This window comes from Lacerta agilis, chromosome 1 (assembly GCF_009819535.1).
Source record: "Lacerta agilis isolate rLacAgi1 chromosome 1, rLacAgi1.pri, whole genome shotgun sequence".
In the NCBI taxonomy this organism is placed as follows: domain Eukaryota; kingdom Metazoa; phylum Chordata; class Lepidosauria; order Squamata; family Lacertidae; genus Lacerta; species Lacerta agilis.
In genome coordinates this window covers 49705252-49777340 of record NC_046312.1, presented here as the reverse complement: position 1 = coordinate 49777340, position 72089 = coordinate 49705252, and the positions used below count along the sequence as shown (strand labels likewise).

The window sequence follows — 72089 nt, the reverse complement described above, 5'->3', positions numbered from 1 at the left end:
TGGGTTTAGTATGACTATGCTATGCTAGGCATTTTTTTTGTGCTGGTTTGGGTAATACAATATATGTTTAGATTGGCATCATATGGCTTTATTGTTATTTTCACTTCTATTGTGATTTACTCAGCATGATAAATTGTGACTAAGCAGCATCTAGAAACCTTTCAAATACATTAATTAAAATCCTTTCAAGCAAGGTTTGAAAGTACCTCACGGTTCTTCCTCCCAGTATCTGTCACGATGAAGGGAGCTCTTATTAGTACAGGGATTAGACAAGCTCCCCATTTAGTTTTAGTGTGTCCCATCATGAATTTCTCTTGGCTGGCCAGAACATCATCTAAGTATGCTACTGATGTATGCTGAAGGAGTGAGGCCAAGTACTGAGACACGTTGACCTTTTCACCGTCTGGCAGTGAAACATCCTACAATGCTGAAATTGCTCAGAGCGACCAGGAGAGAAGCATCTAACCCATTTCTCTTTTTCTTTTGTCTCTCTCTGTATCTTTCAGACCTTAGGAAAGACTGCCCACAGCAACAATCTGGCATGATCTGGAGAGTGACAGGGGGCCTGTACAGCATCACCCGAGGAGCCGTGGGGGCAACGCTGGGGGGAGTGGCTTGGGTTGGTAGCAAAGGCTTTGAACTCACCAAAACAGCAGTGACCAGCGTCCCTACAGCCAGCGTTGGACTAGTAAAGGGCAGTGTCTCAGCAGTGACCAGTGGCGTGGGAGCTGTTGGCAGTGCAGTGGCCAGCAAAGTCCCTTTCACCACAAAGAAGAAGGACAAGGCCGACTAGACCCTTCCTTTTGACAGATCACTTAGTCCCTGATCTTCCTCACTGCAATACCATTTTGTTTTGGATCACAAACACATACAAGGGAGAGCAGACCTCCTAGCCATGGCTGAGGTTCAGTTTTTTTAGCTTGGAGCTCACAGTCACAACTAACCATACTCACGCACCATCCCACGTAGAACTTCATTCACCCCTTGTGAGGCTATGTAGGAGCTTCAGTTGTGAGCATTGTGCTCCATCTCTTTGGACACACTAGACAGAAAACTCAAGCATAGAGCTGTTTCCTGGTAAGAGACACAATTATGATCCTGGTAGGGTTGACCGGTGGTCACCTGGAGTTTCTTCTTTCCTTAAAGCCATCAGTGAGATGTGGGGTTGGGGAAGTGCTGATGGGCAGAGGGGTCCACATCCTTGCCTGAGAGCGACATTAGGCAGCAAGAAAGGGGGTGACTGTATCAGTGTAGTACAGGTGCAGGATTGCAAACTAGCTATGTGGCTCACTGAAGACAGCATCCCCATGCCCCGGCATCTGGACAGTCAGCAGGTGTCTACACCTGTGAAGGATTGACAAAGCCAGCTCTTGCCACCTCCTTGCAACTCCCTCAGCAGCCACTGGTGGGAATCTCCTACCACAATCCTTACTAGACACATCAACAACTTTCAATGGGAAAATAATTTCCAGGTTGCCAATCTGGTCACCCTAGTCCTATTTCTTGCATTTAATGGTTTGTCTTTTTTTAAAAAAAACCAAATAAATGGGGAAGGGTTGTATGGGACCTGTCCACGCAAATGTAACCTGCATGAAGCAGAGTGCTGTGAACAAGGGCACCCAACCATTCCACAGGTGCAACTGAGGAAGGAATATATATGTTTACGAGGCACCAAGGCAACCAAGTTATTGAGAGGCCTTGAATAAATATAAATCGTGCTGATGATGGCGATAACAACATCAATTTTCTCCTCATCTCTCTCACACAAGCCCACTTCTATCCACAGGTACACCTAGTTAGAATGAAAAAGGTTCCTTGTTTTAGAATTACTTCTGCCTTTCCTGGCTTCGTAAGAATTGTAGGATTTTAACTGCAATAGAGAGAGAGAATGTTTACAGTGTGTTTTGTGATCATATATAGTAAGCATTAGATCAGTTTTCTAATAATTAAAGCCATGAAAACTGAGGTGTGACCCTGCCCATAAATAATCTGCACATTATTCCTGACAAATTCAGCAATTTGTAATTGAGGTTGTTCAAATTTTGTTTTGGTTCAATGACCAGGCAGGGATACCGTCAACATGAAATGTTTTAGGCAATGCTCGCTTATACCCTTGGAAAGTGTAAACCCTGCTCATGTTTTAAACCCATTCTTTCCCCCACTTCTACTTTGCCAGTTTGGCCAGTGACCCAACTTTGCTCCTGCAATCCTTAAGCTGTTTGTGCAGAAGTAAATCCATGTGACTTCAATGGGACTTACCTCCAGTTATGTGTCCTTGAGACTGGTGCCCGAGATGCTCTGTCTCCTTTCAGTCCTTTTCTGTTTATGGTTCTTTCATGAAAGGGATGTTGATCTTTGGATACTTAAAATGGAGCAGACTTAAGTAGATTCAGAAGACATATTTTATTCATATCCTGGATGCTGGGATCATTCTGGTTTCCAGCTCTTGCAGATTCTTTGCAGCTTTGCTTGACTACGATATCTTCACAGGCACCATTAGTGTGACCAGTATCTAAAGCTTCCTTCATTCCACATCATGGCACCATGTAGTTTCCCTTGGAGGAAACGTCTTTTCTCTTTCAACCTTTCTGTTTTATTTTGTTATATCTGCCTTTTTTTGGTTGCATTATCGCAATACCATCTGACAGCAGAATGCCTACCTGTGTTTAACTCAGTAGTCTTCTGCAATTTGCAGAGCCCAAGATGGCTGGTTTAGCTCTGTTGGTATCTGTTCATTGTTCTCCCTTGAAAACAGCCTGTGATGCTATAAGCCATGAGGGTTTTTCTGATTCTGCTCCTGACCACACACAATTGTATGTCCATTGTGACTGAACTGCCCCAAGTTGAATTTTCTGGATCCTAAAGAGCAGGCAGGGCACCTTTTTATAGCTAGCTTCCCCAGCCACTTTTGGCCAGGTAGCATGAACACATTGATATGTTTTTATTCTGGTCCCTTGCCCTCGGGTAGGATGCAGAACCCTTGTAGGAAGCAAAGTATCCTATCTCACTGCTACAGTAGTTTACTAGCAGTGCTCCATGGTTCACTGGAATAAAACAAGCACTGGTTTCATTATACCATGCTAAGGTGTCACAGCCAAGAAAGAAAGAAAGAGCAAGGCTTAGTCAATTCCCTGCCTTGGGTCAAATTTACAGTAGCTGCAGCTCATTCCAAGTCATAGGATACTTGTGAGAGTGAGTAGGACATATTCAATTTCTTTCTTTGGCTGTGCCCGCCCCCCTCTATTTTAACTAAATGGAATCAAAGCATCTGTTAATTCAGAATAGGCTCTGGCAGCAGCTTAGGTGATAGGCCTGACAAGCTCAGAGGAACTCTTCCCACAATTCTGATCTAAGTCCTACAACAGCAGCACATTATGGTTGAAAGGCACTTTTTGTATCTTGTGTGAAAGGGGTCTTAAGTAGGCCAGTCCTAAAACGTAGCAAGGTGAGGGATACTTTTTCAACATGTCAGGTGTCATAATTTTAGGAGCTAGATCAGGGGTCCCCAAACTAAGGCCCGGGGGCCGGGTGCAGTCCAATCGCCTTCTAAATCCAGCCCGCGGATGGTTCGGGAATCAGCGTGTTTTTACATGAGTAGAATGTGTGCTTTTATTTAAAATGCATCTCTGGGTTATTTGTGGGGCATAGAAATTTGTTCATATATTTTTTTCAAAATATAGTCCGGCCCCCCACAAGGTCTGAGGGACAGTGGACCGGCCCCCTGCTGAAAAAGTTTGCTGACCCCTGGGCTCGATGAAGGCAGGAACTGATGTCTGCTCCAGAAAGTCTTTTCAAAATTGGAGTGTTGAGATTCACCTTGGACCAGTACTGGTCTTAAGAATCTGGGGTTCCATCAAGGGTTATTTATTTCTGCTGTCAAATAAATCCCCTCCATTCTTTCAAGAATTTCCACCTTGAAAAACATCACCCAGCTGAAACTGATGTTGCCTCTTCAGTTCTACCACCCACAGCACCCTTTAGATCGAGGAAGCATGAACAGGGAGGCAAGTGACTGTCGGTTCTTCATTATTAAAACATAAGCAGTTTATTTCTAGGTTCTGATCGTCACTGCTCCACCCCACCCACTTTGTTTGGAGCATGGGTTTGTTTTGTCGTGTAGTTCAGTGAATATTCATTTCTATATTTGGAAGATAATAAATTTTTAAGATATAACCCCCTTGTTTGGTGTTTGATCCCTGTTTTTCAACTAAAGGAAATAAGCAGGAACAGTGTGGGTGGAGAGCCTCGCTGCGGGGGTTGCTGTGTTGTAAAGGGGTAGCTTGTGGCCGACTTCTTATGATTAAACACAGACGTTGTGCAGTTCAGCTTGAGATGCTGGAAGTCAGCAGGAGAGAAATAAAGTGGGGGAAGCCACAAACAGGTGGTGCACTGCTACAGAAATGGAGGGGGGGGGGTCCTTGATTTTCACCCAGCACTTATTTTCAAAGGACTACATAAGCATCATTCTCACTCTTGTAAGCGATAGTGAAGGAGCACTCAAGTTCTAAAGAGTTCTAAAGAAAATCCTGTTCATAAAATGGAGGTATACAAGAAGTTGGGGTATAGCATGGCACTCACCACCAATGAGATCATAATTCAGATAGATAGATAGATAGATAGATAGATAGATAGATAGATAGATGATAGATAGATATCTGTACACACACAGAGAGAGTGTGTGTAAAACCAGGGAAAATGTATGCTTATGCTCCTCTGTTGCAGTTTGCAGAGAAAGCAGTGATAGAGGCTAACAATGTAAACAAACAAGAAAGCAAATAAATGGGGTGTGGTGTGGTGACATGCCTATTTTTTCAAACTTACCCCCTATCTTTTGCAGTGTTATTTGCAGTTGTTCACAGCCACTGTTTCTTTGCCACTGCTGCCCCAGGGCAGTATCTCCCTGCTTTCTTCCTTGAATAATATTAACTAATCAGGTGATATATACAGAACATGGTGACATTATAGTGTTACATAGCAATTCAGAATTGGCTACTTGATGATATCACTGAAGATAAACAAAGCCAATTAAGAGTGACGACCATGCTTTCCAGTTAACTAGTGCCCTTTCTCTGCATAAGTGAACACTTTCATCTCATTTTGGGAAAGTTGCTGAAATATGTGAATATCGCACCCCCTCTTTTCTATCAACTCTTGTTGGGTTTGATCATTGTCTCCCTACTGCTCCTTATCTCAAGAGTACTTCATAAATAAGCCAATGTCCTCCAGGTTCCTAATTTTCAAACACCACTTTGCTATATTTTCCATATGCCTACTGTCCCCTGGCAAGGCAGCCAACTTTTATCCTCTTTCCCACAACAATGATCCTTCTTAGAAAACAACCCCAAATTATTTGAAAACCGCAGCGTCATGGGAGTAGAATAAGCGATGCCAGAACTGAGAGCAAATCTGCTTGATGGGACAGACAATTTTTGTTTCTGTTGTGCAAAATCTGGCTCCTTTTTGGGGGGCCAAGAGCACAGCACTGTTAAGACAATAAGGAGCATTCTTAAAACTTCAATGCAGCTTGAAATGAATTGCAGGAAATAAGTTACTATGGGATCCTTAGCATTTCTCTGTGCCTGCATAAAACAGGCCAATCCAGCCAATAAAGGTTTTGTAACAGCCCTATTACCGAGTAACTAGGCTACAGGAAGATGCGTGCTAAATGATTAATTTGCTTGAGTAAACAATAATTGGCCGATCAAGTAATTTATTTACTTCAGAAGATAATATTCTCAAGGTGCATCAGTAGCCAAGGCCAGCATAGGAAAGTTTGGGTTGCAATACAATACACACTTACCTGGGAGTAAGCCCATTTGAATATTCTTCCAAGCAAACAGGCACAGGATTCTGCTGCTGACGTGTTTTATTAATGCAGAGTTTGGCCTCTGAAGCTGAACAGAACGTGTCTAGCTTTGTTGAGGAACCTACAACCATTGCTATTCTATAAACCCTTTTCTTTCCTCCTACAGATTGGGTTGGTACCAAAATGTGAGATAATAGTGATGTTTTGAATGCTGGTCACTATGAGAGGCTGAAGAGCTGTGCCTGTATGCAGAAGTCTCAGATCTTCTCCAGGGCTAGAGAAGATCCCTGTCTGAAATCCCAAAGAGCTGCTGCCAGCCACTGTAGGCAATAGTGAGCTAGGATGGGCTCACATGGTATAAGGCAGCTTCCTGTTTACTAGGCTGTAGAAAAGGCTACAGCTAGGGATGAAAGAATGGGTCAATTTTGGTTCTCTCATTTTTCCAATCTTAAAATTGGTTCCCTACATTTCTGTAGCAATGTAAAAAAAATCCTCCTGAACATTAGCATTTTAGTGCACATTTATACTAACAGACACTGTTGTGAGTGTAGTTTTAACTATTGTGCAGCTTTTTGCAAGCAATTTCCCCATTTTTGTATGTTGCGTTCACTGATATATTCATTTTTATACATGCTTGCCCCTCATGTACGCATTTTTGTAAAACATTGGTTGGAGAACTGCACCGCAAAATTCAGAGAGGGGTGGCTTTCAATAGATGGCCATGGTTTGGTTCTCATATAAAGCGTGAATTTGATAGATTCAGCTTTAAATGCAGACAGAGTAATTTTTACCCCCTCCCTCACCTATTTCCCACCCCACCTTATCTGCATTAAGGGATAACCTGCATTGGGATGGAGAAGCTTTTTCAATCCATAAGCCACACTGGCAACCTTCTGGTAGCCATCGTGTGCCAGTGGTGGGCAGGGCCAGACCCCAAAGTGGGTGGAGCCATGGATAGGACGCTGACCTTTGCACAGCAGGCTAGAGTCCAGCCACACAAAAGCCAGAGGTGCCTACATGCACACATACCTCCCAATCCAGGCAAGCAAGAGGCACCATCACAGATCAAGGATACAGTCCAGCTAGGCAGAAGCACTCACTCAAAGAGCATGCAGAGCAGGGTCAATGAGATATGTTCCTAGGAAGCAGAGTTGTGCCCTTGGAAGAGGGTATTGCCCAGGGAAGAGTCCCAAGGACCAGACAGAGAGGCCTATAGATCCTCCCCCTCATCAATATGGATGATTTGTACAAGTCCTGGTATGAAACTCTCTGCAGTGCTACATGAGGGTCTGTTTGTTTTAGCACCATGTGTTTTATGTGGAATGGGCACAGCTGACCATTGTCTGCAGCTGCCACACGGACTTATAGGAAGTTGGTACAAACAACCCCCAGCTGCACCAATCAAACACATTCAGGCAATTAACGAACACTGTGCTGAAGTGCCTGAAAGGATATGAGGGTTGTTGTTTTTTTTGTAGGCAACTTCCTTCCTCTTCATTCTCCTGCGAGGTTTCCAGCTCTATCTCTCTCTTGACAGCGGAGATGATTTATAATGCTCCACTCATTTCTCTACAAGCCCAGAGGAGAGGCCACCAAACTCATTTTTCCGCTGACCTTTCACAGCCATCCCCACTTAAAATGGGTTTTCATCTTTCAGGCTAGGGGGGCACCTTGTGAAACCACCCCGGCGAGATGGGTATGCAATTCGGCAATTGATGTCCCTGCCCTTTCAAAGGCCATTGAAGAAAAATTAATGGAACTGCATAGTCTCCCTTCCCTACGTTTGGCAGCCGATACCAATGCCTAATGACTTTCTTCCCACAGATACATGGTGCACTGACTCAGTATTGGAATTCTGTTGGGAGATTTATCACAACTCCAAGCGGAAATAACTCCTCAAGATAGAGGCTGAGAGCCTATGGAAGTCTACTGTGCTTTTATGAGCAGCTTAGAAACTGCCCACCTGCTCCGTCCAACCCATGAGATTTTCATTAGTTCTAGTTGCATTCAACTCTCAGGTGTCTTCTTGGATTGCAGCTCAAAGCCAGTCTCTTAACATTCCTTTCACCATGCAGATTGATGATTCTGTAGTTAGTTTTCCTCCTGCCAGCTGCACAGTGGAGCAACATTAGCCATGTGGTTGGATACCATGGAGTGGGGTTCCCCCAACCCTACTCCAGTAGCTGCCGTTGGCATGAGTTGTGGGTGGAGAAGTGCCTTGTGCAATCCCCCAACTCACATGGTAAGTGTTCTCCTGCCCCCACCCAAGATATAGTGCGGCAGGGCAGTGGCAAACTTGCAACAAGAATGCCAATCCATGTGGCAAAGCTAAAATCTAGACTGGTTCTAACACTGAACTGTTCTAGCCTGCTCTAAACTCTTACACCGAGTAACGACCTCCTGGCTGCATCCCAAAAGACTTTTCTATTATAGCCCATCAGAAGTAAACAGCAGGCCCAAACAAGGTGAATAATGTCATAGATGCCAGCAAGATCACAGTACAATGAAACAAGGGTTGATATTTCAAGCACAAGATTTGTGCCAGATGCTACAAGGTGAGGTTAAAAACCTCCAAGGCAAGTTGACCTGGCAGAAAATTTAAGTTGTTTTTTAAAAAAGTTTTTTGTTTTGTTTTTTTAAAGGTGGGGCAGAGACAAACATTTGAGTTAATCTACAATCCATATTGTTTAGTTTTAGGCATAGTTAATTTGTCATTTTCTTTTCAACTGGCATCAGAGATCACTGACCACCAAATACTTCTTGTTCATAAAAAGTTGTTTTAGATAGTTTTTGCGTAATTTCTGCATGAATTTTGTCTGCATCAATTTTAAAATAAACCAATTACAGGTGGGTAGCCGTGTTGGTCTGCCATAGTCAAAACAAAACTGAGTTTGTTCCTGGTATGAGCTTTCGTGTGCATGCACACTTCTTCAGATTTCGCATGCACACGAAAGCTCATACCAGGAACAAACTCAGTTGGTCTCTAAGGTGCTACTAGAAAGAATTTTCGATTTTGTTTTGACTATGGCAGACCAACACGGCTACCCACCTGTAACTGGAACTATGGAAGGCACCACATTGAGCCGCATGAAATGGAAGTCCATAAATCTCACAAAGAAACTGGCACAGATACAGATACAGACAGACATGTTATCTGAAGAAGTGTGCATGCACACGAAAGCTCATACCAGGAACAAACTCAGTTGGTCTCTAAGGTGCTACTAGAAAGAATTTTCGATTTTGTTTTAAAATAAACCAAATATGACTACTAAGAAGGGTGTCAGGCAAGCAAATAGCCACTAGTACTGTTGGGGAAGAAAAGCTGTAAACATAAGGCTTGTTGGGTGTTGGGCAGGCAGCTGGTATGGAGCTTCTTACATGAGTGTATGTGCTTCTCGCCTTCTTATCTCTTCCACTTTGGGAAGAGAAAATGGCATTGCAGTTAACACAAATGTAGTAGTAAAGACTGACATTTATTCATGCCAAGGCCTTTTCAGTTTACAAAATTAGGGCTGTCACTCAAATAAATAAATTGTAGTGAATTAGCTATATACATTTTAATTGATTGATCAATTTAATTGATTGATTAATCAATTAAATCTGCATAAATTTGCATATGAATAAACCCTCCAAAGAAAAGGCATTCTTCTTTGTTTTTAAATGATGCACTCATGTGGCACAGTACTGGTATGTGTGATAAAGGAGAAATACTTCTTCTGCAGAGACGTCTACTACCCAGGGATCTGAAAGTATTTACATACAAAAATAATCAACATTTTAAAATAAAATAAAAGATGTCTAATCTTTTTGAAGCTTTATACAAAGGATGCATTCATGTTTGCTTGCATGGTAGGTAACATGGTGGTCTTGATGTGTAATGTCCCAAACTAAAATCTTGGTCACAGCATCAGAAATGAGGAGACACAGAAACATTCCAAGAATGTAGTTTCATTGTCATGGAGAAATATTACGCCTCAGTCTCAGGACTCTAAGAATGCAGAATACCTTTGGAATGCAGATCAGAAGACCATAAAATGCAGAAGGTTATAAGGAACACATTTTCTTTTTGACAGAAAACCAATGGTCCTGGTCCTCTGGGATTAATAATAAAAATAAATAGTTAAAACCTTAAACGTTTGCATGCTTCCAATTCCTACCTGGAAACCACCACCCCCAAATCTTCTGCCCCATCGAATACTGTAATTCCACTTAATGCCCCCATCAGTCCCATTATTTATCACACACAATGTAGCATGTACAACCCTTGTCCCTAACTCCAGATGCCCACTTCCAACAATCCAACAACTACAGGTTTGATTCAGTAGCCAAGATCATGTCAACACATATAGAACATCAGCTCAAACCTAAATGAGTTGGCTCAATGTCCAGCAAGAGTGAATCTGCACATGGAAAGAGGAGTCTGCATGAGGCACCTCCATGTTCAATATCCTGTTCAATACAGTCGTACCTTGGATCTCAAATACCTTGGGCTCCCGAACAAATCAGCTCCTAAACGATCAAAACCTGGAAGTGCGTGTTCCAGTTTTCGAACAGTTTTTGGAAGCCGAACGTCCAGCGCGGCTTTTGCAGTTTCTGATTGGCTGCAGCCGATCAGAAGCCGCGCTTCGATTTCCGAACATTTTGGAAGTCGAACGGATTTCCGGAACGGATTCCATTCGACTTCCAAGGTACAGCTATATCCATAAGAAGGGGAATTAGCGCAATTTAGTCAGAAAAAAGCCTAGAATATACCCAGATTTTCAGCTTTCCTTTCAGCTGCTAGAATCCCATGGGGTTTTATTTTGAAAGAAAATTGGGGGACCAATTGGGAGGTGCATGAGCAGGAAGGACCCGATCTCTCTTGCTTTCTTTAAAGTTTTGCAGATACTTGGATGTGCTGGTGCCCAAAAATCTCCGGGGGGGGGGGGGAGTTTTGAAGAGAACAGCAACTTCAACTAACCTGGTGTGCCAACAGAAGCCAGAACAAGGGCTCTTACTAACACAACAGGGCTTTGCTGCTGCAACTTACAACCCATCCCCTGTGTCTTCCGAAAACAAGATCTGGAGAACCCCCAGAATAGGAGGTTGAGGGAGGAAAGTGGGAACCGTTCTGCCTGGCAAGAAGAAATACCGGTAAATGCTTGTGCTCCTGGAATGATCAGATGGGTGCAATGTTGAATTCCCTCCTGCAGATTGCCTGGTTAGCTAGAGGATGGGATGGAAGGGAAGGGAAGGGAAGGAGACCCTTGTTCTTTTCTTTCTAGTAAGAAGGGGAGGGGGAAACATGAGCCTTTTGCCTCCCCCTTCCCGCTTACCAGGTATTGGGAGGGAACAAATTTCTTTTAATCAAGTGAAGAAGAAAGGGGCTTGTTCACTTTCTCCCTCTCTCAGGTGGCAGGAAGGAAGAGGCCAGGGAGGAGAGCACATCATGCATAGCTGTCAACCTTCCCTTTTTTGCAGTGGGAAACGGTGCTGGAATAAGGGAACATCCCGCAAAAAAAGGGAACGTTGACAGCTATTCATCATGGTGAGGCAGGGAGAGAGGGTGAGCATGGGAGACCCCTGGAAAGCATCTTGCTCAGGTTCTCCCCCCACCCACCACCTTCCAGCCTGACACTGCCTCTGATGCCATGTTTCCCTCTTCCTCCCCCCCCCCCAGTCTACTTGTGTAACTGACCTTTAAAAGAAGAACATAGTGAGATTTTGTATGTTTTCAGGTGCTTTTTAATTCCCAGGGATTCCCACAAAGAATCCCGGAGGTTTTATTTTGGTAAGGGCGGTGAGAAATCTCTAGACAGTCCTAGCCCTTCCCACAGACTCCTGGAGTTCGCTGTGGAAAAGGATGTGACTGTGAAGTCAATTAACATCCACAGTGTAGATAAACCCACACAGTTTTAAATTATTTCAAAATTGTTTAATGCCATGGCTTCCTGCGAAGAATACTAGCAATGTTATCGGGAGGGAGGGAGCTGGAAATACTTTATTAACCCTCATAGAACACCAGCTCACAGGGTTCCTTTGCTGAGATCTAGAACTGTTAGGCAGGCTAGACTAGACCTTGAAGTTCTAGAAGAGCTGCAGGCTCCGATGCAGATGTGAACCAGCACCTTCCAGAGCAACAGGGCAAATAGTGGGGAAATAATGATATGAGGCTGCCTTATGAGGCTGCATTGCTTCCCCTGTTCCTGCACTGCCGTATCTGGCTGTAGGCAGCTCTCTCAGATTTCAAGCAGAGGTCTTTGCCTGCCCTGCTGCCTCAAATCGTTTTAACTGGATATGGCGGGGATTGAACCTGGGACATTATGCATGCAGACATGCGCTCTTCTCCTCGGAACCACAAGTTCTTCCCTAATGCGCTTGGTGGTTCTAGATGTAACAAAAAACCGCCAGCTTAGTTGGGGAGGTGGAGGGAGTTCTTGAGCAGGCTTAGAATACTGAGCACTCTTATAATTCCTCTTGTTATATCGAGGTAACTAGTTCCAATTTACTACACATTAAAAAGGCAGGAGGTTAAAATGCATACGGATCATGGAACTGCCATTATTTCTCCACCTCGTCACTTAACAATCAGATAATCAGCCTGCCTGCCTGCCTATGATTCACTCTGCTATCCATCTTTGGATCTTTAAAGGTCTAACAGTCGCACACACCCTTCCTCTTCCACCCCCACCATTACACTTGTCTTGAGGAGAGTTAAATGGTCTGACAATTCATTGAGCCTGGCCTGGTGAATTTGCCCCTCCAGGTACAATTGATTTTATTGTATTCTTTATTTGCAGAAAACACAGAGATAAAGCATTAAGGTATTGTTGTTGACGTTCAGCAAAACACTTTCTTTCTTTCTTTCTTTCTTTTTGGCACAAAGAAATGTCATAGGTGTTACTCAACAAACCATGGATCAGCGACCAGCCTGATAACATGACTCAGACATATCAAAACAAGATTTAAAACAAGGAGACTTTTCCACATTCAGCTAACAGTAAAACCTGCTCATAATCAGGAGGAGTTAGGTGGGAGATGACAACACTATTCATAAATTAGACATATATATATATATTTATATATATATAGTTATAGTTATCTCTTACATTGTAAAAGTAAACAGTGCAAAAGTATAATTCCTCAGGTGCCCTTCGGTGTGGAAAGCCTGAGGGTTACTTTTTTTTCCCTTTTATACATTGTTACGTGTGTGTGATTTGTAAACATTGCTACCCATCCGCAGTTTGTGTTTTTAGCTCTTGTTCTTAAGAGACCCAATACTCACAATCCATACTATTGTCTGAGAGCGGGGGCACCTTCTTCATGTTAACTCTTTTGGAGACGTCCATTCAAAGAATTAGTGCAAATTTCAGAGAGTAGGAGGGGAAGAAGGAAAGTAAGGCAATAGTTAGAAATGACTCGTATCAGCGTTAAAACACGAGTCCCTAATGTCTGCATTACCAGAAGGGCAGGAAGTCCCTCTCCTCCACCAGGCTGATGGAGAGGTTCTTCAATTCCTCCTCGGAGGACACCAGTTTGTAGCCCAGTTGTACCAACACCTGCTGGCACGCGTTCTGCGTGAACGCCACAATTTCGAACGAGAGGCGGAACCTCCACTTCTCTGCGGTCGCCGCTGAGTTCCGGACAGTCCCATACTTGTGTTTTGCCGCAGACCGATCACCCCTTGTGTTGTTCTGTATCCATCGCTCCACGTTGCTGTCCATGGGAATGCCAAGGAATTCATACATCTCCTCGGTCTTTTTTAAGGGATTCCTGGCCAGGTCTTCGTACCTCACCAGCATGTATTTTCCCTTGAGCCAAGGCGGCCGATTCAGCCCGGTGGAAACAGAGTTCAAAAAGTCCTCACAGACGGTGGTGAGCTGAGTCACGTCCAAGTTGTAGGGCTTCCTGCCTGTGCCATCCCAGATCCGCCAAAGTCTGTAAGTGTCTCGGAATGTCTCACTCCTGGAAGCCAGGATGCCCCTAGGGTCCCTCACCAATTGTATGATTTTCAAATTGAGCCTGGGGTCCTCCACCAAGGCTCGGAGGTCATTGACCTCTGGCACCCGCACTGTTTTGATAGCAACATGCCCGTGATCCTTACATGATTCGGTGGCCAGGGTCAGGTTCAAAGTGCCACACTTCTTCACACAGTCGCCTTCTTCCAGAGGTATGTCGGCGGATGCCGCCAGCGTCTCACAAACTGGTGGGGAGCACAGAGCTTTGCTAGCCCCCCTCCGGAAGAGCCTGTCTGTCGTGTGGTTCACAGGCTGGGGCTTGATGTAATTTTCCAGGAAGTAAAGGTCACAGTCGTAGAGGCTTCTCAGCAAATCTCGGCCAGCACCCAGCATGATCCGCCGGTCCGTGGAGCCCTTCGTCTGTGTCAGCTTCGGGATCAAGGTGTACTGGACGTGGTAAAGGGGCTCAAACAAATAGAAGACATCAAAGTGCTGGTTGAAGAGCTGCCCGACGAAAGAGGACCCGCTTCTGGTGGTGGCCAAGATCAGAACATGCGTCTTTTTGGAGGTGTTGTAAGCAAGGGTGGGGTTTTCATCACACAGCCGGTCGGCCGATTCAATCTCCTGGTTCAGGCTACAGTTCATTGGGTTGGGAGGTACAGGGCAGCTGTGGAAGGACTTGGTCGTGAAGGTGCGGATGGCTGTGTACTGGATAGCAATGGAGGCCAAAGCAAGTAGGAGGACAGCCTTCCAGGAACATTGCATGGCTGGTCACCTTCATGGAGATTCTTCACAGGTCGCTTTAGTATCTGCAACACAAGAGAGTCAGCTGGGTTGAATACGAGACCCCCACAGATGTCACTGCATGTGCCCGTGAAATCTGAATTTGTGGGTGAACAAATGGTACCCTGCAACCTCTTAAGAATAAATTAAGCAAGGGTGTCAAAAGCTGCAAATTATGAACTTGATCTATTTCTAATCAGTTCTAACAGCCAAGTCTGGGGCTTTGTGGAATTGCATTTGTTTAGCTTTGCTTTTACCAATGCTTGGGTGAGGAAAGGGGGGTGGTACTTCATGACAAGCAAAGTAAGTGCCTCGTTGCCAGAAGCCAGTGTCACCTAGACCTAAAAGACCCAAGTTCAAATCACCAGGTTACCCATAAAGTATATCACTAGTAAAGTAAACCGGGAGACCCCAGGGTCAGTTCAGCATCTCTTAATCTGTGATATTTTATTTTATTTTTCAAAAGAATTTATTGGATTTTAATAACAAAAATACACAAAACACAAATACATACGCTACAAAAATCACACAAATACACACAAACAAAACAATTATTTACTCATCCTTATCCTCTTTATAATCCTAAACTTGGGACTTCCTCACATCCTCTCCTTTGCGTTCATTTCTGATCTTCTTTAGTAACTTTGTAACATTGTAAAATCTATTTTCTTACATCTAATCTTAATCTTACAATTATAATCTGTGATATTTTAAATGTATTTTAATATTTGATGGAAGCCGCCCAGAGTGGCTGGGGAGACCCAGCCAGATGGGCGGGGTACAAATAATAAATTATTATTATATTATATTATATTATATTATATTATATTATTCCCATTTTCTAGGTAGGAAACTGTTCCTGTTAATCACAGTTGGGATTTCAAGCAAGGGCTCTTTGTCCTCAAGCCCACCAGGTATTTCAAAAGCTGTCTAGGCTATGGAGCCAAAACAAGGAGAGGGGAGGCTATGGAGTAAATGAGGTTGCTGAGTGCAAGTAACAGGAGCCACAGGGGCCGATTCAACAGGAGCCCTAGGGGCACATGAGGTCATGAAACTGAACATACAGAAGCATTTCCCAGTGAATCATACACAAAACTAGGAATGAGCAGAATCCTTCTGGTGCTTGTGAAAGGAAGCTTTGAAGCTGTCGTAAATTTCCACTCCTGTTAACAAGCAGGATCCTTCAGCAACAGGGGTGAGGATGCCCGCAGTGGAAGGAGCAACAGTTGTGACACTCGTCTTTGTACAATTGACTACATTCCAGCCACACAAGAGCCAGAGGTTTCCAAACACACACACACACACACACACACACACACACACACAGCTCCATCTAAGCAAGAGGCAACATCACAGTTCAAAGACACATTCCAGCCAGCTAAAAGCACGAGAAGGGAAGGAGGGTGACGTAGCCTCGGGTGGGTCGAATTCAGCTTGTGGGGTGGAGGTTCTCCACCACTGCACAAGCAATGTCACCAAGGGGAAGAGCTTCTTCTCAACTCCTAATCCAAGGAAAGGAAGCCACGTGGTTCTCACAAGTGAAACAAACAGAAAAGGACATAAGGGGGGAATATTTGGTGTATAAATGCCACACAAACATTGAATAAAGACAAACAGGAACATATCCCACTGGACTCAACTATCAGTCTAACGCTGATAATTTTGGGATTTGACATCCCAAGGCAATATTCTAGAAGCCACTGTTTCATGATCCTGCTAGCACTTGTCAGGTTGTCTGTCTGTCTGCCTGCCTGTTTTACCACAAAACCCCCAGGAATAGCAATTTAGAGTAGGTTCAGATTTTCCTTTCTCTGACACTTCTGGGGTCTTTACAGTGGTACCTCGAGTTACAGATGCTTCAGGTTACAGACGCATCAGGTTACAGACTCCACTAACCCAGAAATAGTATCTCAGGTTAAGAACTTTGCTTCAGGATGAGAACAGAAATCCTGCAGTGGCGGTGCGGCAGCAGCAGAAGGCCCCATTAGCTAAAGTGGTACCTCAGGTTAAGAAAAGTTTCAGGTTAAGAACGGGCCTCCAGAACAAATTAAGTTCTTAACCCGAGGTACCACTGTAGTTCTGGGGTGTATGCAAGCAGTTTATTTTAAGAGATTACCATATACCCTCTCATTTGCTAGAAACAAACCTTTGGACGACGTGTCAACCAAAAGCTGCATCAGAAGAGGCAGGTGTGCAGATGATATGATGTATAATGAATTTGCACACAGATTTCCCAGTCACGGCCACACATGCATGGACTCAGTCCAAAGGCAAGCTGTAACCTCTCAAAGAATTAGCGGTATGTGGTGTGGAATTACCCAAGGTCTGATTACCAAAACAAATGCAATTTCTTAGCCATCTAACCAATACAGAAAGAGAAACCATGAAGCCCAAAGAAGCTTATTTATGAAATATGAGAAAGATTCTAGCCCTATTCAGATGTTATCAGAACTAAAATTAAGTTAAACAACTTGTGTAGCACCTATAGAACATGAAAGTCTGGAGGGACTTCTAACCAAGTTTGTTCTGATCCTGTTCAGCTGAATTATTTTATTTATTATTAATTATATTATTATTTTACATACCATTCATCCATCTGGGATAATCAGCCATTATTGATGCTGCCATTATCACTCCAGAATGGGGAAAAAACTCTGCAATCAATAATTTCTCACACTCAAGTGATCTGAGTCACTTCAAGATTAAATAAATTGAATGATGTCATTCTTTGGGGCCCTATTAATACACCTCTGAGTACCTCTGGGATATCTTGCCTTTCAGTCTATCAATTTTCAGAATACTAACATGATCTCTAAGGACCCTAATTCTTGGGAAAGCAGCAACCTTGCCTTTTGGGTAATGAAGCAACTTCCTCCTTAGAGGCCGTTTTCTGAACCTGTTGGAGGTTACTTTGCTGCAAGGCACGAGCAGTTGCTGAGTTGAACTGACACAGAGATGGTCTCCCTGACATGGTGTTGCTGCCGCTTAACAGGATGGAGTAGGGCAGCGGTAAGCTTGGGTGCACCAATGGAGTTCATTTGGCACTCACACCGATGCACCTGCACTGACCCAGGTTCATGGCTCCCATGCACACACACACCCCAGAAAATGGCAGTGATGCTGCAGTTGGGAGGTCAGCTTTGGGAGCTCAGCTCTGCGGCACTGCCTTGCCTGTTGCTTCTGGTGCAAGGCGCTAAAAAAGTGATCATTTTGGACCCAGAGAGTCAGATTACTTGCTAAACAGGCAGGTCCGGTCTGGGAGTTGCCAGGAAGCCCTTGTTTGTTGTGTCCTTCTTCTTAGAAGACTCTTCCCTCTCAACTAAGAGGAGGCTCTTCCCAGAACTGAAGACTGTTCTACCCTGGAGCCAGAGAACCATGCAGCTTATTACACAGCATGCTAGCATTATAGAAACATTCTTATCCATATAAGCCTTGTATGTCTTAATAATTCAGGCCCCTACACAGCCCATCTTGCTACCTTCCTCTTCATTTCCTCTACAGTGCGGAGTAATTTATCAGCAATAACAGACTCTTCCCCACAGTTACAGGGAGCTATGGAGAAGGGGGAGTCACTCAGATACAGCCAGCAGCTCCTGCCGCTCCCCTCTGGCTCTGCAAACCATGCTTTCTTTCATAAACTATGATTTCAGCTTCTTATGACAGACTCCGTCCAGACTGCTGCTTTCCTGAGGCATGCAGAATACTGTTTTTTCCTCTTTGCTGGTAGAGCAGGTAAACTGAAGCTAGCTGGAATGCAACTGAACCTATTCCTCCTTCTCATGATTATTTGTGAACTCAGCTAATGCACCAGCAGGAGGCCTCTCTTTTTTGTGCGGCCAGGCATGCAGGCAAAAGGAAGGGACAGCTAAACATTTATGCTGTTTATAGTTTCATCACCTGCAGTGCAAGACTAGAGCCACAGTGCTTCATAGGTATGCTTCACCCACCTCACTTCTATATTCCATATTCCAAGCCAGCACCATATTCAATTTATTATCATGAATCATTTCAAGTCCACCTTCTAGGGAGGAGGGTCAGTGCTTCACTGCATGGCCTGGCATGGTCAAGGGGCCACCCTGTTCAAAGTCCCCCATCTCGTCTCTTTAGAACTAATCTGTTTTAAGTTACAATTTGCTGCAGGGAGTATTTCTTTTGTATACCATCACTGAAGATGGTGACAGCAGTCACGAAATTAGAAGACGCCTGCTTCTTGGGAGAAAAGCAATGACAAACCTAGACAGCATCTTAAAAAGCAGAGACATCACCTTGCCAACGAAGGTCCGTATAGTTAAAAACATGGTTTTCCCAGTAGTGATGTATGGAAGTGAGAGCTGGACCATAAAGAAGGCTGGTCGCCAAAGAATTGATGCTTTTGAATTATGGTGCTGGGGGAGACTCTTGAGAGTCCCATGGACTGCAAGAAGATCAAACCTATCCATTCTGAAGGAAATCAGCCCTGATTGCTCACTGGAAGGACAGATCCTGAAGCTGAGGCTCCAATACTTTGGCCACCTCATGAGAAGAGAAGACTCCCTGGAAAAGACCCTGATGTTAGGAAAGATGTAGGGCACAAGGAGAAGGGGATGGCAGAGGACCAGATGGTTGGACAGTGTTCTCGAAGCTACCAACATGAGTCTGACCAAACTGCAGGAGGCAGTGGAAGACAGGAGTGCCTGGCGTGCTCTGGTCCATGGGGTCATGAAGAGTCAGACACGACTAAACAACAACAACAACTCTGGTAAAGACAGCCAAATGCAAAATCCACATAGCTTGGGCTGGTTGTGAATGGCACATGCAAATTAAAACTGCTGTTTTTCTCTCCGCTAAATACCTGGAAGCTGCAGCTGAGATAAGAGCTGTCTTTACTTCCATGTATTTTACCAAAAAAGTAACAATTCATGCAAGCTAGCTGTACCTTCTACTTGGGTATCTGTGCTTAAGTACAAAAAAAGAGCGTAACATGATGCAGTTGAAAATGGGACGCTGCATCCTACTAGTATCAATGACATGGTCATGAAGGAGGTGAAGAGGAATGATGTTCCAAAACTCCTCATATTGGAATACTGTAAGTGAACCCTATTTATTTGAGGATCAACCTCTAATATGCAGAAAAACAAATCTTATGAAAGGTAGAGTAGCACTGCCTGGCTTTTATCTCTTTCAGAGTTGTGAATGACAGTTGTCCAAAGTAAGGCTGCCCTAGGATCAGTCTTCATTACCTCAGTGAGTCAAATGCAGTAAAACTTTTCTTATAATGTAGATCATCATTTGTGTTTTAGGACTTGAGCAGAAATATCATTTTAAGTTTACAACTGCAGAGGTACTCAAGATGTTTAATTAAATGGTTCTGTCCTGAATATATTATTTTTCTGATTTGATTCTTCTCATCCTAGCTCAAGGTTACAATGGTTTTTACTTTAACCTCCAGCTACCTTGTGGCCTGTATTAAAACAAGCATGTATAACTTGAGATGCACCACCCAACACACCTGTCTGGGCATACAAGAACAAGGAGGTTGTGAGGCATATGACAGCCCATCTTCTGTGTTTGTACTGGTGGACTACATGCCATGCAGGCCTCTTGCAAAATAGTAATGCCCCCTCCCCAACTTCTGTGAGAGAAGCAAGGGGAAATTGTGAAAAAGAAGGGTGGGGGGGAAATGGGGTGCAGAGGGGGTTGCAAAAAAAGAAGGGAGATATGGGGATGGGGATGATGATGGTGATGATGATGATGATGAAGATAAAAGCAAGGCCTGAAGAATGGAAGGGTATGGTGGCTTCACAGCTGGGCTGAAGGTGAAAAGGGTACTTAGTAGTTCCAATGCATGGGAGGAAGAAGATGCAGGAGGTTACCATGGGGGTGGCTTGTGTGTGAGTGGAGTTGCACAAACGAAGGGGGAGACATGGGCGTGGGAGTAAAGGTGAAAACAATGATGGACTGCACAACAGAAGAGAGAAGTGGCTTCAGAAATGGGGTTGGGAAGGTGAACAACAATCTGAGTAGTTGCATGGGGTGGGAAGGGGAAATTCTAGAAGGTTAATGTGGGGAGAATGGCAGGTGAGCAAAGCAAGCAGATGTGCAGCCCCTAGGTTTGTTTGTTTTTAAATGCATGGATGCAATAAACACATTTTCAAACAGAAGTGTTATTCACCTACACCTGCCAGGAAGATTGTAAGATCAGCTGCATAACTCCATCAACTGTGATAGGAGGTAAACAGATTTGCCACTGCATAATGCACAAAGCAGCCCTAAGAGAAAACACTGAGCAACTAGTGATGTGAGGGGCATCTGTGCCCCACTTGCCAAGCAAAGGATGCTGCAGTGAGAAATGTCTGTTTACACAGCAGCAGCTAAAGCTCACAGGACTGGACTGTGGAACATGATATGCTGACAGCAAATCCCAGATTAATTTACCCAAATATTTTTAAACTGCCCTGCTGCAAGCAGGTCCCTGAGAATGTTGTCCTTGGCCAATTGTTTTCCACTTTTGCTCTCGCTCTTTGTGCAGAAGCCTCCCTCTACCCGCTCCCCAAAAGCTCATGTTCTGCCTTTGATCCACAGTAGCTGCTCTGAGCATTGCTTAATTTAAACATCCAAACATTCTGCTTTATTGCTGTAATTCATGCATGCACAAATCTCATGTCTCCTCAACAGGCTCCTCTTCACCCCTTGCTGCCCATTAACACTCCACACCACCCACTCCTGATGGGAGAACAAGAACAGCAGCTGACAGACAACACAGCAAGGGGATTTCTGAAGTTGACAACATCTCTGCACACAGTGCAGGCTTCAGGAAGCTGGATTGGCTAAGGGTGTGTTAGTATGCAGGGCCTGTTCAACCTCAAAGCTCCTGTGGCTTTAGCATATTAAAATTCCTGACGGGGCTAGAAAAGCACAAAGTTCCTGGTGATTTCTCCCCAGAGAGGACGCTGCTGTTGGCAGACTGTGGCATTCCTGGGGAGGGGTTGTGGGGGCAAGGCAGGGAAGGGAAATGCGGCTGTCAGTCTCATCTGTGCCAGTTATATAAGGGCAGGGCAGGGCAGGGCTGCTTTTCTGGGCCTAGAGGCTAGCCTCAACCACCAGTGTTTTTATTTATCAGGATTTAATCCCAGCTCCAATAAGTCTGTTAGAGCATCAGACATTTTTCTCCTAGAGGAATGTATAAATAAGATGTTGCAAGACAAGAAGCAGATGTTGCTGCTACAAAGAAGGATGGCAAGTTTAACCCAGAACAACCCAACCTTGGCTGGCCAACTACTGGGCAAATCTGGGCACCAAAGGCTAAGCTTCATATCAGCAGCAGCTATACCTCAAAGCTGTGTGTGCAACCAGTCACCTTATTAACTCCCAAACCTAAAATTAAGAGTGCACAGTTCACACAACAGCCTCTGTCCTGAATATCTGCATTTCTGCAGAGGTTAAACTGGAACAACAGACTAAGTAAAAAGGCAATGTTTCAATTTTTTTATAATCCAGTTTCTTCATTTCAATCATATTTCATTCCCAGATCTAAGTGCCTCTTTAAAACAACCTGGTTTAAATGGGTATATGAATGCAAGGCAAGCATATTCAAGTCTGTACTTACGATTGTTTAAAAATGATCTCATTATCTTCCGACAGACCATAAAGCCTGCTTTTTTAATGAGAACACACAAAACAGCAGTTAACTTTTTATGCTTAAGATCAAGCATTCTAAATATAATGCAATGGGTCATGTATTTGTTATTGTTCAATTTATGTTTAAACTAGTTATCAAATAGCATGGATATTTACTTTTCACGTCAAGTAGACACACTGTTCTGCAATGCTTTGTGCACTTATCTTGTAGTAAATGTTGCTGCTTAGTGTCCTTGCATGTAGGAAAGCAGAGCCGAAATCCTTATTTCACAATCGCTCCCCAAAACAGATATAAATTCTGTAGTGCAAGAGGCATGCAGGCTGAATCACCATAATTTTTGGATTATGCTCCTGGGTAGTATAAAGGCTCTATTTGGTTACAAACACTTGCTGCATTTGGATGCTATAATTATCTGTATACAAGCATGTTCAGGAAATATGAATTAGAAAGTTGGGGATTTGACAAATATGAATAGACCTCTTAATCTGAGATGTGCCCAGGAGGCAGAAATGCTGGGAATGCTTCTGCAACTGCTCACTAAAAATCTTTCATCACTGTTAAAAGTTATGCCACCAAATTAGCATCAACATTTCACACGTCTTTCCTTCACAAATCTTAACCCGCTGAAAGAGTTGACCTCTAGGGCCCATTTCATTTCACCACCCACTTTTGCACCCAACCAGATACATAATAAGCTATTTTATACGAGGTCAGACTTGTGCATCTTAACCAGTGTTGTCAAATCGGACTGGCAGCAGCTTTCCAGGGCACAGACCTCTGCTTTCACCTGCAACTCAATATCCTTTTAACTGGAGATGCCAGAGATTGAACCTGAAATCTCTTCATACAAAGCCACAGCTCTACCACTAAACTATAGCCCACTCAGGTCATGCATCCATGGCAGCGACCAGAGGAGTAATGATCTCTGGGAGGAGCACAGACAAAAGAAACACCATTCTGCATCAGCACAACCGGATGCCTTCAACTTCCCCAACTGTAACAAAACATGTCTCGTATCTCTACAGCCACAGCAGGCGCTGTAACCTTCCATCAGTTTGACTTCACCAGCAAAGGCGCACTCCTCCATTTTCTCCCAAGACAGACAGCTGCCAACTCCTCAACTCAATGAATTATTTATTTAAGATATTGAAACTCACCTTTCCCATATAGTTCAATGTGGCTTATGCCATATATTAGACAACAGTTAAGAAACAAACCAGCAATAAAACAATTTAATGTAGAAGTAAAGCACAATAAAAGGCTGGATAATTAAAAGCAAAACAAGACCAGAAGCCTTACATATAATTATGGCTGGCCCAAAAAGTTTTGATGCCTGGGAGGTCATGATGGGGCCCCCACCATTCCACAAGCAGAAGCTGACTGGACTGGTAGTTGATTCTTGCTTCAGCACTGGCGACAGGACAGCAACCCTCCACCGACAGGGTGCAACAACCAAGATGGGCCTCCCATTTGTCCCAAACACGGTTTGGAATTGACAGGAAGGTCTCCATGTATTTCCCCAATAAGTAAGCAGGCTGATATGGAAGAAGGTTGTCCATCAGATACCCTTGTCCCAAACCATGTAAGGCTTTGTCCATCAGAACTCTTCTGTTCTTCATTGCTGCCTGTCTCATACTACTGCTGTGTGATGCTAAAGCAGGAAGGAAGTGCAACTGCTATTTATCAACGTCTTCTTTCTCTCTGTTCCCCTAGAAGTCAGCTGCCCCACATTGGGGGAAAACCCTGAAAACAATCAACATTCACTTATAGTATTCACATACTTTTCTAGGCAGGCATGGATGGATGACAGCTCCTGGTTAATTCTGAGATGCATGGTATTGTACATACTCTACTCAGAAGCCCTCATTTTACAGCTGGGTCTCAAGCCCCAGCCCCACAGCATATTTAGCCTAGCACTTCTTAGTTAAATAATATTGATCCAGGAGGTTTCTGGTGTATGCAAGAGATGGAAGGAGATAAACTAGCTTTAGTTCTCTTGCTCTTTGCCATGTCGGGGTGTGTGTGTGTAAAATAGAACAATAAAACAATCAATATGTCACCTCTCCTAAGTACCGTGGCTTCCAGTCAACCCCAGCTTTTCATGTGTATATTTGCTAAAGTTCTTCAACAAAGCACTGTCTCTTGCCCTCTGGTGGCTATCTTCTGACTAGTCATCATCAAAAAGGTTTGGAACTTTCCATCCTGTGTTGATATAGGCATAAATCTAATAGGATACATAGCTGTCAACCTTCCTTTTTCTTGCATTGGGAAACAGTCATAGCTGTCAACCTTCCCTTTTTTGCAGTGGGAAACGGCGCTGGAATAAGGGAATTTCCCACAAAAAGGGGGAAAGTTGACAGCTATGAATAGGAAGGGGAGAGAAGGTCAGTTTGCTGTTGAAGTAGAGTCCAATATCAAATTTGTTCTTTAAATCCCTCTTACCCTCTAACCTCACTACAAAATCTCCAGCCCAATTTTATTTCATGTTTGATTTCCCACTGTCTGTGACACACTACTTGATGGACTTCATTTCTGGATTACAACACCACTTCTATTGTTACAAACCTAGTTATGAACTTATTGGTGAGAGAACAAACATTTGTTCAAATAAAAACAGAAATTCCACAATACAAGTTATATTAAGTGGTGCTAACGGAGGAAAGCAAACCCTGGGTGATAAAGATTCGCCTGATTCCATGTTAGAAGAGGGACTGTGGCAATACAAGGACCTTCTCTCTCAGAAACCTGCATTTATTTTTCACTGACATTGAAGCACCAGAGGATTCTCATAAACTTTGTAATAGTATTCTTGACAACTATGGGAAGTTTACATCCTACATCAATGAAGATTTATATATCTGTTTATCTTCAAAGGAAATTAATGCATTGTCATGTTTGCAATTAAGTTCTTATAAGACTGCACCACCATTGCAAATAGTTTTTTGCTCGGTGATAATGTGTATCCGCCCAGATGGGTAGCTTGGAAACCGTAGGAAATCATAGAAAGCTATTTATGAACAAGGAGAAATTTCCAATCTCTTAATTGTTTAGTGAGAAGAACGCCAGACTGATTTGACTAAGATGCACTTAGAAAGAAGTCACCAAAAGATATCTGTGCAGGGCAAGACTTGCATTTGTGACTATCTGACCCTGGTTCCTAGAGTCTCTTACACTGTCAAAGCTGTAAAGTTTGCAACGCTGCTGTACAGCAGTGCTAATCATATGTTAGCATAGCCATAACCTCACTCAGCTTTGGGTGCAAACTAGCATAACTGGAGTTTAAAGGGGGGGGCCATAGGGAGGGGGCAATCAGAAGCACTGTGATGAGGGAAGGGTAGGTCTATTGCCCAAATATCTGCTGGCTCCGAGTACACTCCTTTGCTCCACCTCTGCCAGTGAGGCTTGCAGAGCACGAAGCTCTACAAAGAGTCAGCAGGATTATTGTGAAAGGGGGCTCTGACCACTCCTTGACAGATGGGGGTTCTATCTCTAGATGCACAATATGTAATCTGAATGACCTGTGAAGGAGACTTGTCATCCCCCTGCCCTGCACCACCCTCTTTAGCATAAGTTTCTAGGACAGGGCACGTGTGTGTGTGTGTGTGTGTGTGTGTGTGTGTGTATCTGCCTGCTTGTGTACCTGAGTCTGTGGGGTGGCCACACCACTTTCTGATGACATCTACCACTGGCATGTGGCTCTTTGGAGAGGATGGAGTGGGGCAATGCAGCCCTCAGGCTGAAAAAGATTAACTACCCCTGCTGTTAACAGCAGGAAAGTGAGCTAAGGATCACTTGAGTTCAGCTGTGGCAGATGCTCATCTCCATCCATGTGAGGACAAGGCCACCCATAACCTCAAATAACGCCACTTGATTCCTAGGAAAATACAAGCTGATCCACATGCAAAGCTCTGTGTTAAGCAGGGACATAAAATCATGGAGTTGCAAAGGACCTGGAATGAAATCTAGTCCAACCCACTACTCAATGCAAGATCTGCAACACAGGATGCAGCTACAAGCCTCCAAGTCTGGTAGCTACCCAACCTCTGCTTAAATACCTCAATGGAAGGATGCCCTCCTCCTCCTTTGGCAATCACTCATAGCTGAGTGTCTTCCATGAACACGGTCCACGAACAGTGAGTCTGTAAGTGACTGTGGAGGCCAATTCTGTATCCACAAGTCCTTCCATGGTGTGGACATTGGTTTCCCTACCACCTACCATATCAGCGTGTTCCACTGGCAAATAGCTCTTGCCTTTTGGTAGTTTCTTCTAACGCCTGATACTTGAAATTATTCTAATACCTAAATTTGCTTCTCTGCAATTTTCACCCATTAGTGCTTTCTGAAGCGACCAGGAACATGCCTGTTCCATCTTCTACATAAGACAAGATATTTGAAAGCTGCTATTTTTCTCCCACTATTCTTCACTTCTCCAAGCTAAACATTCCCAGCTCTTTCACCCATTCCTAGTAGGACTTGGGCTTCCATCAGATCCCTCACCGTCCTGCTCGCCTCTTCTGGGCATACTTGTTTGTTTCTTCTTAAAATATGGTACCCAGAACTGGGCACAGCCACAGTACTCCAGAGACAGCCTTATACAACCTACAATAAAACTATTACTTCTTATAAACTAGACACACTGTTTCTTTTATTGAACATTGCATTAACATTTTTTGCAGCTGCATCACACTGATGGCTCATGATGAGCTTGTGATTGACCCAGATACTTAAGTATTTTTCACATGCACTGCTGCAGGGTCAGATCTCTTCAATCCTGAATGTGTACCTTGGATTCTTTTTGTACCTAAATGCTGGACTTTACATTTATCTCTGTTGTGTTTCATCTTGTTGGTTTCAGGCCAGTGTTCCAGCCTGTCAAGATCATTTTGAATCCTGATGTTGACTCTTCTATTGTATTTTCTATCCCCCCAGCTTTGTGTCTTCTGCAGATTTGATGAACACCCCTTCTATAGCCTCATCCAAGTCATTTATAAAATGACTGAACAACACAGCCTGGACAGAGTCCTGTGGTACTCCACTTGAGAGCCCCCTCCGGGTTGATACAGAGCCATTAATAAGCACTCACTGTGTGTGGTTGCTCAACTAGCTGTGGATCCACCTAACAGAAATATCACATTAAACAGAATCAAATGCACATCTGAAGCCCAGCCAAGGAGCAATAATCAGCTGCAGCCAAATGAATTGTTCACTTTGCACTTTTTCATGGGAATAAATATGTCCTGTGCCCTCACAATTGCATGTTTTTCAGTTACAGACACAAAGGACGCTTGGAGAGCCCTCAACTGCCAGATTCCTGCACTGAATGTTTAAAGAAAGTGTTTAAGTATGTTGTTGCACTCAGGGATGGGCTGTGCCAAGTCCTTTTGCCTCTCTGTGCCAACAGCACTGTTACTTTAGCCTCAGACTCTAGAGCCTACTATTGGACTTCACAAACTCTGCTAATGGGGGGGGGGGTCTCAATTATTTCCTGGGAGAGATCATTGTCAGAGCAGCCTAGAGAAATATATTCATCCCTCCTTACTTTCTACCTAAGTATTCTTAAGACTTATCAACGTACATTTAAAATTGCTCTCCCTATTTATCCTGGGCTTGCTGCACACGTTATCAAGTTGGTGTAATTGCCACCAGAACCCCAGACTCCGTAGGCATTTCTCCATGTAGCCAGTTACCTGTGCACCAACATAATCTGGCCAAATTTTAACCATGCCAAAGCAATGCCTCATTTCCACAGCACAGCTAGAGTTAGACCAAGAAATGCAAGACTTCCAATAATGTTTGAAACATGCATCACTTTAGCTTTTCAGAACACATCTTTCTCATCTTTCAAAGCTGGTGCCTGAAACAACAGATTCAGGTAGAGTGAGTAATTAATCCAGTGCACCCAAGATTTCCCTGCCCACAGAGAAGTCGTACACCATGTTGTTACCTTCTTCATCTCCACTTTGCTTTCTTGCTTGGGGGGAAGCATAATAATAAAGCCCATGTGTGGATTGCTACATGTCATGTATGCGCACTATAAGCCACATCTGCCCAGAGTAGGTATGGGCAACAAAATAAAAACATATGCAGTATCCAAATCCATGTTTCCCATATAGCCATGACTAGCTTACAAAGTGAAAGAGCAAAACAGCTCCATCACTGCCACCTTAAGAGTTGGGCTCTGTCTGTCTCAAACTGAGCAGAATGGGAAGGAAAAACACCGCAAGCCGACTCATTGATTGGTGTGGGTGACTCAGCTACGGGTAGGTGGGGTGCTCTTGCCCTATGAATCAGACACTGCCCTTACATCAAATCTTCACTTAATGTCATGGCGCTTACAGGGGGACAAAAATTTCAAAACCCAAGTCATGTGAAAACACCGTATCGCTGACAGGTTTGTTTGCTTGTGTTAATTTGTGTGCCAACCCCTCCTTCCACATCCCCCTCAAGCTCCAGCAATGATGACTACTTTGTCTCTCACTAATGTCACACTTCTCATTAGCTCATATTTCTCGTTAATTTTTTGGCCTAAGAGCTTGCTCTCTGAACAGATTTATATGGTTTTACCCCACCCCACCCCCACCACCCTTTACTCCAATACTGGTTGCTTGCCTTGCTGAGGAAAAGCGTTTCAACCCACCAGGCATGCTTGGGGGCAGATAGAAAAAATACAAACAGTTATAATGATTAGCACATGATTTTTCACTGAAGCTTCGTGCTGACTTCTTCCTTGTTTCAGATTTTATTTTTCATAGTGAGCATAGAAACCCTCCCTTGGGAATCCCTTCTCTCCCCTCAGCACATACACTATTCCCAACAGACGCTGAAGCACCTGATGTTGGCTGGGCACTTAGTTTCACTATTCCCCTCCCCTTTCCAGCATCATAGAGACAACCATACACATTGGAACCTTCTTTGAATCCTTGCCTAGCTGACGGCAATCCTGAGAAAGAGAATGGGAGGATTTCATAGCAACAGGTGAGGTACAGAAATGGCACGATTAGGACGCATATCTGCCAACTGTGCGGCTTGTCTATCACTCTCTCTCATGCACACACACACAGCCATAGCAGTCTCTGAACCACGAGGCAGGGTTTCACAAAACACAGCCTGCTGCAGTTGATGTTGTGGATAAAGTATCAGTCCCCCTTACCCAACTTGATGAAATCCTACATCTCTTTGGCCAGTATGATTCTGGCAGCAGCCCAACTCCTAGCAGCATCTGTACTGTATTTTCCACTACCCCTAAAACAGATTATAATGAACAAGTCTGTTTCCATGGAAACAATACAGTGACTCAGGACTTTGGGCCTCGCTCTAAACATGATTGTCAATAGCAGAAGCTCTGGGAGACTTCAGATGCTGAAGGAAAGAGAGCAGAAAAGCTCCTGACAAGCTGACACACATGCCCCACACAAATGTTATGTACACAGAGAGGGACACAAGGGTACACATGGCTCAAGCCCACTCCAGAGTCATGATTCAAATTCCTCCGCCTGACAGGTCAAGAGCTACTGCAGCATTTGGGAGTCATAACTGCAGCGTGTTTACCAGAAGGTACACACCAGGCTAGCAGGCAAGGCACATTCAGCCAAGCCTCCAGTCACTTTTATACACTTGAATGTACACATCACCTGAATGTAAGCATCACCACATTCAAGGCTTAAGTCTGCATCTGAAACACATACAGTATACAACTCACCACAAACTCCCCTTCAGTAAGTAACACTCCTGTTTATACCAAATGTCTAATTACAGGAACATTTCTCGCTACAGTACATGCCTTTCAGGCAAATAAAAATACAGTGTATTTCCAGTTGTGCATTTAAACCAGGGCATTGGTAAAAGGGATTTTTTTTAATTAAAAAAAGGATAAACTTAAATTTACTTCTATTCTGCACAAAGTCTTGTTCCAGAAGCACCTTTCAACAAGGGAGGAGTAATTTATTAACTCCAGCAACTTCTGCTGTGAAGCCTATTGCTTTTTTATTTTTTAACAGGGTTGAGCATTGTTATTATAGCTTTATTGGTCACTCAAGTTTGGTGGTGTAGGGCAGGTAGCCACATATTCTTTACTATCTCATTCAGCTTCTCAACAATCTGTGTGAGACAAGTCAGTTTTCATGCCCACTTAGCCAATGGGGAACTGGATCTGAAAGATAAAAGACTTATGAGGCCACCCCAACAATCCCAGTGATGAGGTGAGACTTAAATCCTAACTTAGGCCTTTGACATCCAGTATTTTATCTGCTGCACTGCTGGACCATGCCTTTGCCTCTTAACTTTGATTGCCTGCAAAGCTGAGGAACTGGCAGGCTTTAATCTGAGGTAAGGGTCTCCCCAGGTAACATGGGGCACAGTACAATAGCACATGCGACACAAGCCACATCCACACATCTGTGGTAAGCATGCAAGTGCCAGAACCATGAGAGAAGGGCCAATCCTTACAGCCTTTCCCACCTGACATGTAGGACCAATGTCCACACTGCTACAAATGCTTGTGTGCACACACACATCTGCAAGAGAGAGAACAGAACCACAAAAGCCAACTAATTTGAATAGATTTAAACTTGGATTGTGATCATGAAGTGGAATATTAATCCATTTGCCTAGGAAACTGTTCATGGAGAAAATGTTCCCAGCCTTGTTGGCATATTTTTAAAGCAACAGTATTCTCACTCTGCCAAGACACCAAGGAATCTAGAATAGTATGAGCCTCTTCAATGCATGTCCCCTTGCTATCTTTATGGGCCATTGCCCTAGGCAACTAGAGGAACCAACTTCAGTGCTTTATTTCAATGAAGGCTCACTTTTCGACAACTCTGACTCTATTCCAGAAGCTGCCGTCAGGTCCTGAGTAGAGCAGCAGCATAGGCAAGAGGGGGGGGGGCTGATTAGTTTCTCTGTCCCACTCATTAGCCATGTCCCACTCACTAGGGCCAGGGCCTTCTCAGTATTGGCCCCGACTTGGTGGAACAGTCTATCACAAGAGACCAGGGCCCTGCGGGATTTGGCATCTTTCCGCAGGGCCTGCAAGACGGAGCTGTTCCACCTGGCCTTTGGGTTGGTTTCTGTTTAATATTTATGCTTCATTCTTTATTGGTGGGTTATTTGTAAATGAGACTGTAGTTTCAATATTGAATTTTTTAATTTGTATTTTAATATGTAATTTTAAATTGATTGTGTTTATGGTTTTTTTGCTGTGATTTTAATTGGTGTTAGCCGCCCTGAGCCCGGTTTTTTGGCTGGGAAGGGCGGGGTATAAATAAAAATTTTATTATTATTATTATTTATGTGCAACCCATACATGCAATCCTCGTTATGCCACAGGTCAGCTATAAGCTGCATCTTTGCAGATGGAAAACTGTTAAATGGGGGGAAATGAACCAAATGAGATCAGTGTTTGAAACTCCCATTGTCCTAGGTGCATTTTGCGACAGGGAATTTCATTAGTGCGAGCAGTTTCTGAGCTCTGGGCACAGTACTGCACCTAAGATTTGAGATTAAAACTGCAGATTGGAAGGAAAGGAGGACCTTTTTTCTGCCTCCCCACTTCCAGCTACTCTCTTAAGACTGGATAAGAGACCCTCTTAAGAATATTAGGGGGTGGGCAGAGGAAGGACTAGACCATGTGAAAAAATGAACATAATATTTTTAGCTGCAGTTCATTCATTTTCAGCTTTGTATTCTTGTTATAGAGAAGTGTGTCTGGACATTCCGTTGTTGAGCCCATAACCTAGGTTTAAGGTGCTATTTAGCTCCTAGCTTTCAGATCTCAGTTTCTAACACTGGATGAGATCACTGTGTTGACATCTGCACAGGGTCAGGAGTGGGGACCAGACCATTTTGTGTCACGCTATTTCAATAACAGTTCAGCCCAATCCTCTTTTGCCTTTTGGGGACAGAACCGTAACATGGGTAAGTGCAGAACCTATGGGTGCAATTCAACAACTTACTATTACAACAGTTCCATCAGCGCAAGCATTTCAGCTTGCCGGACATAACAATCTTACCTCTCCTCCTTCCATGTGCTATTCTGAGGTTCTCCCAACCCCTACAGCCAATTGAGGGGGAGTCCCAGTGAGCTAGCGGGACATGTGGCACTGGCCCCCTCTAGTGTAACTGTTTAGCTGAATCCAGTCCTATGTCTTCCATATGAAGGTATAGTTAGGACTGTTCTTCTCTGCATTTCCATAAGAATTGGTAATGAAAATTGCCTCCAAAAGATACACATTGTGCCTTCCTCTCATCACTCAGTTGCCATATCCTTCTCCCACATGTTGAGGCTCAAGAGGCTAGATTTTCAGTGTCAAACTACTTGATTCCCATATACGTGGCAGCAAAGCCCGTTTTACATTAGTTATCACTGGAACAGAGGCATCCTGGAAATCAGCAGGGCCTCCTGGCAGTTCTCTCTGTCTAACCAGGCAGCTAGGATAGACATGAAGCTGTTGGTTTGCAAATTACTTACACACACACACACACACACACACACACACAAAATATCCTGCCAGAAGTGAGCAAACTGTGGCTTTGCTGCCTACATTAACTGTCTGGCTGAATGATAACTTTGTTTCCTGAAATGAAAGGTGGCTGCCTTGCAGAGAGGGTAGATAGCAAAGCTTGATGGCAAGAGTTAGGGGCAGGACAGTGCTTGCTGGGATTGTTGGCTGAGAGTGCTGTTGCCTGACCAATAAACAAACAAATAAATAAAAATTGGGGGGGGGGGGGGTCGAACTAATAAATCCTGCGTTAAAACAGCCCAGAACACTCATCTCTGCGTGCCACATCATGCTACGTGGCAAAATCTGTGTGCACATCAGTCAACCTAGCTAAATTCACCTCAAGAAGGTAAGTACGGTTTTTCAAACAGAGTAAACAGTTTCATGGAATTAGGAGCCTTTTCACTAAGATCAAGGTTGCCCCTTGAGATATACTGCCCTGAGAAGAACTGCTTTTATATACTAGCTGAAGGCAAGAGGGAGGGGTGTGTGGTGGGAAAGCATGACATTATACATAGGTAGAACTCCAACAAAATTTAAAAGCTTGACTCCAACCCTGCCAGGAATTGTTCATGTTCTTCTCCACCTGACCCCCAACGCCCAGCACAAGTCAATTCTGCACTAAAAGGTTCAAATCCCGCCAGAGGCAACTTAAACCCTCACATTCCTGAAGTAAGCAGTGTACAGATCAACTCGGCTGAATAAAACTTAAAGTTTGAAGGTCACCTGTGCTCACTCTGGCCCACTGTTAAAAGCATTTCCTTTGTGTTTTTACAGTGCATTCCTTCAATCCCTTTATTACGCCCAGCCTCTATCCTTGAGGAAATTGTGTTTCTATCTTGCCTGTGGAAAACTTTGCTACCAAGGTGTATGTATCACCTCGTTTCACTGTGCAAATTATGGTTCTGTTGTCATAATAATAACAACAACAATAACAGACTACTGATTTTGGAGAACAAAATGTACATGCAATTAAATATCATGTTCCCCCTCCTTAAAATTAGACAGAAAATTGGTTTTTATTTGTTTTTCTTTTATTTAGCACAAGTTTCTCAACCCAAGTACAAGAGGTACTGGGTTAATAGTGAAAAGAACTATTTAGAGGATGACAAATGTCCCTTAGGAGGAATTCAGGAAAGAGGAATCGGCCTGTGGCAAAAGGGAGAAGATGGGGAGAGATATGCCAGATAAAAGGTAAAGGTAAAGGACCCCTGACAGTTAAGTCCAGTCGCAGACGACTCTGGGGTTGTGGTGCTCATCTCGCTTTACAGGCTGAGGGAGCCGGCGTTTGTCTGCAGACAGTTTTTCCAGGTCATGTGGCCAACATGACTAAGCCACTTCTGGCACAACAGAACACCAAAACCAGTGCAGCGCATGGAAACGCTGTTTACCTTCCCAGCGGAGCGGTACCTATTTATCTACTTGCACTTTTTGGCATGCCTTTGAACTGCTAGATTGGCAGGAGCTGGGACCGAGCAACAAGAGCTCACCCCGTCGCAGGAATTCGAACCGCCAACCTTCTGATCAGCAAGCCCAAGAGGCTCAGTGGTTTAGCCCACAGCACCAGGTAAGGGAATTGGTAGGAATATATTTGATGGTACATTTGTCCCTTCCTACAAGGTGTACTGAGCGAACAAATGAATTCAGAACAGCTGGGATTAGGGAAAGTAAAAAAAAAATCTTGGTTTGGAGCCAAGTGGGTAGGTGGCTTCATTTCAAGGCCACGACCATCCTTGACCTCCTATTCTAAAAGCAAACACAGAGAAGCAAAGGGGAAATGGCTACAAGTGCACATCTTTGGAATGCATGTAGGATAAGATGGCAGTGCAGATTTGAGAAGTGTGAAGAACAGCAGAGATACTTTGCAGCCTTTTTGCCAGATGTGCCTCAGGGCCACATCATACTACTGTTCACCCAATAAAGAGGTGTCCCTGAATTAAATCTCTGGCTTTTCCCAATAAGCATTTTTCAAAATGTTATAAAGGAAAAAGTAACAGCAGAAGAAGTTTTATGTAAGGAACCAAAATAGGCATTCTTGGGAAACATACCCAAGACCCATGTTTTCCAATGATTTGCAGAATTCAGGGGCAGACTTGCTGGGGACAATCAGCAGGTGGGAACCACCTCCCTAAACTCCTCCTGCACTCAGCTCTTCCCTGTAATTGCTCCCTGACCATTCTGCACACATACACAAACCAGCTGGCTTCCAAAACTAGAAGCGACCTTAGCCAGGGAAATACTTAGGAGGGAATCAGTAGGTGGAAAAGCATTACATAGCAACATAGGAATCTGCTGTATTGCAAGTCACACCATTGATCTGTTTTGCACAGCATTGTCTACACTGACTGGCAGCAGCTCTCCAGGCAGGGTTGACTCCCAGCCCTAGGTGGAGAAGCCAGAGATTGAACCTGAAACCTGCTGAATGCAAAGCAGATGCTCTACCACTGAGCCTCCCTCTTATTACATGCTGCAAATGGCTGCAGCCCCTACTTTTCATTGTAAGGGTGGACATGGCTGGGAACTTTATGTTACCCCTTGTAATGTCTTGCATGGACATTAGACTGATCTTTTGGCATAAGAGGCTCTATTTCTACTGTGCAATACTGGTAGAAACCCACTCCCAGTCCTTTGGGCTGGGTAGACCATACATCTAAAATTAAAGTGCAACTGTTAAACTTTCTTCTTAAGGTCCGTACTTGCCCTCTATGGGGAATAAGCCTAATTTTCATTCATACCTAACTCCAATCCTAAAGAATGCAAATACTTTACTATCAAAACCATCAGCCTGTCTTATTCCTCTCTTCCTCATCCTCAGTCTGCTTTGCACAGTACCACCTGATTTCCTTCTCAGTGCCACACTCCCCTGTACCACTGGTGTGGATGCATTCTTTGCATCCACGTTGAAGCATACCTGGTAAATCCTGCTTTAAAAGGTGCCCCAGTTATTTTAAATAGCCATAAACAGCCTGCTTTGGACAATAACATTTCTTCCAGTGCAGAAAACAGCTGGTTGCTTCAACAGCCTGAGTTTCAATTGCAATATTCAGTGTTTCTGTCTTGGACTGCTAAAAAAAACAGGGTTCCATTCATAGTTGGACTACTGCAGGGCATTGTAGAAAGGTCTACTTTTGAAAATTCAGTGCATGACTACAAAACTGCTTGACCAAAACTTTGCAATGGAAGTGCATCTGACTAGTCACTGGTGCTTCACTATCTTAACTGGCTCACAGTACTTTTCTGTACCCAATTCAAGGTGTTGCTTTGGCCTTTAAGACCCATCGGAACTTGGGATCAGTGCTCTTCACACGTACCTATGCAACCCTTGAGAACTTCAGAGGACCTTCTTCAAGTGTCTCCATCCAGTAAGGTGTGGTGAGTGACTATAAGGAAATCTACCTTTCCAGGGAAGGCTTGCTGGCTTTGAAATGCCCTTCCTGGAAATGTCCACCTTGGAGTCACTTCAGCACCAGCCTCTTTATCTGTCTTAGATTTAGATCTGTGACTATTTTTATGCTGTGTTTCTACTTCTATTATTTTTGAATTTCGAATGGTTTTATTTCTTCTTGTGAGCCATGCTGGACATACAGGGCAGCCTATAAACACTGTAAACCAGGCTTGGGTTGCCAAACATTGTTGGATTACAACCCCCATCAACCCTGATCATCAGCTAAGCTGGCTGAGGATCACAGAGGTTCTCATCCAACAACATCTGGGATCCAAAAGTTGAGGAACTCTGTGACAATAAATAGCCTAGACTGGATGTTGACAAAAGCTCCTTCCTTGTTCCCCTTCTCTCACACACACTTGGTATTTAAATTGATGAATCAAAGCTTTGAGGGAAATAAGAACTCTGGAATTTTGGTGCCCATACTACAGAGTTGCAGAAGCAGAAAGAATGGATAATACTGACTTGACATTGTTATATTCTGGATTATGAACTAGTCCTGACCTCACCAACCTCCAGATGTTTTGGGCTGGCTGGACAGGATGGGAATTGTAGTGCAAACATCTGAAGGGTTTGTCAACCCTGGTTCTCCCCCATCCCCCAAATGCTTATTTCAACAATATTTCTTTAAAACTATTCTGTGAAGGCTAAAATGTAATACAGGTGTCTCAATAAACCTGTTTCATATTTTAGTCTTTGCAGAATGATTCTGCACACCTAAATTCAAAGGTGTGAGACATCCAATCCACACATAATGGATGTGGGGAAAGCCTTGCTGCAATGAGGGCTGCTTTAGTAAAAGAAGCATAGATTGGATGGTGGGGGCTCCAGAGGAAATATTCAGCTTGCAAAGAAGAAATCTGTATGCGAGATGGAATTGTTCTCAGGACAAAGTCTGAAGGCTTGCTGAGTGTTCCTATACTTTTCTTAAACCTGTTCAGGATGAGACCTATGTTGTTGTTGTTTAACATGAGGGAGCATGATTTCACGTTTTATACAGTGAGTGCTCAAGACTTTCACACAATCAGATTCCATTCAGTCCTCATAATCAATTAGAATGGCCCCGCCAGCTGGAGAAAGCTTGGCCTCTTCCAAACAATAGGTTGCTATTTGAGTGTTGGAAAAACAGAATATCCCTGAAACAGATGCATTTTCTTAAGGGAAGATGTCAAGAGTCCAACACAACAGAAGCAAAAACTTTGCTTTTATTGTTGTGCTACAGACTGATCATCTGGAAAGGCATTTCGGTCTCATTTATCTCCTTGTTTTAGACCACTTTAGGAAATAAAAGAGCGCTCCCATTTCAGCTAAACATTTCATTTCCTCCCCAAAAATCATTGCCCCAAAGAGGCCAAATGAGAGTCAAACAAGAAGGAAGTGGCATCTTGTTGCTGCATTCTTTCCTCAGTGGTCATTTCTAACTAAAGGACCGCTGAAAGGCATGTTTTGCTGTCTCCAAAATTAAATAAGGGAAGCTACTAGTGCCATGCTGAAAATACAAGTCAGGGAAATCCTAATCCACCAGGGAATGAACTGTAGATAGAGAAATTAGAAAGGCTGGTCTAAGCACTGAGTTTGGGGACTCCAGCTGCCAGCTTAATTACATCGGAAAACAAAGCAATAACAAAACAGAGAAAGCATTACAAAGCCTGCAAAAAGCAACATACATCCTAAAACCTCTGCTCCAGCCCAGGCTCCAAGTTCCAGATAAGAATGGAAATCGCTACCCCTTGGCAGGCTGGAGGAGGAATCCCAAAATAAAACATTAAGCTGTAGGTGCCCTTACCTGACCCATCCCATGCATTTCTCCAGCGCTGCGCTGCTCTGGCATCCCATCTCACAAGCAAGGCCAACCTAGTCCCCAAAACTTGCATTTGGAATTAGAGTCATCCCTTGGCACTAGCTTAACAAAACTGGAAACCATGCTGGGGTTTCCTGACGCCTCTTCTTCCAAAGAGCCAGCTGCCTGTACCTGGATGAGAGACTCCTAGTTCTAAGCCAGCCCGGCGATTCCCACGTGTCTCTGCAGTCTCATACAGAAAGTCTTCTCCCGCCACCGCTCCATCCCCTTTACCTGTGGACGAGCCCTCTCGACCTCCTGCACCACCACAAACTGAACACAACACACCTTTGCTCTTCGCGTTAGCTGATCCACTATAACCGCTACCTACATTCAAAGCACGGTGGTCGCTGTTGTTGCAAAAAGGTGGGCGGGCGAGCCAATCCTTTACTTTAACAGCACTTGCTGGATCGCCTTGTACAATAAGGTAGTTTTTCCAAGAGTTGCAGGGGAAACTAAGCTGTGCTAAAATCGCGGAGCGAACACGCACCATAAAGAAAGACAAACGCGATTTGACGGTGGCATAAGCTTCCGTGGGCTGTAGGCACGGAGTGGGTTGGGTGCTAGTCCACGAAAGCTTACGCCACGTTTTTTGTTTTGTTTTTTTTAAAGGGCGAATAAATAAATCTGTTCCGTCTTTAAGGCGCTGCCTGCATAGCCTGCATTATTAGGCTGCCTCCAAAGCGGAAAAGTGCATTTCCATTTGCCTCCTCGTTGCCCAGGAATAACCGACCCAGAGCATCACGTCTCTCGCCCACCCCGCTCGCGCTGCATCCTTTTGTTTAATAATAGAGAGATTGGGGGGGGGGGCGACAGAGAAGCCTTACTGCCGCTTGCGTTGGCCAAAGAAGCGGCGTCCTGGGTGCCCCCTCCCGCCCCGGGCAAGAGGGACTTGCAAGAAGCCCCCGTCACGTCCTGCCTTCCCATTGCAGCCAGCTACCTTCGGAAACGAGGAGCCGCTCTGGGCACGGCGGCGGCGGCTGGTGTCCGCCTCATCTCAAGGGCTTCCAGCCAGAGTCGCCGGCCGCATCTCCCCTCCGTCCGCAGCTCAGGCTCGCTCGGCAGCGGCGCGCGGCCACGGCGGGAGGACCATCCTCCGGTGTGTCTCTCCTCGGGGCTGAGCTCTGGCTCTCGCCAGCCCACCGCCCCCCCTTCCCCTCCCCTCGCACGACGACGCACGCGCGACCGCCAAAGGAGGAGACCCACGCGCAGCTCGGGCGGGCGGCGGGGATGCTCCGACCCCCCCCCCCCCGCGCGCCTTTTCTTCCTCGCTGCGGCGGCGCCCGCTTCCTTCCCTCAGACGCTTCGGCGCGGGCTGCGAGGTGGGCGAGGGCGAGCGAAGGGGGAAGAAAAGTCCCGCGCTCTCGTCCGCAGCCGAAGTATCCTTTCGGCAGTTGCTGCTGCTCCCCAGACCAGTCTCTCTGAAACCGGTGCGGACCTATTGGCCGGCCGGCCGCCTTCCCTGGAGAGCGAGGAGGGTTTTTGTTTTTGTTTTTTTTATACTGGCGGAGGTTGAGCTCCCTTCCAACCGCACAGCCAACAGCAAGGAAACGGCGCAGGCGGCGGCGGCAGCATCAGCATCAGGGAGCTCCCCTCGCTGAGCCAAATCTGCAGCAGAAGCAGCTGCCGGCCCCTCCCGCCGCGGCCCATCTCCAGGGTCAGAGCGCAGCCCGCGCTCAGCTCTGCCTAACTGAGGAAAGCGCGGGCGAGGCGGCGGTCGCGCGTGTGGGAGGGTGGGGGACCCCCCCCCCCTGCCGGGCCTCTCCTCCGCAGCGCGCTTTCTTTCGAGCGAAGGGAATTCGGCGCTAGCAGATGCGCGCGCCACACCGATTCCGCCTGAGGCGATTCGTCGGTGGCGTCGGACGCCGGCGTGAGCTTGCTGCTGCTGCTGCTGCTGCTGCTGCCGGCGGTGTTGGTGCTCTCGCCGTGCTCTTGTCCAACCAGCGGACAACTTTCCTGCTTCCAGATGGCTAGCCTGAGCTTCTCACTCGCTCTCTTAAAGGCGCCGACGCCGCGCTAAAAGATGTCGGGGTTTGTGAGGCGGGAGAATCTCTGGAGCAGCCGCTGTCCGGAGCGCGGGCAACTTCAGCAGTCGCGGCTGACCACTGAGGGGCGCTGTGGGGCTCGCTGAGAAAAAGACCGCGAGCTTCTCTCAGTTAGGGATGCCTCAGGCATCACCCGTATGCCAGGCGTACGTTCTTACATTTCAGGTCGCCTAAAATACTTAAGAAAGCCTCTCCAAGGATGTCAGGGCTGCGGTTTATAGTAGCAGCTTGGTTCAATTGAATGAGGGGTTATATCTCAAGTGTGTACATATCAAGTGTATATATATATATACACACTTGATATGTACCTTATAAACAAATCAATGAAACATAACATAATAACCCACATTTTAAAAAAAATCTCAGCATAACAACCCAAACACACCATCAATGCTATAAAATTTCATGCCAATCACAGGAGCTTTTTAAAAACTAAATTCCCCCCCCCCCAGCTCAGCTAAAACCACCAGCCATGCCACATGGACTAAAATGAGGAGATTTAAAAATGCCTGGTTGGGGGGGGGGAGTCAGGCTGAAGTTAAAAGGACAACAATATGAACACCATGTGTGCTTCCTTTGGGAAAGCATTCTGTATGGGGGGGGTGCACCACCAAAAAGGCCCTCTCTGTTGTGACCACCCTCCAAAGTTTGGTCAGAGGTGGCACTCAAATAAGGGCTGAAGTACATACAGGTCGGAAGTACATACAGAAGGAACTCTTCCATCAGGTACGGACTCCAAAGCTATGTATACTTTATAGGTCATAACCATGATTTTGGGTCCAGAAAGTAATTGGAAACCAACGAAGGTGAAAATAGACTGGATCTACTGAATAGGTACCAATAGGTCTTAATTATTTCCCGACCAGAATTCACTAATCTTCCCTAATTCTCTCAAAGTGGCCTCGTGGCCCCAGAGTTTGCATTATTTGAAACTGGCAGACACAACCTTTCTCACCATTTGAAGGGAATTTACTGAGCGTGTGAGAATGCATCTTTTCGTGTTCTTGGTTCAACCCTACAAGGGTACACAGTACACCTTAGGGAACAGATCGCTTTCTCCCTGGAATATCCTCATGGTGACTGTGTGAAGCCCACCATGTTGACTGTTCCACTAGGGGCCTCACACCTGAAACACTGAATCGCATAGGGAAGAAAACATGTTTGCAGATTGTATATCTCATAAAGGAACGTTCAGTAAATGAGCCCTATATCTTATTTAACTTTCCTCAAAGTACCATCTGATGCATATTTTCACAGCAGAACCATTGAGCTTAATAGGACTTACCTGCAAATAAATGTGAATAGGATGTAAGCCTCATTCATACATTCCACTGTAGAAGTTCAGGTTAAGCTGACATGGTGTTGCTAGATTAATACAGTGAAGCTGCTTCTCTGTAAAAGACCTGTTGATTGCTATTGCTGTCAGGTTAGGAAATATCATGTCCCTAAGTCTTCCCAGTGTATTAAAATTCTATCTGGTTAAATTCATAAAAGTGTGGTTTGTGACTTTTGTAGCTGAATGAAAATTGCACCAAAGGCCCTGTTCCATCAGTGGTACAATGGAACAATAGCCCACCCAGAAAACTGTCTTCCCCACCTTTTGTTCCTGTCTTGCTGGCAGAGTGCAGTGCCTTACTATTCAAGCTGTTTGCTTTGGCTGCTGGCTGGAGCTCAGGACTTTGGCAGCATGTATTAAATGGTTTTATGAGCAAGCAGTTCACCCCTTTGCCAATGCGTTCATGTACAGTATACTTTCATACATTCTGCCTTAGTTCCAGCCAATCGCTATGGCTTGCTTCAGCTTTCTCTGAGATGCAGGCAGAATGCACTAATAAGGAGAATCTCAGCAAAGGGACCAGAACATTTTGGCATAAACATCTTGCCTGAACCTACCTGAGGGATGGGAGAGAAAGACACATGGATAAGTTTGAGACAACCAGGAAGAGGAAGAGGGTTACCACTGTTAATGTAATACCGGTAGTATCCCTAACATCAATACTAGGAAAGATTCTAGAGCAGATCATTAAGCAAACGGTCTGTAAGCACCTAGAAAGGAACGCTGTGATCACTAAAAGTCAGCATGGGTGTCTGAAAAACAAGTCATGTCAGACTAATCTGATCTCATTTTTTGACAGAATTACAAGCCTGGTAGATGAAGGGAACGCTGTGGATGTAGCCTATCTTGATTTCAGCAAGGCCTTTGACAAGGTGCCCCATGATATTCTTGTAAAGAAGCTGGTAAAATGTGGGCTAGACAATGCTACCATTCAGTGGATTTGTAACTGGCTGACTGACCGAACCCAAAGGATGCTCATCAATGGCTCCTCTTCATCCTGGAGAGAAGTGACTTCAGGGTTCTGTCTTGGGCCCAGTCTTATTCAACATCTTTATCAATGGCTTGGAGGACATCCTGATCAAGTTTGCAGATGACACCAAATTGAGAGGGGTGGTTAATATGCTAGAGGACAGGATCATACTTCAAAATGACCTTAACAGATTAGAAAACTGGGCCAAAGCAAACAAAATGAAATTTAACAGGGAGAAATGTAAAGTAAAGGATGGGTGACACCAGGCTTGAGAGCAATACATGTGAAAAGGATCTAGGAGTCTTTGTAGACCACAAACTTGACATGAGTCAACAGTGTGATGCAGCAGCTAAAAAAGCCAATGCAATTCTGGGCTGCATCAATAGGAGTATAGCATCTAGATCAAGGGAAGTAATAGTACCACTGTATTCTGCTCTGGTCAGACCTCACCTGGAATACTGTGTCCAACTCTGGGCACCACAGTTCAAGAAGGATACTGACAAGCTGGAACGTGTCCAAGGGAGGGCAACCAAAATGGTCAAAGGCCTGGAAACAATGCCTTATGAGGAACGGCTTAGGGAGCTGGGTATGTTTAGCCTGGAGAAGAGAAGGTTAAGGGGTGACATGATAGCCATGTTCAAATATATAAAAGGATGTCATATAGAGGAGGGTGAAAGGTGGTTTTCTGCTGCTCCAGAGAAGCGGACACGGAGCAATGGATTCAAACTACAAGAAAAAAGATTCCACCTAAACATTAGGAAGAACTTCCTGACAGTAAGAGCTGTTCAACAGTGGAATTTGCTACCAAGGAGTGTGGTGGAGTCTCCTTCTTTGGAGATCTTTAAGCAGAGGCTTGACAGCCACCTGTCAGGAATGCTTTGATGGGTTTTCCTGCTTGGCAGGGGGTTGGACTGGATGGCCCTTGTGGTCTCTTCCAACTTTATGATTCTATGACTCTGCCAGAGTTCCTGTGCAATAACTGCTGCAGAAATTAAAGGAAGCAATGCTTTGCATCACTATCCCTAGCTCAGGAAAATGTATTCTGTTGGCAGCTCTTAAGTGCAGATCATTTACAAACAATATCTGCTTCTACATGATAGATCAGGAAGGCTTCTTGTTATTGTTCTCTATTCAGAAAATGACAGGTGCATTTTAGCTGCACCTAGGGACTGCAGGTGAGGGCCACAAGATGCATTATGTGGGAGGTCCTTGACTGCATCTTCTGCCTCCCCCCGCCCCTTCTCCTTCTAAGGGGTGCACTGGAGCCCTGGCACAGGGGGAGCAGTGATCCCTGTATACTTTCCCCTACATTGCTCTTGGGGCTTTCCATGAGATGGGATGAAAGGGTTAACCTCTTCTCTCCCACATTATAGTCCCAAACCAATTTTGGGGCATCCTGTGTGCATTTCTTTTCTTTCAGGAAAATAAAAATACATTGGGAGATCTAATTACAGTTCTTCCTCATAATGTTTAGTTTGTCCCTAAATAAAAACATTAATAGAATCTTAATTAGAATTTTAAATTAAGCCTGCAATCTTAAACATACTTAGCTGGACATAAATCTTGCTGGAATCAGTATAACTTGCTTCTAAGCGTATACAGTTAATTATCGGCACATTAATGTGAAACATAACAGTGCTTCTGTTTGGAAAGGATTAGTATGGGAGACAGAACTTTCCCCCACAGACTCTGCTTCACCACTTCCTGGCCTCTCACTAACTTTTTTCCTGGTCTTGCAACACTACCATATGTGGCCAACTACTGAGCAATTTCCTATTGATATCCCACAACCCTTGCTTCCAATTACTGGAAATTTTTGCTGGGGCTAGTTTGACACAGCACACCAGCAACATGTCACCTTCCTGTTCAAAAAGGTCACAATTGCCCTTACTAAGTTATAGGTCAGTTGCAATATGGCAATAGCCTGGATTGGCTGTGGTCATCACTGAGCCCCTATTTGACCAGCACTCAAATATGTCAGATTGCTGTGGAGTCAGTATGACCCAGTAGTAGCACTGTAAGAAACTACCTTCAGGAAGGAAGATAAACCTTGGGGCTGTATAGGTTCCTAATATTTTTGCCATGGAACCCCAAAACCTTGGGAAACATGGGAGCATAGATCTCTCATGGGTACAAAAGCTAGCATCTGGGTGGTGCTGAAAAATCAAAGCAAGCAGTTCCGAGGGAGAGGAGAGGATGGGGGCTGCTGTAGGCTGCCAATCACAAATTTGTATGATGAACTGCTAGGGACTAGATGGAAATATGGAACAGAAGGGCTTCATTCCTCCACTCCAGTGACTTCCCAAATGCCAATTTGCTGAGGGTTTTTGTTGTTGTTGCCTGAAAAAGCCTTACTAAAATTCCTGTTTTGTCATCATTTTGCACTGATTGGGTGTGCTAGAAATAATACTGCCTGCCATAAGCACACTGGATCTGTGATGTGATGTGCTTAGAAACTTCCCTGCAGCTACAGGAAGGAAAGTCTTCCATGTGTAATTTATACTGAAGCAGTAATTAAAAACTATACTGGAGGAAACCACCTTAGACAAGGATCTAAGCCGAATAAGAAAGTCAAGGCTTTAAATCGAAGTTCAGTTATGTGAAGTCTTCAAACAGTTGGGGGGGGGGGAGAGTGTTTGGTGAAATTCAAGGTGACCCAAGTCAGTTCTCTAAAAATAGGAAAGATGTTTCCAGCATCTCCAAACATTTGTGTGTTTCCCCCTCCGCCCAAATGTATTTGAATATGGGTCATGTCTTCTGCTGTATTCTACACCCACTTCTGGCAGTTAACAGTAAGAGCCCATTTATAATTCTGGATACTGTAATGGCAACATTCATTTTTATGGGTCCCATCTTGCTTAGTGTGTGTTTAATGTGAAGTCCAAAGGGTTATAAAGAATTACAGTAATTATTATTTAACACTGCGTTTAGAAATACTCTAGCTCCCAGAGGAATGTGCTGCTTAATAGCCAGATATCCCTCTGATCATAGAATCATAGAGTTGGAAGAGACCACAAGGGCCATCCAGTCAGGCAGGTTCATGTATGACCAGGCATAGGTAGCACCCCACAACATGACCAAGATGCTGTGACCTGGGCTTAAAACCTCAAATTACAAATCCATTATCATTGCCAACCGATTTGGGTTTGGTTGAGTTTGAACCCTGGAGTCTTGTCTCAAATGTTCCCGAGTCTCTAACCAAACAATGCACACAAAAATGTATGTGTTAGAGAAAAGTCTACACAAAAACGCAGATATTCATGAGAATAATGTATGAAAATGCGTTCTATTAGGGGATAGTTGTTTTCAAAAAATGCAAATACTATATAAGCTTCCATAAAAAAAAGATGTATATTAGGAGAAATGTGCATGAAAATGCTTACTAGATGATAACACAATGTAAGCTTGGTGATGGGTAGTGGTGGCTGAAGCAGGCCCTGATGTTGTATTGATTATTTCCCCTCAAACTGTGCCTTGGGAAGGCTAAATACGAGGCATCTAAGACTAGCTCCTCCAACTCAAGGTCAGTATTTGAGAGGCACCTGGGGGCATCCAAGGACTGGACTCATCTTGCATGCATCCTGAGAAGTCTATGAAAAGAAGAAAACATTGCTTATGGTTCTAACAAGTACTAACATATAATTCAGGTTCTAAAAAATCAGTGAAAATAGCTTTCTAAAATCACGACACACACCCAGAAAATCATAAAACTCCATGCTAAGGCACAAGCTCAGCATGTACCACTGAGCACCTGGGAATATCCTTCTAATACATGCTTCTTATCCTGATGGAGAAATCACTTATCAAACATGCCTTTGGCCTGAGGGTAAAAATTGTTTATTCTGGGACTCAGCTAACCTTGGTTAGTTCAACCTTCGGAAGAAAAAAAGTAATAGGCTAGGTTTTATTTTCTCACTGGCATTTTGCAGAAGCTGATCAGGAACATAGATTCTTTACAAATGTAGAGAGTTGTATCACTTCAACAGAAGAAGCAGTGGTATATTTTGAGAGACTCCCGTGACTTTCCCCATATCGAAGGATCGATTAATATTATTTGTACGGCCCCTTTCCAAAGTTAAGACCATGCTCAAGGTGGTTTACAACATAGGGGAAAAAATTACATAACTACAAACATAACAAAAGTACAGTGGTACCTCCGGTTGCGAACGGGATCCATTCCGGAGGTCTGGCTGGATCCTGAGGATCACTGTTCTGCGCATGCATGTGGTGGTAGACCGCTTCTGCACATGTGCATGCAGCAAAACCCGGTCTGATACTTCCAGGTCTGCCGCTTTCGAAACGAGAAGTTTATGTAACCAGAGGGTTATGTAAGCCGAGGTGCTACTGTAGTAATAAACAATAATCCAAACATAAGAAACACATAACCAAATAGAACAATTTCTACATAAATCATGAGGATACAAAATAAAAAAATTAACAGCAACAACCCCCGCCCAGCAAAACAATACCCCAGCCCAACCGCAGCAGCCTCAGATTTTGTAGCTGGAGTCAGTCCAGGCCCTGCCCTCCAAGGCCAGGTGGGGAAAGGCCTGCAAGCGAGAGCAGGTCTTCCAGGACTCACTGCCAAGATGATATCCATGATGAAGCAAATGAGGTCCATGATTAGGCTGTATCAGTTCCTTTAAAAATCAGAGAGTTCCTTTGCACATATGCATTGATAATAGACCTGACAGTCTTGGTGCATAGTAGTGCCCAGGTGCCTGCAGCTTAGAGTGCCTGTTCCAGCACATATTCACAGAGCACAAGCACATGAGATACCGTCTTGCACTCCACCGCTAGTGATACCGGAGAGGGATTTATAGGGTGACATATTTTTTGACAGCATTGAATTTGTCTGTCCAAAATGTTCTGCCAGCTAAGAACATAATAAGAGCCTTCCTGGATCAGACCAAATGCCTATTATTCAAACATTTTGTTTCCCATAGCAGCCAACTAGACACCTGTTGTTCTCCAGCGACTGGCATTCAGAGGCATGCTGCCTCTCATCCTCTCTGCAGCCATCATGTCTAGTAGCCATTGCTAGCTTTATCATCTAGGGATTTATCTAATGTCATCAAAATTGGTGGCCACCCCCTATTTTATGCAGGTGAATTCCACAACTATGTGCTTGTCACTTGTCAATAGAGAATCTTCTACAATTCAGCTACATTGAATGACCCATCAAATTGTGCATCAAATTGTGTCTCTGTTCACTTTCTCCACTTGTTGCATGTTTTTAGGTCTATATCATGTTCCTCCTTACTCACCTTTTCCTCTAAACTAAAAAGCCCCAATCTTCACCCCCAAAACTTTGCGGGGGGGGGGGGGGGTGTTAACATGCTGGGCTGGGATGTCATATAGAGGAGGGTGAAAGGTTGTTTTCTGCTGCTCCAGAGAAGCGGACACGGGGCAATGGATTCAAACTACAAGAAAGAAGATTCCACATAAACATTAGGAAGAACTTCCTGACAGTGAGAGCTGTTCAACAGTGGAATTTGCTACCAAGGAGTGTGGTGGAGTCTCCTTCTTTGGAGGTCTTTAAGCAGAGGCTTGACAGCCATCTGTCAGGAATGCTTTGATGGTGTTTCCTGCTTGGCAGGAATGGATGGCCCTTGTGGTCTCTCCCAACTCTATGATTCTATGGGCTCTTTGTGTGGTGTCCCCCACATTCACCAATACCCAGCATGATAAATGAGGGAGATATTTAATATAACCCTTCCCCTGTCCACCAGTTCTCTGGTTATGTATCCTCTCCCCCTAGGTGCCACAACCCTATATTTCTCCCTACCCAGCTCTGGGAGTAGTAAGCCTGACTGGGGTGGGGTAGAGTACAGAAGAAGGATCAGTCAGCTATGGAAGGATGAATCAGCCACATCCGCCACTAGGGATGGGGGATAAATTTGATTCAGTTCCCATTTAAAGCAAACCTACCAAACCTGCACTTTTTGAAGCATTATTTGAACTAAAGCAGATACCTTTTGAAATTCACACTTCTTCCAATTTTGCAATACAAGCAATGTGTAGTATAGTAGGGTAAAGTATGCACTAAAATGCATATATTAGTGAAAAGAACATACAAATAGGCATTGCATTACAGGAAATTATCTACAAAACCATGTATATTTGTCAAAACAGCATACAAAAATGTGTTTTGGGGGGATTTTCTCATGAATTTTCATGAGTTTTTTTTAATGAAAAAAACCCAGATTGCTGTGGAAATGTGGAAATTTAAGATTGGGAAACAGAGAGAACTGGAATTGAAGGACTTACTCATCTCTATCACCCACCCACCAATTCTCCTCTGCCAGAGTCTTTGCCCTGCCCATATTACCAAGCTTGCCAGGATAGTACATTACTCTTACCAGCTGTTAATCCAATTCTTGTCCGTGGCTTCTTGCCTGTATGGACTTTTCCATTCTTACAGTCCATGGCAACCTCCTGTTGCAAACTGGGTTTTCTCAGGCTGCCTGTTGCTGTGATTTCAAGATCCCTCGTGTGGGAGCCACCAAACAGAAGCAGGCTCAACGGTACTGACGGGAGAGAAAGGAGCTCTTTATTGCGATATAAACTTGCCAAAAAATCTGGGGCCATTCCAAGCCAAGCAGCAAGACGGCACAGCCAGCATTTGTTTGGGGGGTAGGAGGGAATCAGGAACAGGCAGTATGGCATACAAATGAATGCCACAGAAGGCGGCTGGCTCTTGAGCTAAGTGTGTCACTGTTGCTTTTGACACTAGAGACTAGCAGCAGAAACAAACAAGTAGGCTTAAAGAACTCTAGAAGCAGAAGGTGCTGTTTACCATTCAGCAAAAGCTAAAAGTTCGGTGGGCATGCTGTCTCTCTTCTCGCTTTGTATGATCCTAAGAAGCGACATGGTTTTTAGAAAACAAAACAGAGTCGTGCTTTCATAAGGAGTCCTTGCAGAAGCCAGCCTGGATTATTTTCCTCTAAGCCACCCCTTGGAATCTCATCATCTTCTGAACTGCCCTTAATCTGAAAATATGTATTTATTTTTACTGATAGATAGATAGATAGATGATAGATGATAGATAGATAGATAGATAGATAGATAGATAGATAGATAGATAGATAGATACTGTATAAATAGCTCGATCTCACCTCAACAAACATCCATCTCAGCTCTTATCATAGTTTCCCCACAAAGTTTCTGGCACTTGGAGAGTTTCTAGAGAGTCACTCTGGTACCAGGACAGAATGCTCACCCTGGACTTAAAAGACCCAGGTTCAAATACGCAACTGTGAGACTGACTTCATGGAGCAACACACCGAGGGTCAGTTCGAATGCTACAAAATGTGCAAATGGTCTGGTTGGGTGAGCAATCAGCTCACATGGCAAGACCAAGCAACTTTGCAAGATGGCAACACAGGAGTCCATAATGTACACAAAAGTAAGAACCAAGAGAAGACCTCCATTGCTCTCCAAAACTTGTATATAAAAACATCTGGTGGACTACATGTCTCTCCATTGATGGGTATTATATACTTTCAATATCCAAGATGAACAGCAAATAGTTTGCAGCAAATGTGCTCTACACTGTGGGTTGTATCCAATGTCAGACCTACTCAGAATAACCTCACTAAAATTAATGAACATGACCATGCTCTATTTAAAAATAATAAAAAGTTTGGAATTTTGAAACTGGGAAGGAAAGCTTATAAATTTGCTCACAGAATTGTTCACAGAGTTGATATTGGTGCAGTAGTGCAATGGATAGGTATCAAAGCTAAACCTAAGATCTATGATAGTTGGGCAATAGGGGCAGTACAGGATTCCTTTTGGTGTACCGACCTCCCCGCTGCACCAAGGATTCCCTGCCCGAGCTGCTTCAGGTCGTGGCGGATATGCTCCTGGAGACACCTAGTCTGGTTGTCTTAGGGGATTTTAACATCCATGCCGACACGACCTTACAAGGGGCCGCTCGGGACTTCGTGGAAAGCATGGCCTCCATGGGGCTGTCCCTGAATAAGTCTGGTCCAACTCATAGCCGCGGACATGCCTTAGACCTGGTGTTTACCTCTATGGATGTTGGTGATCTGACACTAAGTAAAAGTGAAACAAAAGAAGTGCCATGGTCAGATCACTTCCTGGTGCAACTGGACTTCTCTGCGACCCTTCCCCTCTGCAGGGAGGTGGGACCGATTCAGATGGTCCGCCCCCGCTACTTAATGGATCCAATTGGTTTCCAGAGAGTGGTAGGGGATGCATTATCCCATGTTGATGGCCTTTCAGTTGATTCCCTGGTGGCCCGCTGGAATGCGGAGTTAACCAGGGCTATTGACTGTCTGGCTCCGAAGCGTCCTCTCCGATTGCATGGAGCCCGGACAGCTCCGTGGTTTTCCCCGGAGCTGAGGGCGATGAAACAGTCGCTGAGACGGCTAGAGCGCCGGTGGCGGAAAACTCATTCTGAATCAGACCGGACACGGGCTAGAGCTCAACTTCGAGCCTACCAAGTGGCAATGGCGACAGCGAAGAGGACCTTCTTCGCTGTTTCTATTGCATCTGCAGAAAACAGCAGCAGGAGACTCTTCCAGGTGGTTCGCAACCTAGCAGAACCACCTTTGTCACCGGGGTCTGGTAGGGACCCCAAGATCTCCTGCAATGCTTTTGCAAAGTTTTTTGCAGATAAAGTCGCTCAGATTCAGAAGGAGGTAGACTCCACCGTGGGAGCAGGGCCGGGGCGGGAGAGTGCTAGAGCCCTGTCTAGTCATGTTTCATGGGATCAATTCCAATCTGTTACCTCCGAGGATGTGGACAGGCTGCTTGGACGAGTGAAACCGACCACCTGTCTCCTAGATCCTTGCCCATCCTGGCTTATAAAAGCTAGCCGGGAAGGGCTGGGCGATGGCCTCTGCGCGGTGGTGAATGCTTCCCTCTGCGAGGGAATCTTTCCAGACCCGCTGAAAGAGGCGGTCATTAAACCGCTTCTTAAAAAAACATCTCTAGACCCGGCCAATATGGCCAACTATCGCCCAGTCTCAAATTTACCATTCTTGGGCAAGGTGATTGAGCGGGTGGTTGCTGAACAACTCCAAGCACGCCTGGAAGATGCGGACCATTTGGATCCCTTCCAATCAGGATTCAGGCCTCATCATGGGACTGAAACTGCCTTGGTCGCGCTGGTTGATGATCTCCGGCGGGCTAGGGACAAAGGTGAGAGCTGTTTCCTGGTTCTGCTGGATCTCTCAGCGGCCTTTGACACCATCGATCATAACATCCTTCTGGACCGGCTAGAGGGGTTGGGAGCTGGGGGCACTGTTATACAGTGGTTCCGCTCTTTCCTCCTGGGCCGTGTTCAGAAAGTGGTGGTGGGGGATGAGTGTTCAGACCCCTGGGCTCTCACTTGTGGGGTGCCTCAGGGTTCTGTCCTCTCCCCCATGCTTTTTAATATCTATATGAAGCCGCTGGGAGAGATCATCAGGGGGTTTGGGTTGGGTGTTCATCAATATGCAGATGACACCCAGCTCTACCTCTCTTTTAAATCAGAACCAGTGAAGGCGGTGAAGGTCCTGTGTGAGTGCCTGGAGGCTGTTGGAGGATGGATGGCGGCTAACAGATTGAGGTTGAATCCTGACAAGACAGAAGTACTGTTTTTGGGGGACAGGAGGCGGGCGGGTGTGGGGGACTCCCTGGTCCTGAATGGGGTAACTGTGCCCCTGAAGGACCAGGTGCGCAGCCTGGGAGTCATTTTGGACTCACAGCTGTCCATGGAAGCGCAGGTTAATTCTGTGTCCAGGGCGGCTGTCTACCAGCTCCATCTGGTACGCAGGCTGAGACCCTACCTGCCCGCAGACTGTCTTGTCAGAGTGGTGCATGCTCTGGTTATCTCCCGCTTGGACTACTGCAATGCGCTCTACGTGGGGCTACCTTTGAAGGTGACCCGGAAACTGCAATTAATCCAGAATGCGGCAGCTAGACTGGTGACTGGGAGTGGCCGCCGGGACCACATAACACCGGTCCTGAGAGATCTGCATTGGCTCCCAGTACGTTTCCGAGCACAATTCAAAGTGTTGGTGTTGACCTTTAAAGCCCTAAACGGCCTCGGTCCCGTATACCTGAAGGAGCGTCTCCACCCCCATCATTCAGCCCGGACACTGAGATCCAGCGCCGAGGGCCTTCTGGCGGTTCCCTCACTGCGAGAAGCAAAACTACAGGGAACCAGGCAGAGGGCCTTCTCGGTAGTGGCGCCCGCCCTGTGGAACGCCCTCCCGTCAGAAGTCAAGGGAATAAACAACTACCTGACATTCAGAAAACACCTAAAGGCAGCCCTGTTTAGGGAAGTTTTTAATTTGTGACTCTGTATTGTATTTTGATATTTGTTGGAGGCCGCCCAGAGTGGCTGGGGAGACCCGGCCAGATGGGCGGGGTATAAATAATAAATTATTATTATTATTATGAAATCTCTGCTTAGCCCTAGATTCACTGAGTATACAACCTGCAACCTCAGTTCCCCATATGAAAGCAGAGATTAACTATGTACCCTTCAAAGACAAATGTGATAAACTTCTGTACAGAATTTTAAAAATGCGTAACAGAAGAGTTTTACCATAAATTGTAGGTTACTTTTGAACAGTGTTAATAATATTCATTTGGTTTTTCTTCTCCATTATTCAAAACACACGTGCAGCCTTTCCTATCGCCACCCCCCACTGAGCTTTGTTCCTTCTAAAAAAACTTCCTTCTTCTTTATTGTTATTTATTCAATTTTGGTTCTGGGAAGGAATAAAGAGTGTTAATACTACTGGCAACATAGTCGAAGCCTGTGTTTATTTGTAATAAAAATAAAACTCAAATATGATTTCTTTAGCAAATAGGTAATGAAATATTAATCTGAATTTTCATGCTTTCCACAAGAATAAAGTCAACCAGCTTGGCTTCTGAAAGGAAAACAAAAATAACTCAAAATGTAAATATAAATATATATATATATAATCTTGGGAGAGGGGCGGGAAACTTGACTGATTGAGGTTAGCAGTTCTGCATCACTTCCTCGGCAAACGCTAGGTAGCTTACGTTGATAAGGAAAGGCAATGAGGCAGTGAACAAGGTGGATGCTGAATGCATGTGATTAGCCACCTTGGTTGTGACCCTATCTTAAAACTAGTCATGGAAAAATTGCTCACAGCTATACCATTCTGAGTATGACGTACAGGATCAAAAAAGCTGTTGCCAAACACAGGGCCGTAGCTAAGGGGTGACGAGGTGGGCCCTCTCCTGGGGCACAGGTGAGGGGGCACACAAAATCGGCTTTAAAATATGTCCATAAATATATTTATAAATAAAAATATTGACTATTTCCTCATAAGAAAAGGTTTTAAATAGAGGGTGAATTGAATTGGGGTGGGGGGGAGTTGGAAGAGAGGTGGAAAGAAGAGCTAATTTGTCCGTGGCTTGGGGGGCGCAATCTGGACAGTTTTGCCGGGGTGCAAGATCACCTAGCCACTGCTCTGGCCAAATAGGATACCCTAATGTGCTTCTATAGTGCAGGGAATAACAGTATGTGATCTTCTGTATGTATGGGGGGGGGTGGTATTCTTCCTGATAACAATGCAACTGCATTGTCTGTATCCAAAGATACCTGGGAACCTAACAAAGTTACAGGTACAGCCTTTCAGGCTTGCCTATATTTCAAATCCTCTCTGTGTGTAGATTCTGCAACCATTCAGTGACGAAGTCAGGCGGACACAGGAACACAGGAAGCTGCCTTATATGGAGTCAGACCATCATGGTCTGGCTCGCTTAGTACTGTCTATCAGCATCTCCCAGTAGGACAGGGAATGCCTCCAGTTTGAAACCCTGGAGAGCCCCTGCCAGTCAGTGCAGGGAGTGCTGAGCTGGATGCACCAATGGTCTGACTCGGTGTAAGGTAGCTTCCTTTGTTGAGATCCCCTCCAGATACTTCCTGCTTATCAAAACAACTGCCTTCTCTCTTCCTTGCCTTGATAACTCATCCCTTGCCCATTATTGTAATTTGAAATTAAACTGAAATGCTTTTTGATTGGCTGTAAACTCTGCTTCATGCAGTGTGATACTTCATTCAGGTGATACTAGTGTGGAGATTTGACAGATGCTATCAGACAGAGGCACTTGCCTTTGTTCGGTGCCTGGGAATAATCGTGCCTATTTTTCAAATTGAAGAAGTAACTTTTAAAAGCTATTTTAGCTTGTTGTCTTGCCCTGGCGTTGTAATTTCATCTTTAGCTATTTTAGCACTTTAGTCATAGTAATTTGATATTTTTGTGTTTCTTTTCATTTGGTGCATTCTGCTCATTTTTTCTCCCCGGATACGCCTTTTCATTCATTCAATATTGTCCATTTTGACCCTCAGCAGTTTCTACCCAGTCAGTTCTATATTTCTTAAGTGTTTTGATCATCTGCTTGGAAATATTTCCTGTGTTAATCATAAAAGGGGGGGTGTCAACATTGGTTCAGCTCCTCTTTGAGGAAAACTTCCTGCTTTGTGATTTGTACTATGATACGGACACCTGAGCATATTTTGGAACTGTTGTCCTGAAGACAGGCAAATGGTTCAGAGAGATAGCTCAGCAGAGTCTAGCACAACCCACCTGCGAATCACAGGACATCTTTACATCTTTTGTATTGTGGGAGGGAAATAGAACCCCTGTGACCCATGTGTGTGGGGTAAATACACAAAAGAATCAGATAGGTGCCTGGATTCAAAACATGGGGCTAAACGCACACTCAAGCAGAACAGAGCCCCAAATAGCAGCGTTTAAACTCACAAAAGTCAAGCAGCAGTATAGAATTAGGAATATACAGTAGGTTGTTAGACCCTTTTGTTCCATTTAGTCTGCTTGCAAACAGCACTCCCCTCTTTTCTACTCCTCTTGCAATGAACAGACCACAAACTGCTAAGTAAGTTAAAAATGTTTTACTTACAGATTCAAAGGTCAGATTCATGCATTTATCCATGCAGCAGCAAGGAGAACATGGGCAGAATACTCTTGGGTAGAAAATACAGAAAGATAGCTGCAAATACATGCTCTAACCTCTAAGCTTGGAGCAAAGCTTAGACACATCCTTCCTCGTTGGTTACATGGCTCAGAGAGGGGGGACAGGAAGATAAAGCTTCACTACTTCCACTATCAGAAAGAGAGGGCATGACCTAGCTGAGTCTAGGAATCTAACTATGTGGTCTTAACCCCTTCATGCTCTAACTAGCACTCATGCCTAGTTACGTTTGACTGCAATTTCCCACGATTATGGTATCAGATGGCTGACAGTGGGAAACACTACCTAAATGCCCAACATCCAGTTGGGCATTAATTGATCAGCTGGTTCTTGCATGTTATGTCTCCTGAGAGATAAGTATGAGATGTATGTTGGCTCAGGTAGATCAGTTGATATATACAGGGATGGGAGCCAAATGAGCTTTTTCCCATGTGGAATATTAATGAAAGATAGGACTTAACCCTATTGGATTTTTGCTTGCCCTGTCACCAACATGCCCTATCTGAAAGTTAGTTGCCTTTCAGCAAAACAAATTGGGGCAAAATTCAAGCTTCGGTGTTGTCCGCCCCGCCTGCCCCCCCCCGGTAGATTTTGTTCCCTTCCTCTTCTATTTTAAGATGCATATTTTTAAAATAAAAATACCACACAAATAAAAATTCACCCCCTGAAAACATTTGCTGGCAAAGCATGGCTTCAGACTTGCTGCCTCTGCTCCAGCAAGGCAAATCAGTCCCTCGCCATCAGCCTAGAGGTTGCAGAGTGTTAGGGATACATCCTTTGAACCACAGCCAGTGCTTTTCCAGGGAGTACTCAAGGGGTATGCAGTACTGGCACCTCAGTTGTTGTTGTTGTTGTTGTTAGTGTGGCACTTACTGTAACGACTTCATGATGAGTACTGCCACCTATTTTTCAAGGGGGGAAGCAGTGACCACAGCAACTGCAATGTAGAGTCCCATATCAATGTTGCCCTCTGTCAAGTTTTCTTTAGGAAACAATGAGGCCATTCAGGGCATCCTGGAGCTGACACAACGCCACTCTTTTGGTCTGTCTGCCTAGGCTGCCAATGGCCATGTGTGCAAGACCAGACAGCATAAGGTAAACAGGTTGTGGGACCAGCACCAGGGATTTCCAAGCAAGGAGTCAGCAAGATCAACAGCAGAAGTATTAGAAACTAAAGTCAGGTCTGCGTTGCGGACACAGGCCTGCCCACCCACACCCACCCGTGAGATTCCGGCGGGGATTGCCTGCATTAACTACTGAAGCAGCCTAAACTGTTTTAGCGTGCCAGGATGAAACGGGGACGTATGGTAAACTCGTGTTGATAACACCCTTGTGATTTGCTTCAAGGGTGAACTCATGTGAGCGGAAGGCTTGTTGTCAGAACTCAGCGCTGAGAAAGCAGGGGGCTGATTCAGGATAAATATACGAGCACTTTGAGGTGATATATAAACATTTGGCTAAATCAATAACCCTGTGAGGTTCAGTCTGCTCTAAAAGATAACTCTAAATGTCTCAAATACAAGCACCTCTAAGAGTTGCTAGCATTTTTGTGTATAAAACGTCATAACCATTGCAAGTTCAAGGTGGCCATAACTTCTTTGGCTACAAATATGTTCATCGTACTCCTCAGAGCCCCAGCTTCCTGTGGATTCTTACTGATTCACCAGAAGACCGTGTAAAAGTTTTGCTACAATTACATGTATATATTTTACCTTATTTACATGGTACAGTAAACTATAGTGAATTGTTTGCCGTGAACATGCCAGTCTCGCCCACTTGGTTCCTTCCTGCTACCACACAAGAGAAACAAATCACAATTTCTGGCTTAGCATTGTGTCCAAACCAGGGGTCATGGTTTATTTCCTTTCAGACAAACACTATGATCTGCAGTACAGGTTTGTTCTTGACTAGTGATTGTGGTTTGTTTCTCCTGCACCCTGTTTAAGAGTTGCAAACTGGCTTGCCTGATATTGAAAACAAAGGTTCAGACTCTCTCTGTGTTTCTATTCTTCTTTAGCCTTCATACACACTGCCCAGGCTTGCGCCCCAGGGGGGTCATTCTGGTGCTGCTAATGCAGCAAAAACGATGCAAGAGGCAGCAGTTTAAGTTAAAATTCTCTGCAGCCACAGCAGGCACTGTGATTCTGCAGCAAGTTAACTTCACCCCTGGAGGGAGTCTCTCAAGGTCTGTCTCTCAAGACAGACTAATGTCAACAAAATCGAAAATTCTTTCTAGTAGCACCTTAGAGACCAACTGAGTTTGTTCCTGGTATGAGCTTTCGTGTGCATGCACACTTCTTCAGATACCTGAAGATATCTGAAGAAGTGTGCATGCACACGAAAGCTCATACCAGGAACAAACTCAGTTGGTCTCTAAGGTGCTACTAGAAAGAATTTTCGATTTTGTTTTGACTATGGCAGACCAACACGGCTACCCACCTGTAATGTCAACAAAGTGTGAATCAAGAGAGGGGGAAAAGCTACACTTAATGATTGGTACGTCAGGAACAACAAGGTATCTATATATTTCCCAGCTTTGAACCAGTGATGCTCAAGGCATCTAACAATAATACAAATAAAATATGGAAAGATAACAACACTTTTTAAAAACACACACACACACATAAATAAGTAAGCCAGGTAAACATCAATAAAAACAAGTTACAACATATTTAAAAGTCATCTTAGAGGCCAAAGTTCTGGCTAATATATTTGCCACTTGGTGGAAGGTCATCAGAGACTGGAATAGCCGGGCTTTCCTTGAGCTGGTCCTCTTAAGGAGCCATTTGGAGAAAAGTAGGAGGGGAGGAGTTTGTCTCTCTACTCTAAAGATGTCATAAGCTCTATCAAAGAGGGTCCCATGACACATGTGCCGCCGCATCACATTTGCAACAGCAGTGAAGAGGACATGTTAGCTTGGGGGAGAATTTCTTGTTGCAGAGTGACACAAAGTGTTCAGATTGATAGAAGATGAAATGTGATCTCATTCACAGCAACCAACGTGTTACCCACAACGCAGGGTTCTGGCTCCCCTGAACCCAACCGAGCATAAAGTGTTATGTATATTGTGCAAAAGGACAGGCAATCATACAGCCTGACCGTTCTAATGTCCCTTTCCCACAGCAGTGCCTGCATTAGGAGGCAAAACAAACAAACAAACAAACTCAGCCTCCTCAAGATACTTTCTATCCCCACATTCTCCCTCTTTCACCTCTTGCCTTCCCTCTTTCGTCTGCTGGGAAGTGATCTGCACATTCTCCACCACCTCAAGGCATAACAGAGGAGACTGCTCCCAGCTGTGCCACATCAGCTTTGAGAAAGCCTAGCAGGATCCTAGCATGAACAGGAAGACACAGTGTTGTAGCTGCAGGGCTTCCCTAAGGCCTGAAAGGGTCACAAACAAAGCAGGAGGGCATTTTTGAATCCAACTTCCTTTCTCCCTTGGTAAAGGCAGTCATTGTCTTGCTGCTTCCAGAGAAACCAAGATGCAATACAAGGATACTTTTTGTGGACCAATGCTTTGCTGGAGTTGGGCAGAGTGCAAGTGTAGGCGTATGGCAGTCCTGCATGCTGGTTTCATGTGAAATAGTGTTCACTGGTCAAATGCATGATCCTATATGTTCCATGTGTTGAAGGTTTCATGAGCTTGCCATTCATTACCCGTCATAAGGGTTTAAGGCTTATCCTGGCAAACATGGGTTAACTGTACCTCCGTTACAGTTTCCCTTCTTGTGCAATCCCAATTCAAATCCAACTCCCTGTTAAATAAGTTCCCCAGGCGAGAGGTTACACATAAAGGGGGGGGGATTCCTTCCAGTACCACCAGGTATTTGAAGAAATGTGCATGCAAGAACAAACTTAGTTGGTCTCTAAGGTGCTACTGGAAGGAATTTTTTTATTTTTTATTTTGTTTTGACTATGGCAGACCAACACGGCTACCTACCTGTAACATCAAAGGAAGGCTGTTCTCAGCGTTTGGTCAACATCACTTCCTTATGATCAAAGGAAGGAGCATGAAATTGACATGAACCCTTTTTATTTGAAAAGGGCAGATGAGTTGGAGAAGGAAGGACCACAACATGGCTGTGAAATGGTGGGTGCATGACATCTTTCAAATAAGATGTCATGGGAACTATCCAATAGCTACCTGTAACACTACTACAAAATCCAGCCCACACAGCACTCAACATATTGTTCAACTATTGCGGGTTGGGAGAGAGATCAGGTTGTTTCAGCAACATTTGTGGTCAGATGGCTGGGAAATGCACAACAGGAGCGCCACCTTGAGGAGAAAGGTCAGGATCACCCACAAAACTGAGTACAGGTAACTCACAATTTATGTGAGGGCTACATTCTGGGTTATCGTGCGTATAAGCAAAATTGTGTAAAACCAGAACACTTTTTTAAAATATATATAAAACTGGAGAGGAGGGGAATCACAACACTAACTGGTGAGGGGTGAATGCAGCTTCCAGTGTTCTTCTTAGTCTTCCTCCTTCTCTCCCTTGCTGCAGATGATATGACCAGGGGGACTGACCAGTAGCCAGAAGAAGTGCTTGGCTGTGGTTCAGACCCAGAGGTGAGTTACTTGGGCACATCTGCTGCTGGTGGTGCTTTCTTAGTGAGGAACATGGTGATTGGCAGCTACTGCTGTTGTCTCTTGAGCTCATCAAACATTTCCTTGTATGGCCTCAGAGTGCCTGTAGCCCCACAATATTATCTTGAAGCTGCATTCCACGGAAGGATCAAGCTCTGCAATCAGATCTTTATAACTTGGAAGAGTTGAGAAGATTCCTGCAGCTTGCTAGCTCATGCTCCCCACCCCCACCCAGTGGCATAGCTAGCTGCTCGGGTGCCTGGTGCGGGAGCGTGTCCTGCAGCCGGGGGTGGGGTGAGCCTCTCCACTGCCTCCTCCCCAGCTATAGGGCAGCTGGGGGACAGGCAGTAGGCAGACACAAGTCCCACACTGCTGTTTCAGGCAGCGCGGAACCTGCAGGCGCCTAAGCCACCACGTCACTCCTAAAAAGTTTCATGAACCCAATTTTTAAATTTTTTTATTTTACACTCATTTTGTCACCTCCCTCAGTGATGACACATGGGGCAGACCGCACCCCCCACACCCCTTAACTCCACTACTGCCCCCATCCTCATCCTTGCATTCTGAACTTAGTATGACCAGTTTCCCCATCTCTTAAACAATCAGTACCTGTTGGCCCTCAATTAGCTTTTGCAGTTGCCCCATAACTTTCCTTTTTATTCTGTCTTTCAAAGGTGTTTTTTTTTGGGGGGGGGGAAGGAGGGAATGTGTCAGGAAGAATATAAAGTTGTTGCACTCCTACAGGAATAAAAATATGGTCCAATACAGAATACAGAATTTGAATATTTGTTACCACTTCTCCCCTGCCATCATCATCAAGAGGAGGGCTGATTTTACACCTGGTTCTATTCTCAATAGAAATTATATATTTTCCACTGATTCGAACTTGCTGCTGTTCAGAATGTATATACTGCCCTGCAATGTATGCATTGCGAACATCACCTTGCAGTGTATACATTACCGATTCCTACTGAAATCAATAGCAAAGACAGCGCTGCTTTTAAAGGAAGAAGGTTTCAGTTTAGCCCAAATTACATGTGATGGAGACAGACACCCATTATCGCTCTGGGTGGTCTGGGCGTTTATTCTGATACTCCTGTAAAATTTACCCTGAACACCATTTCTCTGCTGGTGCAACCCTCTTCTGATTTGTGCTGAAAATCATGCTTCCGCAGCACATATGTGATGAGGAAGAAGGCACACAGGAGGTCCTTCCGTATGATAGTTTTATGTCACAAAGGGGTTGTTCAGATCTGATTTTTCTGTAGGCACATTTACTAGCTGTACAGAGCAGAGATTTAAAGTAGATACACACACACTTGGAAGGGCTTCAGTTTGGAGTTTTCTAAAAGCACTTTTGTAGACATCATTTTGCAAGTGTCCACACCTGCACACTATGTAGGCAGTGTGAATGGTTGTTAAATCATTGCTGTATGCACACATTAGTTTCCTTGCTCCCTCCCCTTTCAAGCCTTGCTGCACTCTTTGTTGTTGTTCAGTCGTTCAGTCGTGTCCGACTCTTCGTGACCCCATGGACCAGAGCACGCCAGGCACGCCTATCCTTCACTGCCTCCCGCAGTTTGGCCAAACTCATGTTAGTAGCTTCGAGAATACTGTCCAACCATCTCATCCTCTGTCGTCCCCTTCTCCTTGTGCCCTCAATCTTTCCCAACATCAGGGTCTTTTCCAGGGAGTCTTCTCTTCTCATGAGGTGGCCAAAGTACTGGAGCCTCAACTTCAGGATCTGTCCTTCTAGTGAGCACTCAGGGCCGATTTCCTTGAGAATGGATAGGTTTGATCTTCTTGCAGTCCATGGGACTCTCAAGAGCTGCACTCTTTAAAAAATAATAATCCTACAAGTTATGCTAAAGTCCGGATGTTTGGAAGGGCAGGCTGCATGCACTCAGCATATGCCCCCAGGCTTTCTTCCCTTGTACCATGCAGGCAACCTCATGCCTAAATATCTTTTTTTCTTTTGGCAGGGCATTCTGCATGTGCTCAGAGGCTGCTTGTTCTGGCATCACACATGGCTAATAACAGATGGCTAACAAACTGTGTGTTTTATTGCAAAGCACCCATGGTACAGTATGCTCAGAGCCTCCCTACTGCAGTACCAGGCAGGCAAGAAACATGACACAATTTGATTTATTGAATGAGGGGTGCAAAAAAGACACTTCAGGATTCTGACATGTCTGCTCCCTGTTACACCAATTGATTCAACATTGTGGCTTCTTAAAGGGCAACATGCAGCTATGGTTTGTAAAGGGCAATGCACAAAATGGATGCATCTCAAATCTATCAAATTGCCATCCTAATCAGTCAAATAATATGATTTGGGGTGAAAAAAATTTTTATAGTGATCACAACATGAAGTTGATCGAAGCTTTGGGATGTTGATAAACTGGAGGAATTACTTTAAAAACTAATGATAAATGGTGAAAGCCAGCCCCTTTCCAACTGTGTTCAAGTACAAAGGAGAAAAAAATTGATGGTGGCTATTTCTGCCTGTCCTTTTCATACATACATACATACATACATAATTTTATTTGTATGCCACCTTTCCACAGTTCAAACCATGCTCAAGGCAGCTTACAACATGAAAAAATACAACAAATAAAACATTAAAAGTACACAAGCAAACTGAACAATTTCCACATATATCACATGCAGATCTAAAATAAAGGTACAAAAAAACATTAGCAACAATCCTGCCCCCACAACAGCTCCAGAGTCTGTTCAGCAGTCTCAGCTTTGAGCACAAATACTTCTGCCCCTCCTTTTAAACAGCAAAACACTGGTGGAAATATGTTGTTTTTTAAGAAAAAGAAAACATTGATTATCTTCAAGGTAGTTCCTCCCATATACAAAATGGCTTAGGTATCTCTAAGGTGACTCTTTATGAAACTATGCGGTGTGTGTGTGTGTGTGTGTGTGTGTGGCGGCTACACAAATGCTGTCCAACAATTGCACAAGACCCTCATAGCAGGGGTGCCAACTTGAACAAAGTATTGGGGGGCAGGTAAGCCCCACTCTGCATAATCTATCACAACATGAAGCACACACATCATTTGTTTGGCAATGCCCATCAACTGGGGGGGGGAGCCCCCTCAAATATTTTATTGAGGGGGCGAAGGGACCTTGGCCCCTGGGAGTTGGCTCTGCAGAAGGCAGGGCAGAAGAAGAAGAAGAAGAAGAAGAGTTTGGATTTGATATCCCGCTTTATCACTACCCAAAGGAGTCTCAAAACGGCTAACATTCTCCTTTCCCTTCCTCCCCCACAACAAACACTCTGTGAGGTGAGTGGGGCTGAGAGACTTCAGAGAAGTGTGACTAGCCCAAGGTCACCCAGCAGCTGCATGTGGAGGAGTGGAGACACGAACCCGGTTCCCCAGATTACGAGTCTACCGCTCTTAACCGCTACACCACACTGGCTCTCCAGAAGGCGCACACCCACAATTTGTCATCCAAGCGACACATGCAGAAATCCTTCTGCATAGTGCTGTCTTCTGAGGGTCCTTCCTTCTTTCTGCATCCATCCACCTTGATCAGAAAGAAGAGCACAAAGTGCTATTTCTGTACAGCTGAATTGGTTCTACAACAAGAAGGGATGAGTACATCCAGCCTTTACTCCAGATTTCTATGCCAAGTTTGACCTCTCCTTGCTGCCTGTTGTTTTCCATAAAAGGCCTCCTAGCCATAAACACCCCTCCCCCTCCCCTCTGCCCCCAGGAGCTTTCATCTTCTATTCCAAGTAGTGTCAGACTCAGCACCCTGTTTTCTCTTCCTTTGCCGTAGAAAGGAGGGGTGGCCTTTTCGCTTGCTCTTTGGTTGTGCCCGTTTTAGAACTCTTATCGATTTCCCACCTTACGTGACTTTTACAAATGCTGATGCTTGCTATTAAAAATTGATGTTGCCTTTTGCCGATGCAGGATCTCATCACTTAGTTTTCTTTCAAAGACACCCATCGCACTAATAGTTATACAAGCTCCTAGGTGAAGTGTCTACTCTGCAGTCTGAACAGATTGCCTTCTTTGATGGGAAATGCAGCGGCAGCAGCAGCGGCAGAAAAAGAAGAAATTAACAGGACCCATCAACCAGAGATGCCTGACAAAATCTCAGTTTCCTGGATTTCTGCTGCAGGCCACTTCACACATTATCCAAGTCTGCATCTGCCACCAAGTGTGAACTCCATTGGGGGGGGTGGGGTGGGGGGGTTATGGCCAAGCCCAGTCTTGTGAGTGCAGCTATAAAACGCAAAAGTGAACTGGGAGAACTGAGAACTGGGAGGAAGGCTTGTACCATCTTTGCCTCCCCAGCATCTCCTGAATCTGTTACCAGGGCTGTGGCTGTGAGAGGCAGCAGCAGCGGCTACCCAGTGAGGAAATTCTGGCCTGTGTGAGGCTAATTTCTAGCTGCTTCAACAGAAAGTTCTAAGTCAGGAGACTAAGCTGCAGGATGGCATTTGTTGGAACATTGGGGGATGAAGATGGGGCTTGTATACACATTTGCCCTGTTGCAGTGACTGTTATATTATGGTCTATATTATTGTGTTTTAAATATACAGTACTGTAAGACACCTTGAGAGCTTCAGTTAGTGGGCAGGGTATACATGCACCTAAATAAATAAGCAAATAATAAAACTGTAGAGTTGGCACCACAAGTGTCATCTAGTCCAACCCCCTGCAATGCAGGAATCTTTCACCCAACGTGAGGCTTGAACCCATGACCCTGAGTTTAAGGGGTCTCGTGCGCTACCAAATGAGCTATCTGTATGATTTAGTCCTATGAAGTATGTTATGTTGAGCAATAATGACCAGCTCAAGGCTATCCTATGAGTTTCATGGGTGATCAAGGATTTTAACCCAGGCCTCCACATCTGGGCTCTGACCATTATACCACACTGGGGTGCTCCCTATTGACCATGCAATATATGGACCTGAAGTCCTTAGTTAGTCTTCTCCTGTCATGTTAACACCTCAAGCCTGTTTTTTCTCACAGGTGTTCATACTCCCAAGGAATGCCTGGTTTCCTTATAGCTGGTCAGGCCATAAATTCATTTAGCTAAGGCAGGCATAGGCAAACTCGGCCCTCCAGATGTTTTGAGACTACAACTCCCATTATCTCTGACCACTGGTCCTCTTAGCTAGCGATGATGGGAGTTGTAGTCCCAAAACATCTGGAGGGCAGAGTATGCCTATGCCTGAGCTAAGGTTTGTCTACACCAAAGATGGGGGCCTGCGGTGATCAAGAGGTTGTTGGATTCCAGCTGTTGAATTCCAGCCAGCATGGTCAATGGTTCCCCCAGCTACACTGACTGGCAGCTGGTTCCCAGGGTCTCAGAAAGGGGTCTTACCCAGCACTATGGAAAGATGTTCAGGATTGGACCTGGGACCTTCTGCACTCACAATACATGTCCTACCTCTGAGGCACAGTCTCTCCCTAGTCTGACTCAGTGTTTCAGCCTATTTCACATTGCCCAATATTGAGGGAAGGGTAGAGAGCTAAAGAACTCCTTTTTAGCAGCTTTAGGAAGATCCAACAGAGATGCCAAATAAACATTTCAAAAAGTAAGGGATGCCCCAGAGCACAGTGGTGTCTAAAACAGGGGACATCCATTATGGTCTGAACTGTAATGTGGCGAAGTGACAGCCATCTATAGTGTTCCACAGATCTGTGGTGTGAAATAAGAGACATCTGTTGTATTCTAAGGAGCTAAAATATCCAGAGTAAGAGGCAATCTTGGACTTCTGGCAGCCCTAGATAGAATCACTGACAGAGCTGAAGGCACTCTTTTAAACTCAGAAATCTGATATGGCCCCCATCCCACCCACCTCTTTCCCCCTTTTCTTCCAAACAAAATTGACTTGTAAAAATGTTACATGGAAAAAATACGAGAGAGACATTGCACTACCTTTGTAAATCAAGAAAATATTTAATAAAAAATACTTTTAAAAATCTGATATGGCAGATAAAAGGGTGGAATTCAGCATCACACTAAGGTGATAGTTTCACCAGTGGAAGTATCAGGCAGAACAATCTCCCCTCTCCTCCTCCCACCTGGGGCATCTCTCAGCCCTCCCTCAAGCAGATTTGGGGAGGGGGCCATGTGGCACACGAGATGTGTGTGCGCTCTTGCTATTCAAATGTGGCACGAAGTCGGAAATTCTACTAAATGTGTTCATGTTTTCAGGCACACCCTAAAGGACTTCTTTGGATTCTGGTTCTTCATATTACAAGTAGAGAGGTAAAGGTAAAGGACCTCTGGACGGTTAAGTTCAGTTAAAGGCAACTATGGGGTTGCAGCGCTCATCTCGCTTTCAGGCCAAGGGAGCCAGCATTTGTCCACAGACAGCTTTTCGGGTCATGTGGCCAGCATGACTAAACCGCTTCTGACGCAACAGAACACTGTGACGGAAACCAGAGCACACAGAAACACCGTTTACCTTCCCGCCGCAGCGGTACCTATTTATCTACTTGCACTGGCGTGCTTTCGAACTGCTAGGTTGGCAGGAGCTGGGACAGAGCAACGGGAGCTCACCCTGTCACGGGGATTCGAACTGCCGATCAGCAAGCCCAAGAGGCTCAGTTGTTTAAACCACAGTGCCACGTCCCAAAGAGCCAAATCCCAAAGAGGACAGTCAGAGGGCTTGGTATGGAAGAAGGAAGCATAGCCAGAGACATACAACAGCTTCATATTCCACAACATGTGCCCTGGAAGCAGCGACTGCATTCATTAAAAAAAAAAAAATGCTAGCAGAGCGATGCTCACAAGCAAAAGGGGCTTCAGTGTAGATGGGGCCCAGGCTATCTGAAAAATCTCATTCTCCCCAGTGAGCCTGCTGGCATCTTAAGAGGGAGAGGGATGCGTGGGATGCATCTTCTTCCTGCACTTTTATCAGTTCAGCAAGTTTAAACTGATAAGGACTTGGCTCAGTTGAGCTGCCCTGGGAATTTGTTTGAAGGACAAGATCCCCAATACACACACACACAAACACAAACACACACACACACACACACACCACTCTCTGAAATAAAATTCCATAAATGCATCCCTTCCCTATAGGACTCTCTTTCTATTCATTCTCAGAGAGCTGGAAGCTAAAGCTCTGGCCTCAACCCATGCAGGAGGAGGAAGCTTCCTCTACGTCTGAAACCAGGGACATCTTAGCCATTGAGGCTACTGGCGCAAGGCGCCACAGCCTGAGGAGGGCACCTGCGCCCTCCAGCCCCGCCACTCTTGCCCACCTCTTCTCGGGCTGCGGAAGCGGGGAGGCCATTGGCGAGCCTCCCGTCGGTGCTGCAGCCAGGGCTCCCTGGACGGCAGCGCCATGCTGCCACTTCGGCTGAGCAGGCAGAGGCAGAGGTGGAGCACAGCTGGCAGCATCCCCACCCGCCCCTCTGCACCCTCCAGCTGCCCACCGTGCCTGGCCCTGCCCAGCGGAGTGCAAGGGGCGCCAGAGGGATCTTCGCGCCAGGGCGCTGGATTTACTTAAGATGGCCCTGTCTGAAACAACTAGAGCTGAAGTGGGGGACATTTTCAGCCTGTGGCCCACATTTATCCCCTGGGTGAGCTTCCATGGGCTATATTGGGTGGGGCAACATTTTACCTCGGTATGGTAGTCCAGTTTCTTCACACACACACACACACACACACACACACACACACCTCTATCCTCTGCCCAGGGAAGCAAAGTCATCTTCACAGAATCATAGAATTGTAGAGCTGGAAGGGACCATGAAGGCCATCTAGACCAATGCAGGAATCTTTCACCCAACATGGGGCTCAGACCCACAAACCTGAGATTAAGTGTCTCGTGCTTTACCTGAGGAGCTATCCTGAGCACGGAGTTTAAGGATGCATTCCAGCCAGGCATAAGCACCCAAGGAGGGTGTGGCGCAGGTTTGGTGAGGGAGCGTGGCCTGACGTGGCTGGGGATCTGGTGTGGACTGAAGGGAATGTCAAGAGCCACACAGAGGGGGCTGGGAGGGGCTGCATTTGGGCCCCCATGACGGAGGTTCCCCACCCCTGTGCTAGAGGCGACTCCTGTACCAAATCCAGGACAAGATCCAATGGGGCTCAGATCCTTCTGGATGTTTCTGTATAAACAGGAAAAGACATCTAAGTTTCTGGTGGTGCCAGTCAATGCAGGGCATACTCCGGGTTACAAAGCACAAGAAGACAAAAGGATGAAATCCAGCCTCTCACACAATCTGTGCCATGCTGGAAAATAGCAGGGAAGCTGCCGCACTCTGTGATTCAAAGTTGCTCAACACCTGCCTACATTAGCTCTGCCCAGATTTGAGCAGTGCCAGGCGACTGCCACTTCCACCCATGAGTGCTAAACAGACCTCAAAATTAAGAGATTCCCTGGGATGACTGGCACCGAGTGATAAATGGATGGTGGTGTATGGTAGACAAAAATCTATCCAGATTAGGTGAGTAGATTCGAGAGGAAACTGCCTGGGAGCAGAGCTGGCCCTACCATTAGGCAGAGGAAGACGATTGCCTTTCAGCAGCAATTGAAGGGCATTGCATCAGAGCGTCTATAATTTATTGTTAACATATTTTTTTTTACTGCCAAGGGAGGGGGTTGCCATTTGGATTTGTTTACCTGGAGCACCAGATGTCTTAGGTGGTCTTGTCTGAAAGACAAAGAACCTGAGACTCTCCCGCAGCCTCTAACAAAGGAAAGCCTTTTGTTCAGCTTCCCCATTCAACATTGCATCTGTAGGTTTCTTTGTAATGCAGTAACTCCCTGTGACTGACACTGGTTAATGTCACACGGGACAACATACAGCACAGCAGGTCTGAATCTGTCTGAATCTGGCAAGGGACCCAGTGTGGGAGGAAGTTCCCCATCCTATGTGGACTGTGATATTCTCTTTATCCATGGGACTGTGCTTGGATGAGATGAAAGAGAAGTAATCCCCCCAAAGCATTCCACCACCCCAGAAGCATTGGCAGAAATTTCCCCTACTTCTCAAACCAAATGGCAGGTTGTGGGGGAGTTTGCTTCCCCTATTGCCAGAGGTGCCTCTGCTTGAATGGAGAAATTAGGTGAGGCAGTAAAAAAGGGCCCAGGAAACTTAAGCTAAAAGCTGAGCAGTGGAGTAAAAAGTCTCAATTCTCTTTGCTGGGGGGCAGGGAGGCTCTCTGCTTTATTCCTGCCTCGCCTGTTGCTGTCTCAAACCTCAGGACTCCTCCAGACTGGTGTTTCATTGCAAGCTTGACACAGGGGCTGTGTACAAAACATGTATTTAATGCACATTTAACATGGCTTCCCTCAAAGGTCCCTGGGAAATGTAGTTTACTTTTTACATAAACAGAAGCATAGTGTCCCGACTAAGGGAAGTAATAGTACCTCTCTATTCTGCCTTGTTCAGACCATACCTGGAAAACTGTGTTAACAAGGATATTGACATGCTGGAACATGTGCAGAGGAGGGTGACCAAGAGGATAAAGGGTCAGGGAACCAAGACTTATGAAGAACGGTTGTGGGAGCAGGGTATGTTTAGCCTGGTAAAGAGGAGACTGAGATAGGATAGCCACATTCCCCTATCTAAAGTGATAAACACCAGGGGTAGGCAATCACCTTCTCAATCCAGCCTGCTGACGGTCTGGGAATCAGCGTGTTTTTTACGTAAGTAGAATGTGTCCTTTTATTTAAAATGCATCTCTGGGTTATTTGTGGGGCATAGGAATTCGTTCATATTTTTCCCAAAAAATATAGTCCCACCCTCTACATGGTCTGAGGGACGGTGGACCGGCCCATGGCTGAAAAAGGTTGCTGACCCCTGATATACACCATATACCAAGGGAAGAAGAAAAGGCATTGCAGGGTGACCCATCATACATTGGTGATGGGTTTCTTTTGACTTTGGAGTCACCAGTTGTGAAGAGCTGAATGATAAAGAATTACAGTTTTACTAATAACTACAGTGTAGGGAATTGAGTATGTGCTAACGTGTGCAAAACAACCATTACATTGTTACTATCCCATCCATTCACACAGAGCTGCCAGAGTGTTATTCATTCATTCATTCATTCATTCCACTTGAAGCTCACCTTTCCTCCAAAGAGATCAATGTAGCACACATGGTTCTCCCTCCATTCCCCCAAACATTATCCTCAAAACAACCCAGTGAGATAGGAGAGAGGGAGGGAGAGCAATGATTGCCTTCATGGCTGAGCAGAGATTTGAACCCTGTTTTCTCAGGTCCTAGTCCTGAGAAGTCCTAGTCCTCTGACAGTTAACCATGACACCACACTAGCTAAAGTGAAGCAAACTCACAAACAGGTCTGCCCCTCTGTGGAAATAGCCATTCTGCCCCTTCCTTTGAAGGGGAAAGTAGCCTTTCAAAGTCTCTATTGACGTGGCCACTAGAAAGCTTTGGCGATGTCCAGCATCTCATCTCTTCTTTCTTTTTGGACCACTCACATTACCCTTCCTCCCAGGCTCCCAAACCATCTGAAACTCTCTGACTTGCAATAGTAACCCAGCTGCCTTGCCATCATCGACAGAGGGGCGTCCGTGTGCCTGTGCAGTGGGGAGGCATCCAAACATTCACACACGCCATCTGCTCTGGTGAGATACAGGCTTCCTTTATCCCACCCCTCCCAAGCACCTTCTGTCTGTTCCCTTTGCCTCTGCCTCTCTCCCAGCACTGCCGCCTGCTTGAGCAATCTTCAGAGAAGAGTGAACAAGCTTGTCACATTAAAAACTTAATGCAAGACTAATTTGTCAGCCGCAAACGAGTGGCAAGCCTTGAGTGCGTTTTCTGCCCATTTTACTCTGTTCACCGGGCAGAGGAGGAGCATTTCCTTCCCAGTGTAATGGGATCTGATTCGTTGGCATGGTGATGGGAACATAGCAGTGCTGGGTGTGCAAGGGAGACCTCTCTTGGGGAGCCCGCAAGATCGAAATTGAGGGGGTGGCTCTGGAAGGGCTGGAAGGGTGGGGGAGGAAGAATTAAAATGAAACCAGCCTGGCAGCTGTTGCAGCTGTTTCTGGCTTTGAAAGGAGACGTACAAATTTTGCGCTAAGAGGGTGTGAGACGAGCCAGGATCAGGACCACAAACAACTGGCTTCAGGCCTGAAGGAGCATTTTGGCCTCCATGTGTAGCTAGATTATAACAATGAAAAGGAAAATCTGACTCAGCTGCAAAAAAACAACGCAGAAGATGGTGGGGGAGGGGTGTTATACTTTCCCCTTCAAGTCAAAAGGAACGCCTTGGAAATTCTATTATTCATATTGCAAAACTCCCCCAAAATAAATGAATGGACAGGAAAGACAGAGAAGGCCCAGCTGGAAATGGGATTTTGCCATATGGCAGCCCTGTTTAGGGAAGTTTTTAATGTTTAATGCTGTATTGTGTTTTTAATATTTGATTGAGAGCCGCCCAGAGTGGCTGGGGAAACCCAGCCAGATGGGCAGGGTATAAATAAATTATTATTAATTATTATTATTATTATTATTAATAATAATATTATTATTATCATCATCATCATCATCATCATCATATACTAAAGAAGCACAGTGTCCAATGAAAAGGAAATATTTGAATGTACAGGCTCTCTATGGGCAAATGACAGGCAGAAACAGGACATGGGAAAATGTAATATGCCATGGACCATCAAACTAAGCTGATGACTGTGATGAGCTGCTGCTGTGCTGCCACAAGGGATCCTTTCCCACTTAAGCCAGTCTGTTCTGTGGATAGGACTATAAGCAGCCTGCCTGTGAAATGTGAAACATCTGCCTTATACACAGAAGGTTCAAGGCCTGGCATTTCCTGGTAGAGCCTGAGGTGTCCCCTGTCTGAACCACGAGGAGCAGTAGTCACTCACTGTAGACAAGACTGACAAACTAGCCATTTGATTCAGCATGCCTAATGCTTGTGAGGCACCAAGATACGAGCCCCTGAACCCCATTTCGGAGATGCCCCCACTCCATTTTAGAGATTCAACTTTGCTTGAACTTTGCTTCAACTTTGCCAGCTAAAATCCTTACATTGCAGCTTCTTAGATAAACTTAGACATATCAGCAGTTTCAGCAGTTCAGCAGTTCAGCAGAATGCCAGTAAACGGCCGACCACAGACTTCCTCTTTTTCCACACTCTGTCTGGGTAGCTAACCACAACTCACCCCCTGACCGAGCCATTTCCTGTGAACATCAGCAGAAGCCAAAATAAGGTCCCAGGTGCAGTTGGAGGTCAACGGCT

The 72089-nt window shown here is 45.0% G+C and overlaps 2 protein-coding genes across 5 annotated transcripts in view; one reads left to right on the top strand and one right to left on the bottom strand.

The window, feature by feature from the left end:
* LOC117047399 (transmembrane protein 263-like) overlaps positions 1–925 on the top strand; it is a 2179-nt gene extending 1254 nt beyond the window's left edge. The window contains exon 2 of the mRNA XM_033150927.1: positions 507–925. Coding sequence (XP_033006818.1) covers positions 507–793 — 287 coding nt within the window. The 3' untranslated portion in view covers positions 794–925. The remainder of the gene's footprint in view (positions 1–506) is intronic.
* Positions 926–12519: 11594 nt separating this feature from the next.
* On the bottom strand, positions 12520–48663 carry CHST1 (carbohydrate sulfotransferase 1). Of its 4 annotated transcripts, none has more exons than XM_033149338.1 (2): positions 48642–48663; positions 12520–14552 (listed from the first exon to the last, which is right to left on the bottom strand). In XM_033149338.1, the coding sequence occupies exon 2, from the start codon at positions 14506–14508 to the stop codon at positions 13243–13245; it is 1266 nt and encodes a 421-aa protein (XP_033005229.1). In that variant the 5' UTR covers positions 14509–14552; positions 48642–48663; the 3' UTR covers positions 12520–13242. The 4 variants fall into 4 exon arrangements, with proteins under 4 accessions (XP_033005229.1, XP_033005202.1, XP_033005211.1 ...); XM_033149311.1 differs by lacking the exon at positions 48642–48663 and adding an exon at positions 38869–39159; XM_033149320.1 differs by lacking the exon at positions 48642–48663 and adding an exon at positions 37875–38264.
* Positions 48664–72089: the final 23426 nt, after the last annotated feature.

What these genes read in the sequence shown, in the direction of transcription:
- CHST1 (XM_033149338.1), bottom strand. Translation starts at nt 14,508, where the DNA reads ATGCAATGTTCCTGGAAGGCTGTCCTCCTACTTGCTTTGGCCTCCATT.